Source organism: Humulus lupulus, chromosome 2 (assembly GCF_963169125.1).
Source record: "Humulus lupulus chromosome 2, drHumLupu1.1, whole genome shotgun sequence".
NCBI lineage: Eukaryota > Viridiplantae > Streptophyta > Magnoliopsida > Rosales > Cannabaceae > Humulus > Humulus lupulus.
The window spans coordinates 10,494,010-10,566,098 of record NC_084794.1 but is presented as its reverse complement, the minus strand read 5'-3'; the positions used below and the strand labels follow the sequence as shown (position 1 = coordinate 10,566,098).

The 72,089-nt window shown below is 33.2% G+C and overlaps 3 protein-coding genes and 1 long non-coding RNA gene across 7 annotated transcripts; all 4 read right to left on the bottom strand.

The window, feature by feature from the left end:
* Window positions 1–10,597: 10,597 nt before the first annotated feature.
* LOC133817253 (uncharacterized) lies at window positions 10,598–14,967 on the bottom strand. 3 transcript variants are annotated; one of them, XM_062249716.1, is made up of 9 exons: window positions 14,810–14,967; window positions 12,659–12,875; window positions 12,395–12,483; window positions 12,171–12,309; window positions 11,680–11,754; window positions 11,385–11,506; window positions 11,237–11,312; window positions 11,048–11,107; window positions 10,598–10,947 (listed from the first exon to the last, which is right to left on the bottom strand). In XM_062249716.1, the coding sequence occupies exons 2-9, from the start codon at window positions 12,770–12,772 to the stop codon at window positions 10,819–10,821; spliced, it is 804 nt and encodes a 267-aa protein (XP_062105700.1). In that variant the 5' UTR covers window positions 12,773–12,875; window positions 14,810–14,967; the 3' UTR covers window positions 10,598–10,818. The 3 variants fall into 3 exon arrangements, with proteins under 3 accessions (XP_062105700.1, XP_062105702.1, XP_062105701.1); XM_062249718.1 differs by having other exon boundaries at window positions 12,659–12,850; window positions 14,810–14,957; XM_062249717.1 differs by having other exon boundaries at window positions 12,659–12,865; window positions 14,810–14,956.
* Window positions 14,968–22,767: 7,800 nt separating this feature from the next.
* Window positions 22,768–26,378, bottom strand: LOC133815830 (uncharacterized). Of its 2 annotated transcripts, XR_009884852.1 has the most exons (4): window positions 25,766–26,378; window positions 25,605–25,683; window positions 23,992–24,057; window positions 22,768–22,931 (listed from the first exon to the last, which is right to left on the bottom strand). It is a non-coding gene; the product is annotated as an uncharacterized LOC133815830 (long non-coding RNA). The 2 variants fall into 2 exon arrangements; XR_009884851.1 differs by lacking the exon at window positions 23,992–24,057.
* An 18,646-nt stretch (window positions 26,379–45,024) lies between these two features.
* LOC133817252 (BTB/POZ domain and ankyrin repeat-containing protein NPR1-like) lies at window positions 45,025–47,221 on the bottom strand. Its single transcript, XM_062249715.1, has 4 exons — window positions 47,037–47,221; window positions 46,765–46,874; window positions 46,403–46,585; window positions 45,025–45,594 (listed from the first exon to the last, which is right to left on the bottom strand). Exons 2-4 carry the CDS (start codon window positions 46,850–46,852, stop codon window positions 45,350–45,352), a joined length of 516 nt encoding a protein of 171 aa, XP_062105699.1. The 5' UTR covers window positions 46,853–46,874; window positions 47,037–47,221; the 3' UTR covers window positions 45,025–45,349.
* A 5,231-nt stretch (window positions 47,222–52,452) lies between these two features.
* Window positions 52,453–56,183, bottom strand: LOC133817251 (BTB/POZ domain and ankyrin repeat-containing protein NPR1-like). Its single transcript, XM_062249713.1, has 5 exons — window positions 55,980–56,183; window positions 54,959–55,576; window positions 53,821–54,601; window positions 53,378–53,578; window positions 52,453–52,983 (listed from the first exon to the last, which is right to left on the bottom strand). Exons 2-5 carry the CDS (start codon window positions 55,520–55,522, stop codon window positions 52,709–52,711), a joined length of 1,821 nt encoding a protein of 606 aa, XP_062105697.1. The 5' UTR covers window positions 55,523–55,576; window positions 55,980–56,183; the 3' UTR covers window positions 52,453–52,708.
* Between the last annotated feature and the right edge of the window lie 15,906 nt (window positions 56,184–72,089).

Here is a 72,089-nt window from a genome sequence, read left to right as displayed (position 1 = left end):
CCCAAAACAGAACCTACTCCCACACTGAACCACACACGCGTCGCGGCCCTTGCCTTGGGCACTGCGGCGCCCTCCCATGGCCCGAGCCTTCTTGGCTCTTTTTCAACCTAGGGCCACAGCGCTCTAGAACAGAGCCGCGACCCTCCCCTTCGTGCCCAAAAAACCCCCATTTTCTAAGCCTGAAACCTCACCTTAAACCATTCCAAAGCTCCCCAAATCCTAACCAATTAATCCCAACTCCTTTAGCATGTTCTAAACAACATAATTCCATAGAAAACACAGCCTAGCACACACTAATCCTCTCTTTTCAATTCCTGAAACTCAAGAGCTATAAACACTCAAACCAGCCACTTAAACCCAATTTAAGACCTCTAAACCATGAGTTGAAACTTACCCACTTCTGCTGAATCACCTCACCAAGCCAAAGCCAAGCTAAGTCTCCAATTTTCCTCCTTAATTCTGCCTTAAGACATCAAAACCCTGTTTGCTTCAAAATTTGACCAAAACCCAGCTAGAACTCAGAATTCAACCACAGAAAAGAAGATTAGATGCTTACCTTAATCCCTGTTTTAGTTCTTGATTTACTCCTGAGCTAGACCTCCAAATCCTCACCACAAATCCCAGAAATTCCATCTTGTTCCCCTCCCACTTGAAACAGTGACATGCTTGTCAGTCACTCAATATGGTTTACCAGAACCTGTTGAAGGTTAGTGGCTTACTTAGCAGCCACTCTTCCATTTGAGTTAGTGACTTGCTTGTCAGTCACTCAGTGTGGTTTATCAGGACCTCATGTGATGTTCACTCTTTTGTTTGAAAGCTTTATGCTCAGTGTGATTATAATGATAATCATTTGATAATGTTATTGAAAAGTGTTATGTTTTCTTGCTGGGCTTTGGCTCATGGGTGCTATGTGGTGCAGGTAAAGGAAAAGAAAAGCTCACCTAGCCTTGAGTGGAGAGCTGATGTGGTGATGTGTACATATGCGGCCGCTTGACCACCACGGCCAAGGAGTTCTCAGAGGAACTAGGGGGTTTACCCTATTTTTGTCGCCTAGGTCGGCGGGATTGTAAATTTTAAACAGTAGTGACAATTTTGTACTGAGAACAACTTGTAAACGTTTTGTTTAGCTCTGTAGAGCAGTTTGTAATGAAAATCTCCATTTCCTTTTTACTATTTTCATACCTTAACCTGTTAATTACACTTAGAGCACGTTTTTGACCAAAGGACTCGAGTAGCGAGTCAAATTTCTGGTCCACCGTTCACCGTAACTGTTCTGGGGCAACCAGGGCGTTACAAGGATGATCCTAAGACTTATAGAGAAGCTATGCAATCAAGAGATAGTGCATTTTGGAAAGAAGCCATCAACGATTAGATGACTTCCATTCTTTCCAATAACACTTAGGAATTGGTAGACCTCCCACCGGGGTCTAAGCCAATTGGGTGTAAGTGGGTATTTAGGAGAGAATACCACATTGACGGCACTATCCAAACCTTTAAAGCTAGATTAGTAGCTAAAGGGTTTAGGAAAAAGGAATGTATTGATTATTTCGATACTTATGCACCTGTTGCAAGAACAACTTCTATAAGAATTTTGTTCGCTTTAGCTTCTATACACAACTTATATGTTCATCAAATGGATGTCAAAACGGCATTCCTTAATGGTGACCTCAATGATGAGGTCTATATGGAACAACCCGAAGGGTTTGTCCTACTAAAATATGAACATAAAGTTTGTAGAGTTGTAAAATCCTTATATGGATTGAAACAAGCTCTTAAGCAATGGCATGAGAAATTTGATCAAGCCATCATGTCTAATGGGTTTAGACATAACAATGGAGACAAGTGTTTGTATTCCAAAACTTGTAAGGGATATGTAATCATTGTTTGCATATATGTGGATGACATGCTTATTCTAAGTAATAGCATGAAAGGGATAGAAGAAACAAAGAGGTTTCTATCATCAACCTTCAAGATGAAAGATCTTGGAGAAGTTGATACCATACTCGGTATCAAAGTAAAGAAACGCAGTGGGGGTTTTGCGTTAGGGCAAGCCCACTATGTTGAGAAAGTATTGCACAAATTTAACCATCTCAAGGTTAAAGATGCCAATACTCCATTCGATCATAGTGTAAAACTAGAGAAGAATGAAGGAAGAGCGGTGGCTCAATTGGAGTATGCTAGTGCTATAGGGAGTCTAATGTACGTTGCCCAGTGTACTAGACCTGATATAGCATTTGCAGTAAGTAAACTTAGTAGGTTTACAAGTAATCTAAGTGTGGATCACTGGAAGGCAATTGGAAGAGTCCTAGGTTATCTCAAGAAAACCAAAGGACTAAGCCTTCACTACTCCAAATTTCCTTCGATATTAGAAGGATATGCAGATGCAAGTTGGATATCCAATCTTTGGGATAACTAGTCCACAATTGGTTGGGTATTTATACTTGGTGGAGGTGCAATTTCTTGGGGTTCCAAGAAACAAACCTGTATATCTCATTCCACTATGGAAGCAGAGTTCATAGCTCTAGCTGCTACCGGCAAAGAGGTCGAATGGTTAAGGGATCTGTTGATAGAGATTCCCCTAATCAAAGAGAATGTATCCACTATATCGATACATTGTGATAGCCAAGCGACATTGGCTAGAGCATACAGCGAAGTGTATAATGGGAAGTCTATACACATTAGTCTAAGACGTGGATATGTAAGAGAATTGATTCAAAGAGGAGTCATCTCAATATCCTATGTGAGAACAAGTGAAAATCTGGCGGATCCTTTCACTAAGCCACTAACGAGGGATTTAGTGGCCGCATCATCTCAAGGGATGGGACTTAAACTCCCTAAATAGATTCACGATTGATTGTAACCTATCTTATCACTAGTTATTCAACCAGTGTTAGGTTCAATAAGTAATAACAAGTCAATTAAGTGAATATTAGTTGTACTCAAAACAAGTCCCATCTGAGATATTGAGTACGTGTGTGTTACCAAGTGGAGGGTTAAAATCGAAAAGTTTTTTTTAATAGAATTCAGTCTTGTAAAGACAAGTATTTTTTGTAACAAAATACTGTAAGTATTCTACCTATATGGACCTAGGGGTGGTGCCGCCTCTCATGAGAATTGGGAGTATTCTCAAGAACGTCCATGAATGGAAAGAGCACATGGCCATTAACGGTGCAAAGCGAGACATAGAGGTCTCAAGTGAACATCGCAAATGTGTGTGTTATCACCGATTTGTTATCATGAAAAGATGGTTCAATGCCCAGTGCAACCAAATTTTCGACAAATTTTGTGATAATTACACTATAGTAAAGTTCAAGTTGAAAAACACTTTGCTTTATGCCCTAATGCAATGACTCCTATAAGAGAGAGTTCTTATTTAATCAAGTGGGGGATATGTTATATTTCAAAATATAATGATTGATTAAATACGTGTTACAATAGATAACTATTTAATCTAGTGGGGGGAATGTTATATTATTTTATAATATAATGTAATATTATATTATATTATAATATAATGTTTTAGATTAAATAAATGTGACATAGAGTGTCACATATTGTAACATATAATAGAGAGTTACATTATTTGGATATATGTGACATATTTGGTGTTACAAATTTGTAACTTCCAAATATTACCATTTATTGTGTAAATTTGTTGTTACACAATATTGAGATGAATTTCATAAAGCCATATGTGAAATGGCTGTTAGATATATGATTTTAACCCCAATAATGTGTTTTGGGAGTTACAAAATCATTTGGGAGGGTTTGGAACCGTTTGGAAAAATAGCACATTTTTTGTGCTAAAATTGGTCGGTGACCACGGCCACTGAATGTTGGTGGCCGCGGCCTGTGGGACAGAGACTAGTGGCCGCGCCCACAGGCCAAAAACTGGCCAATTTTTTCAGTTTTTTCAATCTTTGTTGAACAGCTCAAAAAACCCCAAATAACTCTCAAATCTCTTTTTTAATTCCATATTAATCCAATTAAACATTGGTAACATCCATGGGGGTTGGTGGAATTTGAAATTCAAAGGGTGTCTCTAAACTCTATAAATAGGAGTCTATAGCTCACTTGTAAGACACAACATTTCTATCCATTAGAGCACTTGGCTAGAAACACCTTGAGGCTTGATAATTCCATAAAGCATTTCCTATAATCTATGAGAGATCCCTTAGAGCTTAAGTTAGGGGGAAATAAGCTTTTGGACAAAGGTTTCAAACCTTGTTCAAGTTGGTGATCCCCAACACTCTTCACTTTGGTAGTGTGAGTGAGAATTGTTTATCTTTTGTTTCTTGTTCCTTTCTTTCATTCTATTGATTTTCATCTTTATTTGTAATTTCCAGTTATAGAGTTGTAACTCTTTTTAATCAATCATTATTTATTTGTAATATATTACATAGAGTTGTAATTTATTATTATTTCCATTGAGGCAAAATATATATTTTCCTAACACATAGATGGACCTAAGAAGCTTGCAAACTTTTTGCTCTTGACCTTTTACTTCAAACCCTTCTGGTTGAGACATATAAATGGTTTCGTCAAGGTAGCCATTCAAAAAAGTTGTTTTGACATCCATTTGCCAAATCTCATAATCAATGCACGTAGCTATGGATAAGAGTATAAGAATGAATTTTAGCATGGCTACAGGAGAAAAAGATTATTCATAATCAACCCCTTATTTCTGTGTGTAGCCTTTGGCTACAAGCCTTGCTTTGAAAGTCTCTACTTTCCCATCCGCTCTCTACTTTCCCATTCAAAAAAGCTGTTTTGACATCCATTTGCCAAATCTCATAATCAATGCACGCAGCTATAGATAAGAGTATAAGAATGAATTTTAGCATGGCTACAAGAGAAAAAAGATTATTCATAATCAACCCCGTATTTATGTGTGTAGCCTTTGGCTACAAGCCTTGCATTGAAAGTCTCTACTTTCCCATCCGCTCCTATTTTCTTCTTGAATATCCACTTGCAACCAATGGGTTTGATATTCTCAGGTGGGCCTTCAAGAACCCAGACAGAATTGGAATACATCGATTCTATTTCTTTGTTCATGGCGTCTTGGCATTTGTCCTTGTTAGAATCATTCATTGCATCTTGAAATGTCAATGGATTGTCTTTGTTTGTGTCAAACACAAGCATTTGAACTTCGTGTTCATAGCGTATGGGTTGCTTACTAACCCCCCCCCCCCCCCCCCCACTACAACGAGGCTCTCTACTATTCTGACTAGAACTAGCAGATTCCTCTTGTCGTTTTTCATTGGTTGTTGCTGGTGACTTTGCAACGTCATTCGAGATCCTCTCCTCCAGTACAACCTTACTACGAGGTTTGTGGTTATTGACATAGTCATGTTCAAGAAAAGTTGCATTTGTCAATACAAATTGTTTTATTTTCTTTGGGACTATAGAAAATTCCACATCTAGTCTCTTTAGAATAGCCCATAAACATGCACACTTCAGAGCGTGATTCCAACTTCTCAGTCTTTCCTTTAAGCACATGTGCAGGACACCCCCAAATTCGAAAATGGTGTAAACTGGGTTTACAACCATTCCATAATTCCATGGGTGTCTTTTGGATAGACTTAGATGGAACAACATTCAATATGTATAGAGCACATTGAATTGCATAGCCCCAGAATGACAGTTGTAATGATGAGAAGCTCATCATTGATCTAACCATATCTAGTTCTGTTCCGTCTTTCTGAAAGACCATTTTGTTGTGGCGTTCCAGGTGTTGTGAGATGGGATTGAATACCATGCTCACGCAGATGGTCCTCGAATTCAAAATCCAAGTACTCTCATCCTCGATCAGATCGAAGAACTTTCAGTGATTTACCTAATTGATTTTCAGCCTTTGCTTGAAATTCTTTGAACATTCCAAAAGTTTCAAATTTTCTTTGCATTAATTATAGGTAACCATATCTAGAATAATCGTTAACAAAAGTAACAAAGTATTCATAACCTCCTCTTGCTTGTACATTAAGTGGACCGCAAACATCCGTATGTACCAGCTGAAGTGGTTCTATAGCTCTTGATCCTTTAGCAGAGAAAGGTCTCTTGGTCATCTTGCCTTCTAGACAGGATTCACAAACAGGGAGAGATCCAATAGATAGTTCTCTTAAAGGACCATCTTATACAAGCCTATTAATTCTATCTAGACCATTATGGCCCAATCTCAAGTGCCACAGATATGTTTAACTATTGGAATCATTCTTTTGTCGTTTAATAGATCTAGGATTAGTTGTTTTAAATAATTCAGAATTATGTACAAATTTTGTCATTCATTATAAGTATGTAAATTTTGTTTATCCCAAAGCATTTGCATAACAAGTAAATAGATAATTCCTTTAAGATTTTATTGCCCATCCCACACCACTAGAGTTATAGAATCGGATAGAGCTGTCTATTTTGAAGATGAATTTGGTTCAAGTCAAGGGTCAAGAGAAATTGTTTTAGGGAAGAACGCATTTTTATCCCTGTACCTGTCGCTTCCGCTCCTATTGATGACCCTATGATTGAACAGAGTCCGGTAGAAACTCATGATGAACCTCAAAATCAAGAACAAGGTGAAAATCTTGGTGTTGGGGATGATGAAGTTATGGTGAGAAGATCACAGAGAACCCGCAGGTCTGTTATTCCTGATGACTACCTTATCTATTTGTAGAAACATGAGTTTGATGTGGGAGACACTTCTGAGCCAGACACTTATCAAGAAGCAATGAGTAGTCCTAAATCTATGTTGTGGATGGATGCAATGAAAGAAGAATTGAGTTCTATGTCACAAAATGAAGTTTGGGAGTTGGTTGAACTACCCAAAGGTTGCAAGCCCATTGGATGCAAATGGGTGTATAAGATTAAACGTGACTCGAATGGACAAGTGGAAAAGTATAAGGCTAGGCTTGTGGCGAAAGGATATAGCCAGAGAGAAGGTATTGATTTCAAAGAAACATTTTCACCTGTAACTACCAAAGATTCGTTGTGAATCATTATGGCTATAGTGGCTCATTTTGATCTAGAACTCAATAAAATGGATGTGAGAACCGCCTTCTTGAATGGAGATTTGTCTGAAGATGTTTACATGACTCAACCTGTTGGTTTTGAGATTCCTGGCAAAGAACACATGGTTTGAAAGCTCAAGAAGTCTATATATGGGTTTAAACAAGCATCAAGGCAATGGTATCTCAAGTTTGATATGATTGTCACTACAAATGACTTCAAGGAGAATGTAGTAGATCAATGTATATACATGAAGGTCAGTGGGAGCAGCTTTATTTTTCTAGTATTGTATGTTGACGACATCTTGCTTGCATCTAATAATTCTGACCTATTGTCTGAGACAAATCAACTTTTGTTTAGCCACTTTGATATGACGGATCTTGGTGAGGCCTCCTATGTGCTTGGGATTCAGATTCTTCGGGATAGGGCTAATGTAATTCTTCATTAGTCTCATAAGACATACATTGATCAGATCTTAAAAAGATTCAATATGCATGCTTGATCTCCTAGGAAGGCACCAATAGTGAAGGGTGACAAGTTCTCAAAGTTTCAATGTCCACAAAATGATAAAGAGAAAGATGAAATGAAAGTCTTTCCTTATGCGTCACTAGTTGGTAGCTTGATGTATGCTCAAGTATGCACACACCTAGATATTGCTTTTGTTGTCGGTGTGTTGGGTAGATACTTGAGTGATCCTGGACTTAGCCATTGGAAATCGGCTAAGAAAGTCATGAGGTATCTTTAGGGTACTAAGGATCTTATGTTAACTTACCGGCAAGCTGACACTCTTGATATATTTGGGTTCAGTGATGCCAATTATGCAGGATGCATGGATGATAAAAAGTCCACTTCAGGCTACATTTATATAATGGCTGGAGGAGCTGTTTTTGGAAAAGTGTCAAGCAGACACTCATAGCTTCCTCTACAATGGAGGCAGAGTATATGGCGTGTTATGAGGCTACTTGTCAAGAAATATGATTGCGAAATTTCATTTTATCATTGAGTGTTGTAGACTCTATTTTGAGGTCGCTGAAATTGTATTGTGACAACTCCGCAGCAATAGTTTTCTCTAAGAATACTAAGAGTACTTCTCGCTAAAAGCATATTGATATAAAGTACTATTTTGTTAAAGAGAAAGTCGCTGAGTCCCTCATTTCTATTGAGTACACGCCTACCACTAGCATGTTAACGAACCCACTAACAAAAGGCTTGCCTATATGTGTGGGTTTAGAGCACGCTGCCCGAATTGGATTGTCAGGAGCCTAGCTTATTGAGCTTAGTGGGAGTTTTGTTATTTATGTATTGAACATACTAGTATTTTTTATAGATTATTTATAGCTTGTGTTTTGTTCTGAACATGCATAATGATAATTGAAGTTGTAAAATCTTGTATTGGCATATTTGAAAATATTGACAAAATTAATTAAATGAGTATTTTCGAAATCGGTAGTTTCCTGTTTTGTTGAAATGTGTCTTTTTATAATCAGATAATTATATATATGTTAATAAAATAAATATATAATTTCCTATAAAAGAATATATTTTCTTGAAATGGAAATTATTGGTATTTATTTTTATCCTTTGATCTGATTTATTTGTCCATAAATTGTGTACAGTTTGCAGTGATAATGTAGATATTGTTTCCTTATTTATTTAAGGAAACTGGGTTGAAAAACTGTCTAGGTTCAATGAATCTGTTTGAACGGATTGTCAGTTTGTTTGAACAGATTCTGACTTTCCTATTTTGGAAGATTTTCCATTTATTGGCTGTTTGATTTCTGATTTATTTTCCACGACCTAAAGGGATTCTAAAAAGTATATAATCATCCTTAGGTTGCTGGTTTTTTATCATCTCTCTTGGTGTATTATTTTCCAAATATTTTTCAAGTTTTAGAGAGACTTTTTATTATGTGAAGAACTTGAGTCCAGCAAGTTCTTAGTGGTTTATTACAGTGTACTTCTGTATTGTTTTCTTTGTGTTAATTGTGCAGGTTAAACACACTTGGACATTGGTCATCAAGCTTCGGGAGAAGCCTTGTTCGTGAGTCACTTTTCGGGAGGAAAAATGCAAGTGTTATGATTTGAAGGGAGTTCAAGATCTTAGCACTTCAGAAATTTGATTAGGAGTTTAGATTACAACAGTTGCGACAAATTCAAGAGGGAGTCTTTATTTGTATAAGTCAATTTGGTTTTGTAATCATTTAGATATTCTTCTAATAAATTTCATTCTCTGGGCGTGGCCTCGTGGACTAGTAGCAATCTGCAAAGATTGTTGATACCACGTAAAAATTCGTGTGTTCTTTACTTTAAGTTGGTTTTTATCTTCTGGTCACAAACTGTTTAAACATATCTGGTTTCTATTCAAACAGTCTTTGTGTCGTTTAAACATTTCTGTAACAGTTCAACATTTAATTATTTTATTTGAATAATTAAGTTGGTAATCTTATAAAAACGGAATTTCAGAAGTCACTTCTTATTGTTGTTATTACGGATATATGTTTATATATATTATTGTTCATCGAAGTGACATGTACAAAAGGAGATGAATGCACATAGTCTCAATCTAGCGTACCTCATGCATGTTTGGTTTGATAGTTAATGTTTGTTATGATATTTAAATGTCTAGAGGGCCAAGTCATATGTAATATTTGTATCCTATCGGTATGATATTATATATGATTTATTTGACTGCCATATGCTTAGACAATATAGTGGTGGTTTGATTATATTGTCCAAGTAGGAGAATGTTATAATTATTATTATGGACTAATATAATCACAACCATTAACTAAAGTGTCTATTAATTACCAATAACCATAATGGGATGGTTCACACTTACTAATTACATTAGAGATGCATGGTGGCACCCTAATGACTATATGTTGGTCTATTAAACTATAATCCACCACCACTATCATAATGAACTCAATTAACCCACTAATACCCCTTAGGGTAAGAGGGTATAATAAATAAGAGGGCATATAGTTGCATTAAGGTGTGTGGTAGTATTTTGGTAAGGGTTGCTCTCCATAAGCTTTATCTATTGCATTTGTTATCTTTGTGGGCTATTCTTGTGTATTCTACAGATTTGAAGAGGTCTTCATGACTCAAGGAGATAGAATGCATAACTTGAGAGGTACTTGAGAGGTATGTTCTTGTGTAATTAATGCTCTAAATAAATGTTTTGATCTTGGATGATAAGACGAGCATTGAAAGTGTTAATGATGTATTGTTGATATGCTGTAATATTAACACTAACTAAATATAAAACTTGAATAACACTTATTAATTCATAAGTAATATATATGTATTTTTTAAATTCTAAACAAATCAGTTTATTTATTTTATGTAGCGATAAAAGAGTTTGAGATCATACAAGGAAAACGAAAGTGTAAATTAAGCGTGGCCCCTATGAAAAGTTAGGATTAATGTTTTATTTTCTTAATAAATTATGTGTCGACCACATGCTTCCTCTAAAAAACAAAAAACAAAAACACGTGCCCCCATCCATAGGTCGATGTCCCACAATTTGATTTTTCTACAAAATTAAGAGTGTTTGGTCTCCAACTCACCAATCACAGCACTACTTTTCTTTTTGGCATTTCATATCATTAACTATATTTATTCACATGAAGTCAAAGACAAATTGGCTCTGACAATATTATCAAGTATCAACCACCTATTTACATTTCAGCTAAAAAAAAGGAATATAGACATAAATATCACACAGCTGAAAGATATCCTTCAGAAGCTACTTTTATACATAAATTTTATCAACTCACTACTCGTATATATATCACCTATATTGTATGTATCCACCACTCACTGCCTTTTTGCTAATGTCTTCTTCAACCCTTTGAAAATCTTCGCAAACCACATCAAATTCATCATAGCTAACACCAAAGGCACCACTGCTACTAAGAACAGTCCGAAGGACTGAATCTGTCTAACCTGTTGTGTGAGAAACATTAATCAAGTGTGAGAACACAAGAACATAATTTCATCACCATAGAATATCTCAAAGCAAATTTCAGTTGATATTGTCATTTACCTGCTCGTAGTGCAAGTAGATGTGATAAAAGAGGTATATGAATAAGAGTATTCTGGCAACCTGCATATCAATTAGAATATGTATGATAATGTCGGACGCAAATGGATTTGCCTAAAAGTTGCCTTTCTTGACCAGAAATAGATGAAGAATAGAAGTTTATAAAAAAGGTTATGAACAGATATGACATACCAGCCAAGAAAAGAATATCACAACCCCATTTATGACATATGCTTTAGATCGCTTCATACCAGCTATGTCAAGATACCTTTTAAGTGACATTCAAGAACATGAGATAAGAAGTAAGAACCATTACTATTACTATTAGTACAGATTTTACCATCTCAAGTTGATCCCAGGAGTGGTTGTTTCAGAGATAAGAACCATGTATGTATAAAGTTGAGCCTCTCCAGTCAGCATGGTATAGGCCACTGATACAACAGAGAGAAGATGATGAACCACCTGATATATTAATTTAGGTGAGATTAAAATCCAGCATTCATTCACAACAAATGTTGGAACTGAAAAACAAAAAACATATGGATCCAACAGAACTCCAAATAGGTTGTGTTGGCACTTGGCTCAGTGAACTAGGTTAGTTTCAATGATAACCAATCCAATGGGAGCACACTTACATACTCTAATCCACCTAGATCAGGATAAAACCAGAAGATCATCCCAAGGTCAGCAAGAAAGTAACCAACTGAAACCTGTCAAATTACAGCAGTGCAAAATGTTATATTTCTTAACCAAGTGAATAAAACATACACGAACATGTATAGAACTTAGTAATCAATCTCAAGTCAGAAGCAGATTTGAAGTTTGACAATAAAGAAAAGAGAAGATAAACAAGCAGTGACATGCTCCAATGTTCATATAGTCTACAGAAAGGGCAAGACAGAATCCTAGTTCACTGGTTTGGTTATCCAAATGGTAGATCAAAATAGGCCTGTACACTATAAGCTTCAATTTCTAATTACATGATATATTTGTCCCCTGGTCAGCAGATATTAGGATTCAATTTGCTACATTGATAAAATGAATTGCTAATAAGAACAGTCATAGGCACTTGATACCATTTACATAGTCTAAATCTGAAAGCTAAGATGACATTGAGTATTCTTACCCCCAATACAAATGTTGATACTGGAGAACTTTGTAAAGTAACAGGGCCAGTAAGTTGATCATCAGAGTAGAGATCTGACCAAAATACTAAATATAATGACATAATTGTGATAAAGACGGCATGAACAGTGGACATGGCCCTGTTGCAATGGTGACAAAAATATAAACCACCTGTAAAGAAAAGATACACATGCCTTAACCAGTAAGATGGTAATCAGAAATCACCTGTTATTCCACTCAGTACGTTGGAGTTTTGAAAGGCTTGAATAACTCTTGAATTGTATAATGCTGATAAACTGAGTAAGATCATATACCTGAAAAGAGTAAGAATCCTTAGAGAAATAAAATTGAGATGGAAAGATGAAGACGAATACAAGGGTGAAGGATAACATTATTCTTATCAAATGTCCTAAGCATACATTATAAATAAGCCATCTATTGCGAGCCACATTTAACAATGAACAAGTATGAGAAAAGCTTAGCACATACCATTTTGCATGCAAAAATGCCACCAATTATTGAAATATATGGCATAACAGGGTCTGCAAGTGCATATTCCTTTAGCAGTTGTTCAGCTTGGTCTTGGTAAGATTGGATTACCATGATTGCTTGGTCAGAAACAACAAACGTAGCTTTTCTTTATCCAATGGGTCCACAAGAAGGTTTTTTCTTCTCTGTAGACTAATGCCAAGTACACTATTTTCACCTTTGCCAATAATATATACAATGAAATGATAAATAAATTAACAATTGCAATTAGCTAAATTGATAAAAACTTCTACAAATGCAGGATAGAATTTTAAATTTGATGACTCACAAAATTAAAGAATAACTTAACTTGTAGAATGTTTTAAATGTATTCACAGTACTTATTGTCCCTTATTTATTTCTGGTAGCATTTTATAGATCATCAATTTCCCCCAAGGAAAATAAATTCAGCTAAATATCCAAAGGAGATGATTAACCGAATCACAAAATGCTAGAATCAGCCAAAGTCATTGCATTAGTGGCATAAGTAAAATCAAATGAAACAATGAAACTAGAGGGGATGAAACTTCTATAGTAGCGGCTGGTGGCAGAGGAGTCACAGGGGGTAACATCCTGCCCACCGACCACCCTTCTCCTTAAGTCATGTAAATTAGGCCCCTTGGGGTTGGGCAAGATTCATGGTTGAGAAAAGAGCAACTGGGCCTTGTATGTCTTACCTATAGGAACTATCTTTTTCCCGAGACCCAAAGACCTTGGCTATTTATTGTCCATGAAAAGCTACCTTCCTTAAAGAGATCTTTGTTATCATCTGCTTTTAGGTTATTTATATTGAAGTTCCCCCTTTCTTAATGGGCATTTCCAGGCAGTTATATGAAGATAAGGACATATGAGAGGGATATTAGATGGGAGTCTTCTCAATAAGGAAGACTTCCAGTACAGGTCAGGAATTCAGTAAACTAAATTTGATGTACATAACTGTGCACTGTTTTTATGCAACCAAAATTAGTCAAACAATAGATTCATACATCCCACTCAATGATTGTTCATAAAATCACATAACAGAAAATAAAGGTCAATAATGCATAACGACAGCATGAAAATCATTCAAATTGTTATATTTTCAATTAGCAGTTTCATACACTAAAAAGAAACACATATGTACAAGATAATCATTCATTAATCATCTAAGCTTAAGTTGGTACCTACCCCATAAATCTTGCAAGGCAAGAAACATGTAAAATCATAGAATACAGGACTGGTACCCTAAAGCCATGATAGGACAGCAACTCAAACAACAATTTGCACTAAAGTTTTGACACTAGAAAGATCAATATCCTGTTCAAGCCTGTCTGACGCAACCCACTAACACAGGTTCTAAGTCCCCAGGCTTGAAACCGCAAAAGGAATCTATAGAGACAACTTCACCAATGAGCTTAGAGCAGTGAAGGATAAAGAAAATATCAATTTACTGATTAAGTTTCTCCTCCTTTTCGAAAGCTGCATATTCTCATTACCTTCTCACAAGTTTTGTACCCTTATCTCACCAACACAAGAAGCTTCACAGCCTATTACAAGCTCAACTTAATCCAAACAAGAGGCTCCAAAACTAATTTCGTGTGTGTAACTCCAATCTCCTTATAACAAAATCCTTACACAAGCACAAGAAAATGGTTTTCTGCACACATGAACAAAAGGGTAGTTACCCTACCCTGCACGTCTGTTTTCCTAACATGGGATTTCTCTAAAAAAAAAACAAAAGACATCTTAATACAACCAGTAAATGTTCCTAAACTTCAAACTTACAACAAAAACAGTTTATGTCGAAATTCACAACACCAAAACGCCCACTAATCGTAATTGGTAAAAAGAAAAAAGAAATAAAAACAGCCAAAACAGGAATGTCCATAACAATTTAAAACACCAAGCACCATTGAGTTTAAGCATTGTAAAGGGTCACTAGTAACCTCAAGCACCATTGAGTCTCTGGTCGAGTCTCCCAAATAAGGAGCAGAAACGTTTAAAAACGAAAAATTTGACAAAAATCATTAGCATAAGTACGAACTCAATCACAAAACCATTCTTGAAAGGAGCCATCATGATCAAGCAAAAACATTATTACAGGAGAAAAAAGAGCTGGTTATGAGTTCATACCTGAAACAGAGGAGAACCTCAAATCAAATCCACGAGGTAGATGAGAGAAAAAAACGCAGGAAAGGCGGGTTTGAGGAATTGATAAACTACCCTTTTTATAATAATAAATAAATAAAAATATATAAATTGTTTTATTATTATTAATTCAAGTAGAGTAGGACTGTATGAGTTATTACTTTGGAAGGAAGATAACCATCCTATACTACGCAACTTAATCAAAGAAATTTCCAGATCCAAGATAGGGGTCGTTTGGTTTCACTTTCACCTGTTATTTTATTTACAAAAATAATTATAATAAAATTGTTTTTTATATATTTTTTGTTTTTGTATTTATGTTATTATTTGAATGGGTCCCCATCCATCCCCATCTAATTCCTTAATTTTGTTTTGACATTTATAGTCCGAAAATTCTATATTTTATTACTTCACTTTTTCTTGTCTTTTACACATCCATTTGGAACATGATAGGATGATATTAAATAAATAAATAATGAGTGAGTTTCATTGTTTTGCCAAAAATTATTATAAATAATAAATTATGAAGAATAAAAAAGGAAAATTTTATTTTTATCATGAAGATGGAGAAAGGAATATATGAAATTATTTCAAACTTTTTTTAATAGGAATTATTGTTGTTGTTGTTGAATAAAAGGAAACTTCATTCATCAAGGCAAAACCAAATTAAAGAAGAGAATTTATTCATTTGGTACCTTATGTTTTTGCAAAGTATTATTTTGGTACCTTCTGTTTTCAATAATGCTCATAAGATTTGATAGATAAAATTTTGTCAATATGATCAAACTGTCATCAATTATATGTAATTAAGTAATTAAATTTAAATTTGGAACTTACATAATTGACAGCAGTTTGATTAAATTGGTAAAATTTTATTAATTAAATTTGAGTTTAGGGTACCAAATATGTACGATTTTAAAATACAGGGTACCATATGAGTATTATTGAAAACAGATGGTACTAAAATGATACTTTGTAAAAACACAAGGTACTAAATGGTTTCCTACCCATTAAACAATATAGAAAGCAAAGCTAAGGCCATGCACATTTGACACTTTTTGGACAATGCATGAATGAAATGGACTTAAATGTTTTACACTACCTATCAATATTAGTCAAACCATTAGGAGAAGGTAAAGAGATCATTAGGAGAAGGGAAGGTTTGATAGGTATAGGGTGGGAGGCTTGGTAAGAAATATGAGATTTCATTTTCAAAATCAATTGGTGATAAGTGGAGTAACCATGATCTTATTTATATATTGGTTGATATTCTTATCAATTGGTGAGGTTTTGAGATGGAACCTCGTGCTTTTTACCATGCACCTCATTATACTTCTAGACCACTTTCCACTATCTAACATGGTATCAAGAGCCAAAGAAAACTCTAACAAGTATATATCCGATCCAAATCCAAAACTAGTCCAAAAAGAGAGACACTTGTGATTCGGGGATAGTGAGCCAAAATGAGTCAAAGAGCTACTTGTGATCGAGCCATCCAAGATTGGTGAGTAAAAATAGCCAACATCTTGAGGGGGATGTTAGAGAAAAATATAAAGTGTGTGGGTACATTCAACAATACATAAGAGCCCGAGTTACTCCACTCATTACCAATTGGTTTTGAGATGAAACATCATGCTTCTTAATTACCATGCACCACATTCTACTTCTAGACCACTTTCCACATTCTAACACCCTCAAGATGGCGACTCTTTTGGAGGACCAGATCTTTAGCGACTATTTTTGGCTCATTGTTATTCGAGACCGGTGCTCGTGAGTTTAGAGAGTTGGAGAAGCTGGGAAGGTTACATAAGTATAGAGGGGGAGTTAATAAAACATATGAGACTCCATCTCAAAACCAAGAGTTGGAGAAGTTGGGAAGGTTACATAAGTATAGAGGGGGAGTTAATAAGACACATGACATTCTATCTCAAAATCAACTAGTAATATTGGTGATGAGTAGAGTAACTCATGGTCTTGGTTGACATCCTTAGTCCAAAGTTTGACACTCTCATAATCATTACATATTTGTCATGAATAAATTTGTTCGTTCAGTGCCATGTTATACATACAAACATAATCCATTTTTTAATAAGTTCATCACTATGAAGTATGCCAACAACTTCAAGTAAGAAAACACAAGTCAGTGGAATGTAAGAAAATGGATCGAATCTAAACAGGAAAAATATATTGAACTTTTTTGAGTGAGTCACCTTCCTACAAGGCATGGTAAGTAGAGTCATGATCTTTTATTATGACAGATTGATCAACACAACCTTGTGGTATCTATACCTCTATCAGCAAGATTACAATATATATACGTTGTGCAACCAAAGCTTAGTCCACCCTTGGAAAGGGTCAGAAGAAGAAGAGACCTGAACCAATCCCAACTTTCAAATAACATACCAATATCCACTTTTCACATTATACATGCCATTTTCACATTATAGTAATTTAATAAAGTCCACCATAGACTTAGTAGGCAGCTAGATAGCACACGAGGAGAAATGGAAACAAGTCGTTGTAGATATGAAACAGAGCCCTGCTATGTGTTAGAAATAATATAATGGAGAATAATGAAATGTATATTAATATATTTAATTGAATAACATAAATGTAAAAATACAATAGCAAAGAATAAATCAAAGCAAAGGCACGCAAAATGCACTTTTTTTAAAGCAGATTGGCCCCTCTATCTGAACAGTACTAGATGATTCATGAGCAACCACTTCCAAGGATACAATCGCTATCAAGTAAAACGAAAGCACTACTGCGTCTGCTTAGGCAAACTTGAAACAAACATTCTATCTATCACTAGAAAATACTACAGAGACCGAAGAAAGAAAGAGACTGAGACTATTGGGTAAAATACTTTGTATCTGTGTATCCTAGAATGAGAGGAGAAACCTACTTTTATAGGCTTCAAGGAGAGTTAAAAAAACATGTAAATCAAGTACATTAATGCCAAAATATCCAACAAATCTATAATCTTAATTTCTGAAAATCAATAAGAATTAATCACACTTATTCTGGTAATATCAGCAGTTACCCAAAGTGATTTTCTGATAATCAATCAGAATTAATCAAACTTATTCTGGTAATATCATTTGTTACCCAAAGTGATTTTCTGACAGTCAATTATAATTAATCACACAATATTTTGATATCTCAATTTTGACTTTGCCAAAATCAATTTGAATAAATCACACAATATTCAGATAATATCATATTTAATCAAAGTAATTTGCTGAATCATTATCATTTTAGGCATCAATTTCTCATTCACTCAATTTTTTCCGACTGTGCTCACCACCTTTGAATGAACCTGATTAGCTTATGATTCAAAAGAATATGAGTGACCATTGGTCTATGGTTTGATCCTCAAAGGCAATGGTGAGAGACAAAAGAGTTAGAAAAGAGATCTCTCCAAGCACTACTGCACAATATTCGACTAAGTCCCCATGTGTTATTATATCAAGGGGTCATTTGGTATGTAGGAATCTGGACACGAGAATGAGAATCTGAACACTTTCTCATGTTTGGTACTGGGTTTGAGTTTTTCTAACTTGGGAATATGTACTCCAAGGGTTTTAACTTGTCCTGATTCTAGGTTCAAGTGAAACTCATCTGACAAGTAGTTTTCAGATACCCAGGAATGTGAAACACTTCAAAATTATTATTATTTTTTTTAAAAAAAAAAATCTTAAACCAATAATTTTTTAGTTAATGACTTATTTTATTTTTGAAGCTTATAATATAAAAACAAATATACATATATCAAACTATAAAATGATAAATAATATTTATTTATTTAAAGGAATTGATTTGTAAAATATTTATATCATTACTTTAGTTTAAAATAACAAATGAAATATTATTAAAAATAAAATAAGGGTATTTTTGTAATTTTAAAAATTATACTTAATTTTAGTATTCAATAGATGTATTTTTTTAATTCTATTAAAAAATATTTCATGAGTAAAATTGTTTATAAATTATTTTGATGAAATATATTATTATATTAATTTTATGAAAATATGAAAACTTAACAGATTCCAACCAAACACAGAAAGTGATATTCTCAGGAAAATATTACAGTGCACAACCAAACACAATGATGTAAGTTTTCATACTATCAGATTACCCTCTTCAACTTTCCTAGTAATATGAAAACTGTGAATTCCTCATACCAAACGGCCCTCAAATGTATTTAGTGTTGGATTAAAATCCTATTTTATGGGCACATATGTATAATGTATAATGCTATTATAAAGTGTGATATAAAATTAAGTGACCAATTATGTTATGAATATCATAGGGTATTAAAGTGTCATGGATTTAATGTGTAGAAACAGGAAAGTGAATTTTTAATTTTATAATGGGCAAAATTGGAAATCACTAATTATAAATTAGGGTTGTGGTCCCCTATATATATGTATTATTCTATTATGTCTGTCATCCCATTAACAGAAAAGAAAAGAGAGACTCTTCTCTCATAGAGATACATATTATATAGGAAGATCTAAACCCTCTATGCAATCTCCAACAATGGCATCAGGTTAGGGCTTCCGCTCTTATGTTAATCTTCTTCTTTAATTTAGCAAAAGATCTATAGAATTATGATTTAGGATTTCTTATATATGCATTTATAATGACATGATTTTTGGATTATGTGTTGGAGATTATTGTTTGTTCATGTTATTTGAGTGTATTAGAAATTCTAACGAGTGGTATCAGAGCCAGATTTGCTGAATTTATTGAAGATTTGATGATTTTGTTCGTAAGAAATTTGGGAATTTTATAAAATTAGAGTTTTGATTATAAGATAATATTACCGCCTTTGTTATTTCTTGATTGCATTTAAGTGCATATTATTATGTTTCGGTATATGTAATATATGCATATATAAATTGGTCGAATAATTTTGTGGCTGTTATGTGCTGTTGAAAATTCTGGTTATCTATGTACATAGGCTTCAAGCTTCAGGAATCAAATCAATCTTTTGAGTCCATATCTATTGTACATGGCTGTTATTTTTTTTTTCTTTTGCTTTATTTGATGCATATACGATGATAACTTCATCACTTCAAATTTTGTTTTATTATCATTATTATTATTTTATTGAATATAATAAAATATCTCAAAGTTGTATATAATAAAGAAGATATAAATTTATACTCAGGCGTTGCTATTTTTTTTTTTTGGTATATTATATATATGAAATAGTTACTAAATATATGTATATATATTCATATACAGTTTCATTTAAATAATTTTGTACAGATTTTCAATTTGGTATATATTTAATTGAAAGATAAAAGGTTAATGATTGATAATTTTTTAAGGAACAATTAAATTTAAATTTTGGTTTTGGAAATTTCTTAAGGATGTCTAATATTTTGAATAGATTAATTGAAATAATATGTTGCCAAAGTGACCTCTTTTGTGTAAATTAATTTATTTAAAATATCAAGATGCTTGTGTGTTTGTAATTTATGCATATATTAACTGACCCAAAGGTAAGTGAATATTTCGTTGAATTTCATTCACACCTGTGGTAATAAATATGTGACAATTATAAGGTATTTTGTGTGAGCAATATGTTAGTCCAAAGATTGACTTATTGTTTGACATAATTTATTGTCAATGTTTGATTGCTACAACAAGAGTATCGCTTACATTTAATATTATTGTCCAAAGACTTAATATTAATGTTGTGCTTGGTATCTTGAGATGGGATTAACCAAATTTTGAATTTATTGTTTGATTATGCATATTGATGTGAGCTTGTTTTGTTCTATATTCAGCTAGTTCATCTTCTACTGCCTCAATATCTGCTAATATTAATTATATTCCTATGCTTAATGGGACCAATTTCAAGGATTAGAAAAGAAACTTAATTATAGTTCTGGGATGTATGGATTTAGACCATGCATTAAGGGATGAACAACCTGCACCTCTCACTAAGGAAAGCACCCGTGATGAGAAAACGGATTTTGAGAGGTGGGATCGTTCAAATCGCATGAGTTTAATGATAATGAAACACAGTATTCCAGAAGCCTTTTGGGGCACAGAATCCGAAGGGATTAATAAGGCCAAGAATTTCCTTGAACAAATTGAGGAAGGTTTTGCTAAAAACGATAAGGTTGAAATGACAACACTTCTAGGTTCTTTGATGACCATGAAGTATAAGGGTCAAGAAAATGTAAGGGAGTACATTATGGAAATGCATCATATTGTCTCAAGACTTAAGACACTTAAGATCGAGCTTTCTGATGATGTGCTTGTGCTTATGGTTTTGTTAACGCTTCCTGCACAGTTTAACCAATTTAAAATTAGTTATAACTGTCAAAAGGAGAAATGGACTCTCAATGAACTCATTTCTCACTGTGTGCAAGAGGAAGAAAGGTTAAAAAAGGACAAAACTGAAAGTGCTCACTTGGTCACTGCCCCTAAGGATAAGGGCAAGAAAAGGAAATCTGAGAATGAAGCTGCTAAGGGTCCAGCCCAAAAGAAACAACAGAAGGATTCAGAAGGTTGTTACTTTTGCAACAAGCCTGGACATGTGAAGAAAGATTGTGCCAAGTATCACGCATGGCGTGCAAAGAAAGGTATGATTCTTACTTTGGTCTGTTTTGAGGTTAATTTAGCTTCAATACCTAGGAACACTTGGTGGATAGATTCTGGTGCTACTACTCACATAAGTGTTTCTATGCAGGGTTGCCTGAGCTTCCGAAAGCCAAGTGATGGTGAAAGACACATCTTCGTGGGCGATGGAAAATCGGTGGAAGTGGAAGCAATTAGGCATTTTAGGTTGTTGTTAGGAACTGGATTTTATTTGGATTTGAAAGACACTTTTGTTGTACCGTCTTTTAGACGGAATTTAATTTCTGTTTCTTTGTTGGATAAATTTGGATATTCTTGTTCTTTTGGAAACAATCAGTTTAATTTGTCTTTAAATTCAAATGTTATTGGAACTGGTTACTTGAATGCTTATGACAACCTTTATTTACTAGAAACAATTGCATCCTATAATGAAACCTTGCATGTGGAATCACGTGGTGCTAAACGCAAATTAAATAAGGACAATTCAGCGTCATTATGGCATAAGCTCTTAGGTCATATCTCAAAAGGTAGAGTTGAGCGCCTTGTGTCTGATGGAATTTTAGAATCTCTTGACTTCATAGACTTTGATGTTTGTGTCGATTGTATCAAGGGAAAAAAGACCAAAACTAAGAGATTAGGTGCCAACAGATCTTCAGATGTCTTAGAATTGATTCATACAGATATTTTTGGGTCATTCCCTACAGCATCATGGAATGGTCAACAATATTTCATATCATTCATAGACGATTACTCACGTTATGGGTACCTATATCTCATTCATGAAAAGTCCCAGTCTCTGGATGTGTTCAAAGTTTATAAAGCTGAAGTTGAGAATCAACTCAACAAAAGGATTAAAAATGTAAGATCTTATCGTGGTGGTGAGTACTATGGTAGATATGATGGCTCAGGCGAACAACGTCTAGGACTGTTTGCTAAATTCCTAGAGGAATGTGGTATTGTCCCACAGTACACCATGCCAGGATCACCTAGCATGAATGGTGTTGCTGAAAGATGCAATAGGACTCTTAAGGATATGGTAAGAAGTATGATTGCTCATTCTACCTTACCTGAGTCCCTCTGGGGAGAAGTATTAAAGACAGCAACTTACATTCTGAATAGAGTACCAACTAAAGCAGTTGCAAAAACACCTTATGAGCTTTGGACAGGTCGAAAGCCTAGTCTAAAACACTTTCACATTTGGGGATGTCCAGCTGAGGCAAGGCTGTAACGACCCGGATTTTCAAGACTCGATAATGCGGAAATTTAAATGTTTTCATTTAACAAAATGTCTCAAAAACCCATAGAAAAAAAAACTTTTTAAAAAGTCGTATGGTCATACTTAACATTTAATTACAAACATGTTTTATAAAGATTAGAGTGAGCCTAGTTTAGGAAAATTACACAACATTTCCAAAAATAAAAAGGCTTCCCAAAAGGTCGGTCCACATGTACATTTGCAAGGAAGACTCCAGCGCTCACTGCTCTGCCTTGCCCTTGCACTGACCTACAACATGAAACAACTAGGTAAGCGAAAACGCTTAGTAAGATCAACTTTCAAACAAAGCATGTAGAGAATTAGGGTTCCAGACCCATCCGGACCCTAAACAATCAATTTCAAGAACGCTAAAGCGTCCTGGCAAACTTATGGTCATGCCTGATAACCAATGATAAATTAATTCGTAACTAGATAAAAATCCTGCACTCAGAAAATCCCAGAACAAGCAGATATATTATATCACAACTATATCTTATCAACAAATATATCCCTGCACTCAGAAAATCCCAGAGCAAGCAGATATATTATATCACAACTATATCTTATCAACAATTATATCCCTGCACTCAGAAAATCCCAGAGCAAGCAGATATATTATATCACCAAATAATTCGAGACCAACGCTCGACAATTTCCAACAATTCATGCGTAACGCGCCCTCCAACATAATTGCTAATCTGTAAAAGAGAACTGAGTCCCCACACTAAGATCTAGCCAATAAATATTCTCATCAAGGGTAACTATCGTGTTACCTAGGGCATCGCTACATATTCAAGAGTGTAATCCAATTTACACGATTTTATGGAGACTTCTATGTTAATCAGTGGTGCTGGTGAGCAGCTGCCCCTAGGGTGTTCAACCTCACTCTATCTTGGCAACCCCTAGTATCTCTAGGCACTCTCACGGAATGGCCAATATTCACGGCTGCTATCCGGGAATAACTTATCAGAGCACTTGCTCGGATTCTAACCGTCCAATGATTAAGTAAGCATGAGGGCCCCTAGGTCCCATTTATCTTGGCGCCCCTAGGTTTAACCAGCTTATCCTCATCTCATGGCCACTCGTCGCGGTAATGAACCGGACATAAATAAAATCAAGCAGTGTGACGGGGATCAACCGTCTAGGATATGACGGACTTCTACCGTTCATATTTTCTAAATCAGCACTCACTAGACTAACGTCTCTAAGCAACTTTCTATGACAGCCTATGTATATGCATGTATCCCTATACTAACATACAAGACAATAATCATTTCATGTTGCAGCCATACAATATAAGTTGACTTACTTTGAGTCCTTAGCGCTCAGCAAGTTTTCACCCTCCAACGTTCAGTCCAGTTACGCTTAGCCAATACTGTAGTTATCCATACAGTATACTCGGATTAATTATGGCACTCATAATTCATTATTATTATTTTGGGCAGTTTGGTCATTTTAATAAAAGTCATTTGTAAGGATTTACAATCCTTATTTGGTTTTAAACCTATTAAGGAAAGTTATACAAAATATTCGAGACTAAACCCTAAGTCTCGGGGAGACCTATCCTAAGGTCTCGATACCTAGGCTCGGGTATCACAATGGTATTTCCCACAATCCGCTAAAAATCTTATTCTTTCAAGGTATCGCTATTAACCCGCACTTTCGACTAGTCGGTTAAAATATGTAAGATTTTAGCCGGTATTATATCCAGAAAATACAAATAAATTCCTTAATTATTTTTAAAGAAAATAAACTCTTTAAATTTTCCTTTTATTTTTCTTAAGGTTTTAATATCTAAAAATCGTTTTAAGAAAATTGCCTAATTTGTCTTAATTAGGAAAACCGTTATAAATTTCTCATCTTGACTAATTAATTTTCCAAAAGGAATTAATCAATTTTACTTACTAGGAAAATAATTTATTTAATTATTTTCTCAAAATATAGGGTTTTAAACCCTCTTTTAATTTATTAACTATTAATAAATTAAATCTCTTATTTTTAGAAAGAATAAAAACTCTTTAATAAAAATAATTCATTTAAACTCAAAGGGTAAATTTTAGTGAAAATATGATTTCAAGACTTACCATTTTATATCTTGAAATAAGAAAAATTTTACTTTTTACCTTATGTTCCAAAATCTCATTTTTACACTAAGTGTGAAAAACCTATTTTTCACATTTTTAACTACATACTTCGTTAGTTCATAACTTGAAATTTACTTACCCAATTGTTACCAAAATTTTCCAATTCCATTTTTGTTATGCCATTTAGGCCTTTGTAAAATCTTAGGTCAAAATGAGCATTTTTGATTGGTGAAATCATTTTCCAACAATGAGGTAAAAATGACCTTATTTTCAAGTCCTTATTTTTTCCAAACTTTGACAGTTAATAACTTTCAAACCGTTCAATATTTTCTTACCAAATTTTACAGTGGACTAATAGGTTATTCCAGAAATATGTCCACAAAATTTTAGAAAAAACTGGGTTCATTTGCCCTATACAGTGGCTGTCCAAACTTGGTTCCGAAAATAAGAATACGAAAAAATAGTTTTTTACCTAAACTTTGAAATAGCATAACTTACTCATTTCTAAACATTTTTTAGTGTTTCAAAAGCTCAATTTTATGTACTCAATCTCAACAACATCACAGTACAATTTAATTTTACAAAACCAATATACAGTGGCTGCTTGACCCCTTGGAAGTCACAGCTCAAAACATGTTTTGTTTTAGGGTATCCTACAAAACCCTTGGGGGTTTTGGTTCCCATTTTCAAAAATCAATACACATGCATCATAAAAATTATTAAACAACTACCATAACCTTATTACATCACCAACAAGAAACTTTAAGCATTAGATATACAAAATAATGCTTAAAACTAAAAACCCTACAACCAAAATCATCAAAAGTAAACTTTTTACCTCTTTGGTGTTCTTGCTTAAGGTTTGGACCTTCCTATTAGCTTTGGCTCCTCCAAAACCTTTCAAAAACCCTAACCAACTTCCCCCAACAACATAGTTAATTAGCTATTTGAAACTCTAAGCTTAAAAATTTACAAAAGCCTAGATTAGTAAAGGTTTACCTTAGGGAAAATACTTCCTAGACCAAGACTTAGCCTCCAAGTTTTCCTTGGTGTTCTTGAGGTTGAATATTGAGAGAACACTTTGAATGGTCTTAAAAAAATCAGATGAGAGTGAATGAGAGAGGGAGAGTGGTCGGATTTGGGGGTTAGAATGGCTCACACAACTCTTCAAAATATCACAAAACACTTGAGTGCTTTTCTACCCACTTGCCCACTTGACTTCTTAATTAAAATGGGAGTTAAACTTTATAGAATTGGGTTCACACCACTCTAAAACACCACATGGCTGGCCACCCTTTGCCATATATGATCATTTCATTATTTTTTTAATTTTTTTTTTTTATTAAAGGTTAATAAAGGTTTCATAAGAAGAAAAGTCCAAATTGGCTTTTGACACCTTTTTTTTTCACTCTTATTAAGTTTTAATCACCAAACTTAACATTAATTAATTAAATTAAATGTCTCTCACATTTAATTTAATTAATCACATAGTAAAATTTAACCTAAGGTCCATTCATGGAATAAAATTCCCCATTTCGGTAAAATTAGGCATTTAACACAAAATGCCCTAAAATTTCCATTTTCTTTTAGGTTTATTATTTTTGACCAAACTTTAACTTTTATGAATGTATTTTATGCCCAAAATATAATTGCCATGATTTTTCATTTTATTTTCCGAGATTTTTACCCGATCAGGGTTTTTGTGTCGGTCCAGGACCGAAAGTCTTATCTTGACTTTTAAAATCACAAAATTCATATTTTGGCTAGCAATAACTCATGGAATACTTACAAACAAAATATAATATTATTTAAAATAATATTCTTAACCCGGGGGAAAAATCCCGACCCGAGTCGTTTAAAGGTACCCGAAAATGCAGGACGTTACAAAGGCCTTATAAGCCAAATGAACAAAAATTGGACTCCAAAACAGTGAGCAGCTACTTTATTGGTTATTCTGAGCGATCTAGGGGCTATAAATTTTATGATCCCACAATTAAAAATATTTTTGAGACGGGAACTGCAACATTTTTTGAGGATGTTGAGTTTGGGGGGAGAAATAAGATTAGAGACATTGCTTTTGAGGAGGAACTGAGTTCAAACTCAGTTCCTACTATCATTTTTGACAATGTTCAGGCTTCACCTGTCATTGTTCAAGAAATGAATCCAGAACCTCAACAAGACAATGTTGAACAACCCCCAAATCAAGATGAGGTATAAAGCGCGTCTTGTAGCTAAAGGCTATACTCAGAAAGAAGGCATTGATTATATAGAGACTTTCTCTCCAGTTTCATCGAAAGACTCTTTTAGAATAATAATGGCACTTGTTGCTCACCTTGATCTTGAGCTACATCAGATGGATGTTAAAACTGCGTTTCTCAATGGAGACATTGACGAGACAATTTATATGGTGCAACCAGAAAACTTTGTATCAGGAGACCCAAAGAATATGGTTTGCAAATTGACAAAATCCATCTATGGACTCAAGCAAGCTTCTCGTCAATGGTATCACAAATTTCACCAAGTAATTATCTCATTCGGTTTTGAGATGAATGTTGTTGATGATTGTGTATATCACAAGTTCAATGGGAGTAAGTATATATTCCTGGTTTTATATGTCGATGACATATTGCTTGCCACTAATGATATAGGCTTATTGCACGAAACCAAGAGATTTCTATCTAAGCATTTTGAGATGAAAGATGTTGGGGACGCCTCTTTTGTATTAGGAATTCAGATTTCATCGAGATCATTCTCGAGGTATTCTTGGATTATCACAAAAGAGCTATATCGATAAAGTACTCAAAAGATTTGGCATGCAAGATTGTAGACCAGGTGATACCCCTGTTGCTAAAGGAGACAAATTCAGTCTTAATCAGTGCCCTAAAAGTAACCTTGAAATTCAGGAAATGCAAAAGATTCCCTATGCATCAGCTGTTGGGAGTCTGATGTATGCCCAAGTTTGTACGCGTCTGGATATTGCGTACATTGTTGGAATGTTAGGCAGATAAGCAACCCTGGTATGGACCATTGGATAGCAGCCAAGAGGGTTATGAGGTATCTTCAGAGAACAAAAGGTTACATGCTCACATATAAGAAATCAGATCGTTTGGAGTTCGTAGGGTATTCTAATTCTAATTTCGCTGGGTGCCAAGATAGCAGAAAGTCTACATCAAGCTATATTTACATGTTAGCTAGAGGAGCTATTTCTTGGAAAAGTGTCAAACAGACACTTGTAGCTTCTTCCACTATGGCAGCAGAATTTGTAGCATGCTATGAGGCATCGAATCATGGAATATGGCTGCGAAACTTTGTCACTGGGCTGCGCATTTTGGAGAATGTAGAAAGACCACTCAAGTTATTTTGTGACAATAATTCAGCAGTATTGTATTCCAACAACAACAGGAGCTCATCCAAGTCAAAGCATATTGACATAAAGTTCCTAGTTGTGAAAGAAAGAGTGCAGAGTGGACAAATATCCATAGAGCACATTGGGACACACTCCATGATAGCGGATCCGCTCACAAAAGGATTACCACCCAAGGTCTTTCATGAGCACATTGCTCATATGGGTGTGGTATTGTTTGAGGATATCATGATTTAGTGGGAATTTGTATTTAATTTGTTTTATGTTTATTTCAGACATTTATGTATTGGGTTATTTTCTTATCAGAAATGAAGTTTTTCAATTCATTCACTCTGTTTTTTTTGTTATTCTGACCTCACTAAAGTTTAAGGACTAGTTGGAAATAAACATGTTTGGTTCACATTGCATGTAATTTCCATGCTACACATCCATGATTGATCTATGTCATTTGACTATATTTGTATATGTGACCATTAATGGGTTTAGTCATGATTAATATGACAAAGACCGATTTGATCCTATATGGATATGGTTGATCGACGAGATTGTTAAAGAATACTTTTATATGATAGCAAATTTTGAGCTCATAAGGTTGTACATTTATAATGAAACATATGTTGCCCAAGTGGGAGATTGTTGGATTGAAATCCTATTTTATGGGCACATATGTATAATGTATAATGCTATTATAAAGTGTGATATAAAATTAAGTGACCAATTATGTTATGAATATCATAGGGTATTAAAGTGTCATGGATTTAATGTGTAGAAACAGGAAAGTGAATTTTTAATTTTATAATGGGCAAAATTGGAAATCACTAATTATAAATTAAGGTTGTGGTCCCCTACATATATGTATTATTCTATTCTGTCTGTCATTCCATTAACAGAAAAGAAAAGAGAGACTCTTCTCTCATAGAGATACATATTATATAAGAAGATCTAAACCATCTATGCAATCTCCAACAATGGCATCAGGTTAGTGCTTCCGCTCTTGTGTTAATCTTCTTCTTTAATTTAGCAAAGGATCTATAGAATTATGATTTAGGATTTCTTATATATGCATTTATAATGACATGATTTTTTGATTATGTGTTGGAGATTATTGTTTATTCATGTTATTTGAGTGTATTAGAAATTCTAACATTTAGCCCCCTTAAACCTTGTATCAACCAAACCAGTATTCGACAAAACATTTCAATAAATTTGTCATGAGATAATTAGGTAGCACAATCCTTTGGGAAAAAAAATTGGAATCATGCTCTTCTCAAGCATATGGTGTTGGCTCCAAAATTATAGAATAATCACTTTTTATTTATTTATATCTTTATTTTATAGAAGTAATAGCATTGTTTTAATATACTTTCATCAGCTCCAATATATAAAAGTTAAACCATTTATGTTCGGAAAAAGAAAAAGAGAAGGAAAAAAATTATGTTCATGCTGCTTTTAGATTTTAGAATTAAAAAAAAAACACAAAGTGTTTGGGTAAAAATAAGAAGTTATTTTTTTACTTCAAAATATATTTATGAAGAAATTAGTGTCTCCTAGTTTATCTCAAAAAATCTTTTAAAAAGTTTTTTTTTTTTTTTTTTCTAAATATGAATTACTTTTACAATTCCTGATTTAGGATCTTTTATTGATTATTCAAACACTTCAAAAACAACTTCTCACTAAAAAGATGTTTATATTATAGTTATATCTTTAAAAAAAATAAAGATTTTACTTGTCTTGAGCTTTTAGATATAAGCAATAGTAACAATTTTCCCAAACAAAGCCAATTTGATATTGAAAGGAAAGCATTATTTGTAGGATATATCAATAGGTAAAAGAACCACCCAAAAATAAACTAAAATAAAATAAATAAATATATATTACCTTAGGCCATCACCAATCGAATAGGAATACGGCATTATATGCCGTGAACAGTAGATATATAACTCCAACCCAACTTCAAATATACTCCCATTTAGCTGTTTATGAACAGTGCCACGTCATATATGTTGTGCACTGTTCACACGGCAAAATGTTTTTTTTTCTTATATATATTTTATATTTTTTTTAAAAGATAAATATATTTATATTATATATATAAAAATATATGAATATTATTTGGGTCTATATTTTATGTTGGGTTTTTTAATTTACAAATACACGTAATTTAATTTTCTAAATAAAATTTCAAATATTTCATAATTAATTTTTTATATAATTTATTTTAATTTGTATATAAAAATTCTTACTCTACACTATAAGAAAATAATTTATTTCATGTAATTAATAATGACATTTTTACTTAATTGATTAATTAAATAAATAAATGATAAAATAATATAATAATAAAAAGACTATTCTATTTTATTTAAAAATAATATAATAATAAATAATATATTTTTTGGTGTAATTTTTAGTTATATAGTTGGAATGGAAAAAAAAATGGTATTAAGATTCCTTAATTTTGGTGTTGGTGCAACACCATAATGGGTTGGAAATACCCTTATAAGGAATTAGTCAACCAAATTAAAGATACATTTATGGTTCTAACTATTCTTTAAGGACTTGAGCACTACCTAGGATTACCAACCTTCTCATTGACTATTGAAAAAATCCAGTTTGGTTTTATTAAAGAAAGAATTGCAAAAAGAATTTGTAGTTGGTCACTGTAGATGCACAGATTTCCTAATAAATTTTAGGATTTATATTTTTTTTAACCCTATATTTTGTTATTACTTATTTGGATCTGTGTTTTAAAAAATTCACTTTTGGATTTTATATTTTGTAAAATAATTCAAATAGTCATTTAAACTCAATTTTGATGAAGAAAAAAATGAATATAACAACATAGATTTTAAACCTAAAAAAATTATTTTTGTTCTGAATTATTAGTTTGGTGAATTATTTGTGATTTCAGTTGAGAAAATTTTGACCAAAATCAGGTTCAGGGTTCTATTTGTACTATTTTACAAAATATAGGGTCCAAAAAAGTAATTTATCAAAACACAAAATCCAAACAGGTAATGAGACAAAATACAGAGTCCAAAAATATATAAATCATAAATTTTAACAGAGACAAACTGTGAAACAAATACAAGAAAGAATCATATATGTCATTGACAATGAAGAGGTACCAAAAAAGTCTCTAAGAGCAGTCTCAATGGCTGCTTTAAAGTAGTCCAAATGTAAAACAAAATTAGCTAAATGACTTAATATCTACTCCATTAGCTCCTCTAAATATATATGTATAATAGCTTAGTGCTAAACCCAATAAATTCTATTCTAAATGTAGCTAGGCTTAAATTAGCTATGTAAATATTTTTTAATATTTTTTTGTCCTATTTTCCCTTTCTCTCTCTTATTAGCAAATTTTTTATTTTTTATTTTTTTAATATGTTTTTTTAACTTAAACTATTAAATAATATTTATAAATATAATATTTAAATGATGTAAAAGAAAATATAAAGTAACTGATATATGGTATAATGTAAAAATGTGAGATAAAATAGAAAAAATAAGATTTTGACGAGGTATTTTAATAAATAAAGTAAAGTAAGAGAGTGCTCTAATGCTCAAGTAAATGCACATAGATTGTAGGAATTAATTAGTCAAGAGTAAAAATAGTTTGAAAAGATACAACCTTTGAGTTTGACAGTCGCTCACCAAAATACAGTATTTTCAAGTAAGAGAGGAGATATATTGAGATATAGTTTAGTGTAATATTGAATTTTCTAATTTTATTTCACTCATACAGACAATTAATTACTTACAATTTGACACGTGTATTCTTCTGCTGTCCTTTTCTTTACTTTTATTTTTTTAAAGTTGTCATTTTCTTTATTTTATAAATCAAATTTTTTATCTACTTAACAAAATTTATTATTTCTAAAAAAATATTTCCTCTGTAAATATATATATATATAAGAATTCATTTTTAAGTCTTATCGATAGGGCTTTTAATATTTACAACCCGCGAACAGTTTTCGGCGCGATTTTTTTTTATGATCGTGTATATTGTAGCTATTTAGAGTATCTGCAAATTTTCAAAAAATTATGAATAGTTTACAATACCAAAAACTAGGTTCAAACATGTTGTTGCACGTGTGACTAATTTTTTTTATACGCATGGAAGACAACATGTTTGAACCTAGTTTTCGATACTGTAAACTATTCGGAATTTTCTGAAAATTTGCAGAATGCTCTAAATAGCTACAATATACACGATCATAAAAAAAGTCGCGCCAAAAAGTGTTCACGGATCGAGAAACACTGAAAGTCCTACCGGTAAGGCTTAAAGTGAAGCCCCTATAAAAAAATTGTCATATATATATATATATATTGTCCACTTTAACAAAAAGTATGGGTGATCACAAGACAATGTCACCAAGTGTGTGCAAAAAATTCCGGAACAAGAGAGACGACATGTCGTCAACTTGCCTAAAATGAACCTTCATCAACTCCAAATGTTACCAAACATTTTGGAGATGCTTGAATAATTCATTGTACTACTCAAAGTCTCAATTGTTAAATACATACAACTAAAACTCAAATTTCCTATTTTTATTATATGAAATTATTGAGTATTTTTGTAAATCAATATAAACATTATATTTAACCAATCGCAACATTATAAATATTGATTAATTTCTAAAGATTAAATCATTAGTTAAAGTATTGAATTGAAAATTTTTGCAATAATCTTTTTTCCATTTTTTTTTTAAATTTTTATGCCCTAATCTTGAAATTTTAAAATTTAAATTTTAAAAAAAAAAAATTAAATGCATTATGTAGTCTCTACTCTAAAAATGTATTAGGAGAAGAAAATGAAGAAGAAGAAGACCTTGTAGAAAGTACCTTTGATTTATTTTTTGCTTACTAATACTGAGTTGAATTATTGAAAGAATCTATTATGACTTAAACATGGGAGGGTATTTTTACTATTAACTCCGGAGAGTTCTTTCATAAGGTTTTGAGCTAAATAACCTTAAAAAGTTTTTATCTTAGCTAAGTAACCTTCATTTTTCAAAATTTAGCTACACTAACTTTCTCCTTTAATGAAACTTTTATATTCCAATAATGTCCTTTTATTTTATATTTTTTTAATTAAAAATAATAAAAAATCATATTTGAAAAAAAAATTAAAAAACAAAAACATATTCAGCCCCCCATCATTCCTCCATCCACCATTTTTTCTTCATAATCTCTTCAAATCTTATCAAATCTCTCCAAATGTATAGAAAGATTATTTTGTGACACACTTACATACTGATTTCAGTGACATTGTTGTCTATCAAGTGATTACATTAAGGTAAGTAAATGAGAAACCCTAATTTTTTAATTTTTGATTTGAATGTAAAAACAAAGAAAGTTGTATTTTGTTTGCTTAGATGTTTATTTTTTCATATATATGTGGTAAAAATAACAATAAAAGTACCTTGTTAGCCATATAATAACCATTTTGTGGTTTTTGAGTTGAAAATGGCATTTTTCGAAATGAAACTCATGAAGAAGATGAAACGCAGATCTCGACTGTGTACAGTTGAGCTCGACTGTGTTCAGTCGAGAAGCTAGTTACAGTAGAGCTCGACCAAACATGGTTGAGATACTAGTAGAGCTCAACTGTTGCTCAATTATTGCTGGTTTAGATAGTAGTTGAGGTTAACTGGATTTGATCAAGATTAGTATTTTAAATTTCGAATCTTTCTTGATTTGAATGTTAGAACTAAATATTTGCATTTTGTTTGCTTACAAGTTTGTTTCTTCATAAATATGTAGTAAAAATAACAATTAAAGTATAATGCTACTCATATCATTACCATTTTGTGGGTTTTGAGTTAAAAATTGTGATTTTGCAAAGTGAAACCCGTGAAAAAGATGATATTGCTTAGTTCTTGCCTTGGTACAATCGAGCTCAACTTGGTAGAGATGTTCGAGATAATGGTAGAGCTCAACTATTGTTTTACTGTAGCTAGTTGAGATACTAGTAGAGCTCAACTGATCTTGGTTGATATTTATATTTGTAATCTATAAAATTGTTTCATCAACATTTTTGTCAAAAAGAGAGATTACATTCTTTGTAAAAAAAAATATTAAATTCAATTTATATGCTAATTCTAGTAGTAGAGCTCAACTGTTGCTCAACTATAGTTGGTTGAGATACTAGTAGAGCTCAACTATAACTGATTGAGATATTAGTAGAGCTCAATTTTTGCTCAACTATAGTGGGTTAAGATACTAGTAGAGCCTAACTAGACTTGGTTGAGATTCATATTTTTAATTTTAAACTTATTAATTATAATTTTAACATTAAATATATTTTCTAATGTTAATAATCTATTCTCATTACAGGAATGACTCGAGTGGTAATCTATGCTCAATATGATGGGGAATGGAAGGAAGAGCAAGGGTTGTATAAATGGTCACCAAAGAATAAGGAAGTTATATCTATCATTGTTGATGACTCCAATATTACTTTTGAGGTGTTATTGGAGAAATTGTATAAGAAGATTGGGGTGAATCAAAATGATATCGAATTGAAAATAAGTTACTTACCTATCATTGCGGGAGAAAATATGCCACCACTCATTTTACGAGGGGATGAATGTCTTGCAGCTTATCTTTTGGATTGTGGAGAGAACAATCGTAGAGTTGCACTACGTGTGGAGCTCATTAAGAGAGAAGATATATGTGACATGGAAGTTGAACGCAACATGAAAGAAAATGAACAAAGTTTAGTAGATGATTACTTTGACCGTGAATTCTACTTTGAAAATAATATTTGTGATGCTGCTTCTGCACCAGGCGAAAGTGGTGTTAATCTAGGTTGTGAACCTGTGGACCTTCTTAACAAAAGGACAACATCATCATCTCCAACTCCAAATCACATTGACCCACTGAACTACTATGATTCGTTGGACCACCATGATGAACAAAATCAAGTCCCTAGTGAAGACACATTTAGTTTCCCAGATGGATCAGATTTGGCAATTGGTCAAGAATTCAAGAACAAAGATGAGGTAAAAACTAAGTTGAACGATATTGCAATAAAGGCTTGCTTTGAGATGGAAATTAATAAATCTACCAAGTCATTATATGTGACAAAATGCATTGACAAGTCATGCAATTGGGCAGTGCGTGCAGCAAAAGTTACCAACTCAGAGCGTTTCTCAATACGAACTTATTGTAACACTCACACTTGTTCCCTTATTAGCCGAAAAAGAAAGCATCGTCAAGCAAGTGCTGCAGTAGTTGCTAATGTCGTGAGGTCAAGTTTCGATGGTCAAAAAGAGACACCGAAGCCAAAAGCAATAATGACGATTATGCAGAACAATCACATGCCAATAACATATTGGAAAGCTTGGAAGGGGAAAAAACTTGCAAACAACCTTCTTAGAGGTTCACTTGAATTAAGTTTTCAAAATCTTCCAGCTTACTTATACATGGTTGGAAAGATAAATCCAGGTCCGATCACGCATTTGGAGGTGGATGAAGATTCTAAATTCAAATATGTTTTCCTAGCATATGGAGCATGCATCAAAGGATTTCGTTGCATGAGAAAGGTTATTGCGGTGGATGGGACTTGGTTGAAGACCAAGTACAAAGGTGTAATGCTCATTGCAACAACACAAGATGGTAATTTTCATCAATATCCTATTGCTTGGGCTGTGGTTGATTCAGAGAATGATGCTTCATGGTCATGGTTCCTTACAAAGTTACAAGAACTTATACCAGATGATAGTGATTTAGTCTTTATTTCAGATAGAAATCAAAGCATCCTCAATGGGGTGTCAAATATTTATAGGAAGTCACAACATGGGCATTGTAGGTGGCATCTGTCTCAGAATATTAAAGCACGTGTCAGAGTTAAAGGTGTCATAAAATTATTCGAAGAAACTGCCAATGCCTATAAAGTTTCCGATTTCAACAAACTCTATGATGAATTGAAGAATAGATATCCCGTAGCAGTGGAGTATCTTGAAGAATCAAATCTCACACTTAATAAATGGGCGAGATCTCACTTTACAGGTTGTTGGTACAATATTATGACTACGAATGGTGCAGAATCTATTAATGCAGCACTGAGGGAACCTAGAGAGTACCCTATCATTGCGTTGTTGGAGGCTATGCAGGCAAAAGTCTCTGAGTGGTTCAACAATCGCCGCAATATTGTGGCATCTATCAATACAAAGTGTACACCTTTAACTCCAAAGGCAGAGAATATTATTCGAAAAAGATTCAAGAAAGCATCGGAAATGAATGTGAAACAACTTAACCGATTTGAGTATGAGGTTACAGGTAAAGAAAATGATGCCATAATTGATTTAGGTCAAAGACAATGCTCATGTCGTGTCTTTGACCTTGATCAACTTCCATGTGTGCATGCATTAGCATCATATGAGCAAGCTGGAATAGAAGTGTATGATTTGTGCTCTAATTATTATAAGTTGGAAACGTGAGTAGAGCTCGACTGTGTCAATATGTTTGATAAGAATAATTTAATATTAATAAATGTGACATTTAGTCTAGGAAAATTATGAAAATACAAATATTTTTATACAATAAATTTTATAAGTATATTGATAATTTTATTTATTAGTAAAAAAAATGGCATTAACATTATTGCATTTATTAGATGCGGTACTTTATCTATAATAAATAGGAGACGTGTCAATATGTTTAACAAGAATAATTGAATATTAATAAATGTGACATTTAGTCTAGGAAAATTATGAAAATACAAATATTTTATATAAGAATTTTTTTAAGTATATTGATAATTTTATTTATTAGTAAAAAAAATGGCATTAACACTATTGCATTTATTAGATGCGGTACTTTATCTATAATAAATAGGAGACGTGTCAATATGTTTAACAAGAATAATTGAATATTAATAAATGTGACATTTAGTCGAGGAAAATTATGAAAATACAAATATTTTTATACAAGAAATTGATAAATGTGACATTTAGTCTAGAAAAATTATGAAAATACAAATATTTTATATAAGAAATTTTTAAGTATATTGATAATTTTATTTATTAGTAAAAAAAATGTCATTAACACTATTGCATTTATTAGATGATGTATTTTATCTATAATAAATAGGAGACGTGTCAATATGTTTAACAAGAATAATTGAATATTAATAAATGTGACATTTAGTCTAAGAAAATTATGAAAATACAAATATTTTTATACAAGAAATTGATAAATGTAACATTTAGTCTAGGAAAATTATGAAAATACAAATATTTTATATAAGAAATTTTTAAGTATATTGATAATTTTATTTATTAGTAAAAAAAATGTCATTAACACTATTGCATTTATTAGATGATGTATTTTATCTATAATAAATAGGAGACGTGTCAATATGTTTAACAAGAATAATTGAATATTAATAACTGTGACATTTAGTCTAGGAAAATTATGAAAATACAAATATTTTTATACAAGAAATTTTATAAGTATATTGATAATTTTATTTATTAGTAAAAAAATGTCATTAACACTATTGCATTTATTAAATGATGTACTTTATCTATAATAAATAGGAGACGTGTTAATATGTTTAATAAGAATAATCGAATATTAATAAATGTGACATTTAGTCTAGGAAAATTATGAAAATACAAATATTTTTATACAAGAAATTGATAAATGTGACATTTATTCTATGAAAATTATGAAAATACAAATATTTTTATACAAGAAATTTTTTAAGTATATTGATAATTTTATTTATTAGTAAAAAAAGTGGCATTAACATTTGTATAGAGCTCGACTGTATTGAGTAGAGCTCGACTGTACGTGGTTGAGATTTTTAGAACTTTTACAAAATGGCTCGACTGATATGAGTAGAGTTCAACTGTACATGGTTGAGACTTTTAGAACCTTTACAAAATGGCTCGACTGATATGAGTAGAGCTCGACTGTACATGGTTGAGATTTTCAGAACCTATACAAAACGGCTCGACTGATATGAGTAGAGCTCGACTGTACATGGTTGAGATTTTTAGAACCTTTACAAAATGACTCAACTGATATGAGTAGAGCTCGACTGTACATGGTTGAGATTTTTAGAACCTATACAAAACGGCTCGACTGATATGAGTAGAGCTCGACTGTACATGGTTGAGATTTTTAGAACCTTTACAAAATGACTCGACTGATATGAGTAGAGCTCGACTGTACATGGTTGAGATTTTTAGAACCTTTACAAAATGGCTTGACTGATATGAGTAGAGCTCGACTATACATGGTCGAGTTTTGTAGAACCTTTACAAAATGACTCAACTGACATGAGTAGAGCTCAATTATACCTTGTCGAGTTTTATTACAAATATTTACAATATGACTCAACTGACATGAGTAGAACTCGACTATATATGGTCGAGATTTATCAAAATTATAATTTTGTTTACCATAGAGCTCGACTGACATGAGTAGAGCTCGACTATATCTAGTTGAGATTTCCAATACTAAATAAGCTTCAAATTTAGAGCTCAACTGACATTAGTATATGGTTGACAAATCTAGATAAATTTATGATGATCTTCAACTACGTATAAAGTTTTTAAAACATTGTCATTCTTGAAACTATCCAAACATTTTAAAATATACAAATTACTAAAGATCCCAATCTTGACAAAAAATATCTATTGCCATCTTCATTCTGTAGAATGGTATCATATCATCTGAAAGACGATCAAAAGTACAACCAGCCATGTCAAACTCAATGAACTTAATTGTGTACACTGCACAATCTCCCCTGTTATAAGAAAAGTTTAAAATCAATAATAGACTTAAGATTGCAATAAATATAGACTAAGTAAGCATGTATATATAGACTTAGATAAATACACTTACCTTGAATTTTGTGGAACACTAAGTAAGTGTGTATATGTCCATGGTTTGTGAAGACATTGTGCTATGTCCTCAAATTGTGAAGATACACGAAGCATAGTCGGAATCATCGTTTGGAGTGGCAACATCAAAGCATCCATTTCTTTTGATGAGGTCGCTCCAATACTGCAGTCATAAACAATCAACTCTAATGCTTGTAAGTCTACTTTAACTGCAACCCAATGATGGTCCCTTATGTTTAAAGGCATATACAACTTTTTTGAGCCTTTCCATTTCTTGCCCCAAAAATGCGGATGATTCCCTGAAATATATTGACTTATTTCATCATCAATAATGTTAGGGTTAGAGTTGAAGTTGATGGTCACCAATTGAGTAAATTTTTCATCCAAAATGATTGCATCTTGTGGAATCACATCTTGATACTCATGTTGTCGCTTTCTAATGCCAAACAAAGCATCATCAATGTGCTGTAAAAAATAATAATAACATTATACACGTGGAAACAAAATTAAATCTTAGATATAAGGGATCATAAAAACATATGTCATACCTCACTAAATAGCCATTCATGGTCTTTAATAATCCGCTGGAAATAGTCTGTAGTTCGTAAACCAAGCCCACAATCAATACTTTTTTGACTTCTTAAATGTTCATCAAACATCTTTTGTTTTTCAGGATTAATCTCCCTTGAAGGATCAAACTGGATATGATCTTCTCGTCGCAATCTAGTCCGACGAAAAGGGTCAGTGTATGGTGATTTCATGTAGTGTGAACGCTTTAGTGGCCTCTTTGGAGGGTTTTCTTCAACTTGGGGAAGGTGCTCTTCAAGTTGGGGAGGTTGCTCTTTATCAAGAGGAGGTTGGTCATCAACCTGAGGAAGCTGCTCTTCAACATGAGGAAACTGTTCATGGTATGTTCTCATGTAATCATCACTAGTACAGTTGCCACCATGACCATCATCACATTGGGGCATTGATACGATATTCTGTTGTTGAAGTAAGGAAATTATCTTTGAAGGCAACAATGCAATTTCTGATCTTATCAATGCACATTGTTGATCTATGTAAGCAAACCAGTCAACTTTGTCACCTTGACTCTCTTCTGGTCCAACTTCTGTAGCTTGACCAGTGGCGTGGCCTTCATTTGTAACACCAACATTGTCATAAGTCTCATGCCTATCAGTGTCATCTCTCGTGGCTTCATTCATAGATTGGACATGATTTATGTTACCAACTTCAGTAGCTTGGCCTTCAATTGTAACACCAATATTGTCACAAGTCGCATGCCCATCAGTATCATCAGCCCAATTAATTGTACCTCCAAACTCTAACACAGCAGTCAATATATCAATCATGCGATTTGACTTTGGTTCAGGGATACGGATGAATCCTTGCATGTGTGGCATTCTCTTCTCTTGTTCAGTAGGTGAAAGGATACTTTTTATATCCTGAATACAAAAAACATTAATATAAATATATATGTATATTAAAAGGAAGATTAAATAACAAAAAATAAATTAGATGCTAACCTTGGAATCACCTAGAGCTTCTAGTACATCACTATAAGAGGGAGGTCGCTTATGCTTCCAAGTAGTCCTCCATCGACAAATTCTCGGCATTGATTCGTCAATATCATATCGAAGCTCTACATACTTTCTTGCCACTGCCGGCACACATTCATACACTAATGTCTACACATGCAAATAAGAAAAATTGTAAGGATTAATTAAAATAATGGATGTTCTTCAACTTTACTTAGGGCAATTTTCTTACCGCTAATGGAAGAACAAAGCCTGAATAGGTGAATGAAGACATTGTCTTTGCTTTCTCATGCACTGATTTTGCTTTTCCTTTCAGTCCCTTCCGAAGTTGCTTTAATGCATACTCATAAGAAAGAGTCCCCCAAGGGTATTGGTTGAACATGTCCAAATTATCAACCAATCCCAATAATAATGAGTCGATGTTAGAAGAACTTTTGTTCCTATGCATTAAGGTCGCAGAGACAAACAAGAGAGATGCCATCTTTAATATTTCCTTGTTACTTACATTTACATTCCTTCGAACTCTATTATTTTGGTTTTGGTTGGACATTTGTGTAAATTTGGCCTTCACGTCGTCAATGGTAACTATTTCTTTCCCACGAAAATGTCTATCTTTAAATGCATTTGACTCAGCTTGAGTTTCCCAACCTTCTGGATATTCTGAGCATTTTAGCCCAGATATTAATGCATACTCCATCAATGAGAATCGGATGGGTACCCCATTAACAACAAACCACATCTCTGAATCTCTATGACAGTCTGCTTCCCGAATGAGTAATAACCACATCACTTGACTTGAATGTTCATAGTTCTTAAAAAGATCAAGAAAGTGGCCAAACGGAGATTCCTTGAACAATTGTAAGTTGGTCGGGTCATTCTTTAGTACATCATTGATAAGTTTTGTGACCTTATCTATTTGACTTTTTACACTTATCTTGCACTCAAAGTGTTCATTCTCCTCTAATATAGGCTTCAATCGAGGAATCTTTTCAATCTGCAATAAATTAAATATCATATTTCTCAATATTAAATAACATAAAAACTTAAATATTTTACAAAACAAAACTTACTGGAAGTGTTTTCTGTCGTGGCATAGAGGAGGACTCTGATTGTTCATCAACATGTGATTCTAATTGTTCTTCAGAACATGTCACTAACTCTTCTTCAATATATACCTATTAATTAAATATAAGAAAAATATAATTTTTTAATCAATAGAGTAAAAAACACGTTAGTCGAGCTCTACTCACTCTAGTTGAGCTTTACACTAAAATTTCATTTAGATTTTGGAAATCTCGACCATGTTTGGTAGAGCTCTACTAAAACCTGGAAATCTCGACTATGTATGGTCGAGCTCTACTCACACCAGTCAAGCTCTATACTACAACTTCAATTAGACTTTGGAAATCTCTACTATGCATGATCGAGCTCTACTCACATCAGCCGAGCTTTACTCACTCCAGTTGAGCTCTACTCACAATAGTCAAGCTCTATGGTACAATTTCAATTAGGCTTTGGAAATCTTGACTATGTATGGTGTTGCTTGACTCACACCAGTTGAGCTCCATACTACAATTTCAATTAGAATTTGGAAATCTCCACTTTGGTCGAGCTCTACTCACACTTGTCGAGTTCTATGCTACAATTTTAATTAGACTTTGGAAATCTCAACTATGTATGGTCGAACTCTACTCACCAGTCGAGGTCTATGCTATCAATTAGACTTTGGAAATCTCAACTCATGCTAATCGAGCCCTAAACTGAAAGTTCATTGCGTTTTTAAAAATCTCGACCATAACCACTTGAGCTATACTCGTTCTAGTTGAGTTCTACATTTTAAACCAATATTTTTCAAATCATGCATTTAGTGCTCTAAATTTATAGCCAATTGATTTCAATTAAATATATTATCTATTCTAAAAAAAAGTACAAGAATAGAAAAAATGTATTTAACTTCATTTACCTCATTATCTAATTGAGTCGTTGTTGTGTCTGCGGGAGGTGTTGGTGGCACACTAGCATCCAACGATTTTGAGCACGACGACTCCGGACTAGATTCGTGAATAATCAACCGTCGTTGAATCGGTTGTTGTGGATCTCTAATGCTTGGCACTTTCGTTCGTGCCATGGAATCTAGGAAATAAAGTGTATAAGAGTTGGGCTTGGGTGATTGGACAATTGATCCACCTAAAAATGCTAATAGAAAGCAAATTTATATAAAAATATCATTATTCGAACATCATAATAAGATCTATTTAAATATATGGGTCTAAGAAAATTGACTTAAAGTGATTATGTACCGTGATTGAAATCTTCAATAAAAACAAGGTTGTTAATATATCAATTATCAAACTAAGCTAAAATGTACACTCTACATCACATATCAAATATGTTTTTTTTAACAAAAAAAATAAAATAATGAAGTAGTACAATTAAGCAATGCAATGTAAGTATTCATTTTAAATATCAAATCATAAGCAACAACACATATTGTATATTAGTTGAAAATCTTAATCTAATTTAATAAAGTTAGTTCATTGAGACATTTTCACAAATATATGATTTGCATTATTATTAAGATTGTAAAATAAAAAAATTAATAAACAAAATAAACATTATAGCAAAGTGTAATAAATTACACAAAAGTTTAATACAAAAAAAATAGGTGGTCATTGTCATTTTAATTCAAGAAATCAACTTATTTATATGTATATATATATATATAAAAGCTGAAAGAAAACATGATAAAAAAGAACAAAAATAAAAAAGTGAGAAATGTACCTTGGTATGGCAATGGGAGTGAATATACTTTTGTTGTTTTGCTTCATGTTAATTCTTTGATAATTATACTGTGATGTCAATATTGTATTATTAATATTGTAGTGAAGGAATAGAAGAAAAAGAGAATGGGAAAGTGGAATATTGTAGCGAAGGAATAGAAGAAAAAAGAATGGGAAAGTTGGAAAATAGGCATGCGAAAGGAGAGAAAAGAACCTATAGGATTATATATATAGGGATATCAGTTAAAAAATTATTTTAGTAATTGACTCCTTAAAATTGTAAAAAAAATAATAAATATTACACAAATATAACAAAGTTATATTGTTAAAACCGGGTAATCAGAATGTCATATAACTCAATAACCCGTTCTTTCATCTTAATTCTAAATAGACACAACTCATTAAATGGTTGACTTAGTCAACTTAATGTGCAATAAATGGTGCACTTTATTATGTAAGATATTTTACATAATTAAATATTTTGAATTTTGAAAAATATTTATTATGACAAATTTTGGACTCAACAGAAGAGTTTATCGCTTAGACATTAAGCCTGGCCTGAATTAGCTCTTAGATTTGGAATTGGAGCCCATGATTGAGTGAATGAATGATTAATAATCGACTTGAGCATGGAATTAACATGGGTTTTCATATTCCAATTTGACATCTGTGTTGAGGCCCTCAATATTACACACACAATTTGAGTTTATTTTTGGAAAAGTGATTAAATGACATTAAAGATTGGAATTAAGAAATACATGAATTATTTTTTCCTTCCAAATAAACTTATTCTCTAAAGCTATGTTTGGTAGATTGGAGAGGGGTGGAGGAAGAGATGGAATCCCTTGTTTGGTGAGAGGGAGAGAAGAAATGAGAGAAGAGAAGGAATCCCTCCAAAAATAGAAGAATCCAAAAAAATGACAAAATAAAATATGGAAATGTTATTATTATCCTTTAAAAAATTAATACTTATTTTTATTAAAAATAATAATTTTAATAATTAATTTCTTCTCCATCATCCTAACTTAGTTTCTTATACCAAACCACACGAAAGATACGTCCCATTACCGAACATAACTCCAAAAGTCATGCACATTCATCGACTACCGCCCTAAAAATATACACAAAAAAAGTTTTAATGCAAAGAAAAAACACCAAAACAGTTAACCGAATACTTGAGCCAAAATAAATTTCCCAATAAAATATGAGCTTCTGCTTCAAAAACCAATAAATCACCTAAAAAGAAAAAGGTTTGGTAGTTCAATTAAAACAAAACAAAACAACAAAAAAAACTTCAATCAAACAGCTTTTTTTTATTTGTCTTAAGGAACTCTAATAATCCTCTTAAAAAAAGTACTCTAAAATTTTAGGGATATCATTTCATGAATATTTTAAAATAAATTTTTTACTTATTTGATCTTCTTTATAATTATTTTGGTGTTATATAATTTCTGTATATATTTGTTAACTATTTCACGATCCATAATTTTTAAATAAAAATTATATTTAAAAATTATTTGATATATGAAGACTATATTTATTTATATATATAAACATTAAAAAATGAATTATTATTATTATTATTATTATTATTATTATTATTATCCAAACAAAACGAATAAAACAAAATACTAGTATAAACTTACTCATGAATCATGATTTGATTAGGATATGCTTGCATATCATAAATGTAAAGTACAATAGAAAGAAGTTCTTTTTTTCTGTTGTTAAATCAAATAATATTTTCATTGAGTAGAATAATTGACTAGCAATTCTTCAAATATAAAGGAAAAACCACTACCACATCATGGCTTTTTCTAGTTGAATGTTTCCATTAATCTATGAGACAGCACTCGAAGCTCATTATCTCTTGCAGAATACAGAAAAAGCTACAATAAAGGGCGTAGAGAAAAAGAAGAGAAAAGAAAACTACACAAAAACTGACCGAGCTATCTAATGGCTTCTTCTAAGTGAACAAAAAACTACAACCAAGACCAACTAGACCTTTTCCAGACCTTATTCTTTGCAGCCTCTTTCTAAGAAGTGGAGGATAATGGTGAAGACGATGACGAGCCAGGTTGGTTTTTTTCTGCAATGTCCTTAGTAAATGCTTTCTGCAAATCCTCTTTGAGCTCCATGAAGAGCATCTTCTTCTTTGCCTGCTCCTCTGGTGTGCCCTTATCCGGAAAAAAGGCATCATATTCATGCCTCTCTATTTCGTAGTCTAGAAAGTTATTAAGAACTTCCGAGCAGTGTGGGAAGTATAGCCGGCCCTTTTCCACTGCCAAAACATACAAATTGATGATTTCTTAAACACTAAAATCATTGCAGTCAGATGCTAAACATTTTGATCTTTGGTTTCCCCACATTACTGTACAAATTGGTTTGTTTGATCAGTATTAAGTCACTAGTGGTTTGCAGTCATTACTATACAAACTGGTTTGGTTATCATGTGATTGGAACATATTAGTCATTACTATGAAAACTGGTTTGTCTAATTCCTATCCTAACTTCTATAGTTAGGTCACCTTTGGAGAATGAGATTCTTGGATAAGATGGATTCTATTGAAAATTTGGGATAATTTTATTCTATTTAATTCTCATCTTCATATATTTTTATGGTAAAAAAAAATACTACTTTGTATCAAACTTATTTTCTTCTACTTTCACTGTTGGCAGATAATCAACACATTCGTTCCTGTATATTTTCTCTTATATTTTTAATCCATTCCAATCTTATCTATTCCCATCATCCAAACCTGACCCATAGTGTCCAGTCCCATCACATGATAACAAGAAGAAAACTAATATGTTCCTCTATGACACAATAAGACAAACAACTGAGGGGCAAGTTAACTAGATCAAAGCTTAGTTCTTCCTAGCCACTACCCAATTCAGCAAACAACAAAGGATTCAACACTCTTTACAGGCTGCACTTACTTCAGTTACAAGAACCATCTAGAGATACAAATTTATATCTAACTCTTCCTACATAGATTTGGGATAAGACAATAAGTAGATTTGCTATTCTCAAAAACATAAACCAAGTCTGAAAAGTGACATAGAATATGAAGATAAAAGGAAGGTACCTGTTGTAATGAGGAGCTGCAATCTTGCTTGGAGTATTTGGGTCCTTTCAACAGGTGTTTCATTCAAATCAGCAGCCCTTAAGTTCCCACTTGAGCCATTAGATCCTGAATCAGCACCTCCCACGCCTGCAATCTCCAGAGCTAGTTTGGCTTCAGCTGGAAGCATCAGCCTTGCAAATGCCACTACAACATATGAAAACGAAATAAAAATATTATCTTTTATTCTTCATCTGTATTGATAGCATGTTTAATTCCACTAACCCATGTTTCTTTGAATAAGAAGTAACAAGAAATATATGGGTTGTGTTCTTAGAAAGGTAAGGAACAAGTAGTGAGAAGAAGAGTTGAGTTGTAAAGAAGACCTCTGTTTTCGAAGTAGACGAGTCTCGCAAGTAAATCATCACCATCTACTGCTACAGCTACAGCTGCAGGCTCCGTTGCCATTGACATGTTCGTCGGTCCTTCTCCACAACTAGAAATTGAAAAAAATCAGAATCCCAAAAAAGAAAGACAAAAATCAAGAGTCGGAACAAGTAAGATAGAAAAGTGATGAAGCGAAACGAAAGAAGTCAGAAGGATGAAAGTTATGGAGGAAGAAAAGAAGGTTATTATTTTTATTTTTTTTGAGTTTGACCTGAAACAGAGGAGAGGAGCGAAGAATCGAATCAAAATCAAAGGTGACAAAAACGCAGGAAAAGCGGGTATGAATGGAGAAAGAGTGCGTTGAAAATCAAGTGGAAACAAACACGTATAAATATAAGTGTCAATTTCACTACAATATATTATATTATATTTGCTTAAAAATGTTTTAGATCTAAGTTGTAGATATTATAAATTATGAGAAAGGTTTAAAAGATAAGGTGTTTTGGCTTTTGAAGTCACTGGCCCAGATATTACTATATAGATTAAGAGTAATGATGTCTTCACACACAATTATTACCAACATTTATGTCGCAAATCAATTCTACTAATCATATTTATTTAAACCATAAGCTAACAACACATATTAATAATAATTAGAAATATCATATATATTATATATAATATCTTTAATATAAAAAAATATGTAGATAAGGTAAACCATTTGATTTGTTTTTGTTAAATTTAATAGAATATTCTAAATATTTAATAGAATATATTTTTAAAATTAATTAGAAATAGATATTTGTTAATTATATTAATATAAATTTAAATATTATAATAATATATAATACAAAATTAAATGTTTAATAATTATATTAATATAAATTTAAATATTATAAAATATTATTATGATGGTATTATATATATACCTATTTTTTACTAATTATATTAATATGAATTTAAATATTATAAAATATTATTATAATAATATATAATATATAATCTTAATTTTTATTAAAAAATTATCATTTATATTTAAAAAATATTATCATATTATATATTTTTTTTTTAAAATCATAAATAATGTTTTTGGTTTAATTTTTTATTTAATATATTTGTGTTATTTTTTTATATATAATATTATTTATTTATTTATAAATTTTATAAAAATAATTAATAAATTCTATAAATAAAAGCAAATAAATGTACAGAGCACAATATATATACTAGATACAAATAATATAGCATGCACTAGGTTTGCTTAATTTTATTTAATTAATTCGCAATTTCAAGTCTCAAATTTGCACTCCCTTACCCGACACCAGGATAACCAGTACAACAAATGACTTTTACAACTGGGGCAAAGATCTACCCAAAATAAATATTTATTTTATATTGGTAGGTAACATGTATCAATAAAATAAATATTAGTTTCTCCAATAAATAACTGTCATTAACTAAATAATGTATCAATATATACCTCCCTACAAATAAATAATGGACCCATGTAAAAATTATTCGCCCATAACTACGTAGATGAACTTCTTTCGCAGGCCCAAGTAATTCACTCTCACAAATATGTAAATTAAATTTACTTACTTAAACCATAAAACATAACAAGGCCTTCTTTAATTATGTCAGTAGCCCCCCACCATGTTTACAGCCTGTAATAAATAAAACCATCGCCAATATAAACTATTTCTGAAAATTATTTTTAAATTTAAAAAAATTAAATATGTGATTAGTAGAAAATTTGAAAATATAAAAAAAATTATAAATTTGTAGGATTTTAGGTTATAATGATTTAGAATAATAGAAAACTTGATTTTTTTTCTTTTTTATTTTAAAATACTAATTTTAATTTTATTTTCAGAAACATCTGTTAGGTTCTACTGTTTTTAAAGTTTTAAAATAATAAAATGAGATTTGAATACTATACTAATCACAATGTAAATAACTTGTAACGCTTAGAACCAATAAATATCAATACAAACAACCATACCGCACTGGACAAGAATTGTGAGGGGCTAATGTCTTCAAGTGCCTTAACTATGCCTTCATTAAAACATGACACAAATGAAATGGTTTTTCAACTATTCACTTCCAAAACATATTTATAAATTAGTCTAAACAACATTCGTCTATACATGCTGATCATCATAATCTACAGACCTTTTGAATATGTTGTCGACAATGACTTCTTCTTGGGGAGAATGAGACACTTTTAATATAAGTTTAGCAATCAAGAATCAAGATTAATAACCTGCCCATCAAAAAAACATCAGATACAAAAATTAAACTTTAAATTAGGAATTTCACTAAACAAAATCACAACATCCAAACCTTCTTCTTCTTCTTCTTCTTCAAGGTAGCCTCAAAAGCTTCCTTTTACCCTTCTTACAATTCGTGATATACACTTCCTCAACACAACCCTAAAAGAAAACAAATGCTAATCAACACTTGTCTAAAAGAGTGTTTAGCAAGATAGAATTCTTAATTATTAGATTTTAAAAGTTTAAATTAACCAAATCATTTTGAAACATTGACTGATCTAAAAGTGTGTTTTAGATTGATCATTTCAGCTATAATTCCTATGATATGCTTTAGTCATTATTTTCCGATTGATTCCACGTATATAATTGTCGGGTCTGGTTCATTCGGCGTGCTGTGGAGGTCCAAGCATCGGCAATGGGGTCACGAAGTTGCTGTTAAGGAGAAAGATAAGAAAAAGCTAAGCTCAAAAATCAATGGGAGTTTGCTCAAAGAGATTTCATTTCTCAAAACTATTGATGACTCAAAGATTATTCCACTCAAGCATGTGAATATCTGTTTATCAGTGGACTCTCAGTGTTTCTCGACCCATTAACAGTTTTCGGCGTGATTTTTTTTTATGACCGTATATATTGTAGTTATTTAGAGCATCTGCAAATTTTCAGAAAATTCAGAATAGTTTAAAGTACCGAAAACTAGGAGGGTGTTTGGCACCTTTACTAAAAAATTGTTTTTTGTTTTTAAAAGCTAAAAACTGTTTTTTGAAAACAAGTGGGGATGTTTGGTATTGTTTTCAGAAAACAATTTTTAAAAACAAAGTTACAAAAAACAGAAAATTTTGAGAACAACAAAAAGTTGTTTTCAGTTATTCTCAATTTTTTTTTCCTAGCTTTACTTCTTATTTTTCATCCTTTTTTCTTTCAAATTATTTTATCTTATTATTTATTACAAACTTTAAAATATTTTTCTCTTTGTAAATATATTTGTTAATTTTTTATTTAAGATTAAAAAAGAATAAAACTAAAAAAATTGTTTTTAGAAAATATTAACCAAACACATCTTATTTTTTAAAAACTACAAAAACAATTTTCTATTCTCATTTCTAAGAACAAAATTTTGAAAACAAAAAACAGAAAACAATGTCAAACAGGCCCTAGGTTTAAACATGTTGATTTTCACGCACATAAAAAAAATTAGTTACGCGTGCAACAACATATTTAAACTTAGTTTTCAGTACTATAAACTATTCGGAATTTTTTGAAAATTTGCAGGATGTTCTAAATAGCTACAATATACACAGTCATAAAAAAATCGTACCGAAAACTATTCACGAGTCGAGAACACTGAAAGCTCCACCGATATGGCTTAGAGGGAAGCTGTGAGAGAATTCTCGTGTGTATATTTATATATATATATATATATATGAGAATTCTCCTATAGGGGCTTCACTTTAAGCCCTACTGGTAGGGCTCTCAGTGTTTACAACCCGTGAACAGTTTTCGGCGCGATTTTTTTATGACCGTGTATATTGTAGCTATTTAAAGCATCCTGCAAATTTTCAGAAAATTCCGAATAGTTTACAGTACCGAAAACTAGGTTCAAACATGTTGTTGCACGCGTGACTAATTTTTTTTATGCGCGTGGAAAATAACATGTTTGAACCTAGTTTTCGGTACTATAAACTATTCTGAATTTTCTGAAAATTTGCAGATACTCTAAATAGCTACAATATACACGGTCATAAAAAAAAGTCACGCCGAAAACTATTCACGGGTCGAGAAATACTGAGAGCTCTACCGATAAAGCTTAAAGTAAAGTCCCTATAAAAGAATTATCATATATATATATATATATGTCCTTTATAGTTATATCAATTGCTATGGGAGAGTTTGGAAGCTGTATGGCTAGGCACTTTATGAGACAATTGGGTATATACCGATATTTGCTGAAACTTTTAAACTTTTTTTTCTTAATATGGGAGTTAATTTTTTTTATTGTTATTGTTTTGGTTTATTGAAAAAAAAATAAAGATACAATATTTTTTTTCCTTTATTTTTCTAATGCTATTTTGGTTGATCAAGCTAAAGTTGTTACTACTTAGAGCAACTTCAATGCTAATACTTAGAGGGTTGTCATAACCATTTGTGTCAGAATATGGGTCCCTATACTAGATTATTGCAGAGAAAGATTATCAAAAGTTGGCAACATTACCATTTTGTTTTTTATTTTAATATAATTATTTTTTATTAGGGGAAGGAAATGTAATACAAAAAATATTAATATTTTAAGTTGAAGATGCTCTTATGGTACAAAATATATGCTCAACCAATATTCAGACATTTTTTTAATAGGCTATTTATTAGACATGTGGTAGGGTTAGGATTGGAGTGGGATAAGGATAAAAAACTCCTTAGATAAAAAAATAAGAAGAAAAAAAAAACAAATAATACAACATGCATTGTATATACATTTCACCTACTATATATATATATATATATAAAATTTGATGCCTTATATTATCATTTAAAATAGTATAAAATTAGTGTAAAAATTATATCTATCGAACCTAATCCATATATCATCATCTAAAATAATAAAGAAACTAATTATTTTATATTTTTAGTTTTATAACTTGAGAAATTGGTTAATTTTACAAAATGATTGTTGATCATTTTTTTTCTTACTATTTTGGTCCGCAAAATCGTTCTCTTTCTCTCAAACCAATAATGCAATAAGAGCAAAATTAGAATGCTTTTAAACACCTAAAACACTTTTAAAAGTTTATCTAATTACTTTCAAAAGCAGCTTTAGAGTTTTGACTTACCCATCCTATTTAACCACGTGTGCTTATTGATTTTAATCACGTTATTTACTTCTACTTTATGGGTCACCCATTGTGGTGGTTGGTCACTGTTATTTCATCTTTTTTTTTACAAACTTTTACTGCTCACTAAAAATTTTGATATACATTAAATTGTTCTCTTGGAGGGAGTGAAAAGCACAGAGCTGTATTGGGTTTCACTGTAGAACTTGAAGAGCTAAGTTGTAATCTAAAATCCCTCTGAACCAAGTTCGGTTCAAGTCTCTTTGTGATTTCTTGCACTTGTTGTGTTTGAGTTTTTGCTTGAGAGATCTTGTTTGTGCTAGATTACATTTCACACATTCAACAAAAATCACCATTATTGTAATTTTGACATAAACCAAGAATGTGATGTGAGCTTAATTTTAGGTAAATAAACCAACCCAAAACCATTCGAATAAGATAGAATTCATGAAGATGAAGCTCATACAAAACTTCAATACATATTACTGTAACATCTCTAACTGTATTTCAAATGATTGCGTTTCCTAATAGTAATGATAACAAAGTTGTCATAATTTCTATTAAGAAATCAAATCTTTCAAACACAAAGAAAAGGCACAACAACGACTTGGTTTATTGTTTTTAGGCTTAAACTTTGAATGCTTTGCATCAATTTATGAGACCAAATATACAGCTCATGTGTTTCCAAGGCACTCTCAGCTTATCATCTCTTGCTATATGTATATAATACAGAAAAAGCTACAGCAAAAGGTTCTTCAAGAAATCTATGAGAAGAAAAGAAAACTCCACAAAAAATGAGCATACATCTCTAATTAATGACTTTTTCTAACAAACAAAAAAAATCACAATCAACTATTTCTTTTCCGGACCCTATTGTTTGCAGTCTCCTTCTGAGAAGAGGAGGAAGATGATGAAGACGACAAGCCAGACCGGCTGTTTTCCATGTCCTTCGAAAATGCTTTCTGCAGATCCTCTTTCAGCTCGATGAAGCGCATCTTCTTCTTTGCCTGCTCCTCAGGCGTGCCCTTTTCTAGAACATAGACATCAGGCATGTCTATTTCATAGTCTAAAAAGTTATCAAGCACTTCCGAGCAGTGAGGGAAGAATCGCCGACCCTTTTCAACTGCCAAAACATACAGACATTATGATTACTTATACAGAAAAAAAAAAAGTAGTAAAGCTTGCAGCCAGTATCTTAGAATTGATTAGTTTTCCTTTTGTTACTTCATAAATTAGTTCGTTTGATCACTATTAAGTCATTAGTTAGGACTCAAAACTCGGAAAGAAAATATGTTCCAATTTCTTTATATTGCTCCCAATCACATGATGAAAAACTAATATATTACACTTGCTTCAGTTCCATGAACTATGGAACTCAACAAATTTATATTTTGAAGGTTCTCAAAGAATTCTATCGATACATGAATTAAGTTTACTAAGATTTAGAAACTCAAACAAAATTAACTTGAGTCTCACAAAAGTACAGGACAAATTAACGAGCAGAACAGAAGGTGTACCTGTTTTAATGAGAGCATGCAATCTTGCTCGGAGTCTTCTTGTTCGTTCAGCAGGTCTTTCATTCAAATCAACCTCCTTTAAGTTTCCACTTGAGCCTCCTGATCCCGAAAGGCTGGTAGTGTACATTGAAGTTTCATGAGCATCTGCCATCTCCATGGCTAGCCTGGCTTCAGCTGGAAACAGCAGCCTTGCAAATGCCACTGTAACATATAATAAAACTCTTCTCTGTTACTAATTACCATACAATACCAACTACTGATAATATAGTAGAATATATCATATGGTTTTACCAAACAAAAAGCTACAAGAATTTTTTTAAGTCCCAGAATCAAATGAGGCCCTGAGAATCTGAGAACTAGAAAGATGGTTATTGCCAACAAAATTATCCGTATTGCTAATAACCAATGTCAGGAAATTAAGTGGAAAGAGATAATAGCATCACCTCTATTTTCAAAGTAGACCAGCCTTGCAACCAAATCGTCCCCTACTGGCTCAGTTTCCATTGACATGTTTGCAGAGATCGAATTCCGTCTCATCTCCCTTTCTAGAACATCTATGCATATTCGGTCTTTGTTAGATTCCTTTCCCCGCTTTGTATGTCCATTACATGTGTTTTCATGATAATCCTTTGGCCTAGTTAACCTTCGGCAGATTGAAACAGCAGTTTGATCATCAGATGTAGTATCTTTGGAAGAGGCTCCTCGATCCAAAAGTGCTACTATCAGCGATGGCTCCTTGCGCCTTGCAGCCACATGAAGCACCGTTAGTCCCCTGGGATTTCGAAGGTTGACATCAGCCAAATTTAGACCAAGAACCTCCTTCACAACCTTAGGATCACAGTAGGCAACGGCATAGTGGAGAGCATATGCATCATCAAGAGTAATATCAGATTCCTTAAGCAGAAGCTCCACTAGTTCAACATCGTCAGAGTCCAACGCTTTGAGGATTCTCCCAACTCTCTTGTCTTGCACTGGGACCACATTCTCCATCGCAGTATCTTCATCATCCTCCTCCTCTTGTTGAGATTTTCGACGCCATGATTTGATTTGACTAGAGACTTCAAGAGGAAGCTCTTTTTCTAAGACAACATCATCCAGAGGCGACTTTGCCACTCTCTCAATGGCATGTGTGAGCAGCTGCTTCAGCTGGCAGTGGTAGGCTGCCACAACAATTGGGATTACATCTTCTACATAAGCTTTCTCGACAAAGTTCAAAAGTCGACGCTACATGAATTGGAAAAGATCTAGTCAGACATTAAAGAAACACAAATGACTAATACAAGCTTCATTTTATCTAGTAAGTGAGGAGAATTCTATAACCGGTGATATTCCAATGATGAAGGACCTAGCTTCATAAGAAAACAGAGAAACCTGCGTTGTGAACTACATAACTAGAGAACCAAATAGGCAGTAATTCGATAAGGAATTGCATCAAAGCTTTAAATTGAGCTCAGAAATCAGAATCTTGTTGGGATCAATAGTTGGTGAAGGGAAACTTTGAAGCACAAGTCACCAGAATTGCTGTATGTTTCTGATGCAAATAGTTGAATAAATAACAAAATTGGAAGTATGAAGTAGTACCTGAACAAGCAAAACGAGCTCTTTCATTTGGAAAGTAGCAGAAGCATACATCAATTCCACAGCATAATTTATAGCAGGGGGGCAGGCATCATGGGCACAGTTTTCATCCACACAGGTTGAAATTTCTTCTGGTGAAGCCTTAAGCTTTCCAGTTCCAGTATACAAATAGTTCAAGAAAACATCAAAGGCCTCAACTCCAACCTTTCCGTATGGAACCAAATCAGTCATGAGATATCTTGGTTTTCCTTCCTTCATTGAATCAGGATTCTTTTTCTTGAAAAGCTCATGAAAAAACTGACTCCTAGAAGCCAATATACACCGATGAACACTAACCGGAACACCCTCAACAACAATTTCCGCATCAGTATAGTCAGCAAATTCATCATCAATCAAAAGCTTCTCCAGACTGCTACTGAGTTTGCCCAAACTCAGAGTTTCAAGACTTTGCCCAGGTTCAGTAGTGGCTGAGGCAAATACATTATTGTGACAAGTACTGGAACCATTGGAAATATACGAAGATGAGGCAAAGCTCAAGGATGATGTTAGTTCATTCATGTTATCCATAGCTTCAGAATCTTACTCAGCGGAATAAAGAAGCCATCCTATTTGATTGAGCCACTGAAATTTCCATACATTAAAGACCAAAAACAAAAAAAGAAACACCACTCAGCTAAACCATATTACACAAGAAACTCCCCCCCAAAATAAAAACAGCACAAGTTCAGATTTCGTTGTTTTCAGGCAAACCCATGAATTTTTTTCCAAAGCAAGACAAACGATCCAGAGTTGAGCAATGATTCAATGAAATATGTATAAGGATTCAGAAACCCTTGGAAGCTGAAAGCTAAAGCATTTATTATACCATGGAATCTTCAAATGATTGGAATAAAAAGGGTAAAGAGTTAAGAAACAAAGACTACATATGAAGAGTTTGAACAGCTTGAGACCCAAAAATATATATTTATATACATATATCTGCAGCAAAATAGAGGATCAGAGTTCAGAGATTATGATGACAAACCTCGGAGTTGACTCAAAAACTCAGTCTTTGAGATGGGATTGAGCTGAAGGCGATTCAGTCCAAGAAAATAGATGAAGCTTCAAAGAAGAGATTAATGAGGTTATTTTGTGAGAGAATCCATGACTATGAAAAGAAGCAAGAACCATATACAGTTCATAACGAGGTTGATTTTGATCTAATTGGTGGAGAAAGGTTGACTGACCCAATAAAATAAAATAAAAAAAATGAGAAATTAATATAATATTACAATTATCGAGGTAAAATGAAGAGGTTAGTAATGAGATTGAGGGGGCACAGAGTCATAAATATTCTTAAAAAACACTTTAAAATATATCAAAATAAATCTAAAAAAGGAAATAATTAATTATTTTTAATAGAGTTGTACGTACGAAACGAAGGCCGGTGGATTTTGGATAAGCCCTTCCCTTCCCTTCCCTTCCCTTGCTTTTGGGTCAGTGCTTTTAGGTACAGTTGAGCTGACTTTAATTTTACTTGTTGGATTTTTTTTTAACTTAGATCCTGTTCCAACTCACCACCACTCACTTTTTCTGATCACCATTATATGATTGGTATATCCATATTCCATATCATATGAAATAGCCAAATAGAGTAAGAAAACTTGCAAAAAAAAATATATATTTATTTTTAGTGTTTTTTCTGCACCATTCTTCGTACACATTTATAATATTTAAGTCTCAAAATTAATTTTGTATTAGTTAAGTCATTAATATATTCAAATCGTATTGTTTATATTCTTAAATATTTTTTTTTAAAAATATAAATAAATGATAAATCATTTTTAAAATATCTAAACATTTAACTTATGACAATAACAAATATAATACTATTTTCATGTCATTTTTAAATATATTGATACTAGTTTTATAAAATAAAGTATTATTTCATAAAAAAAATATCAATACCTATGTTATTGTTTTATAATTAATATTAATAACTATATTATCTCAATTATTTTAATATTATCAATTTTTATTATGTTTATGCTTGTTTTTTTTTTCATACATTTATTTTAAACTTAATAATATAAAGTTATTTATGTATATATATATAATTAGTTATAAGTTGCAAGGAAAAATTTACAAAATAAAAATAAAGGATTTTTTTATCGGGTACAAATTTTTAATATGATATATATATAAATAATAATGCATATTCTTATTATAATAATAATACAAAACATATACCAAAAAATAAAACAATTAGTATTGTATTGATGACAGATATATAAAAGTTTCATTTTATATTTGACTACCCTAACCAAAAATCAGCATAAAGATGCATATATTGTGGAATAATCAAAAACCAAAAAAATAAATAATCACCTATATCCAATATGAACTATATGAGTCCGCCCAAATTCAAATTTTGAATGTTTTTGTATAAAAATATCACCAGAAAATCGGATTACACAAAGGCTGTCAAATTTAGAAGTTGAAGTTTTTTAATTAGGCATTACTAAACAAAAATGTATATTCTGATTCAAATATTTTTTCAATCTATTCAAAATTTAAAAAAATGGTGTAATCGGACGTTAGTATTGCTGAATAAACTATTTTTCACGACAAGGTATGGTTCTCATATTACTAATGTACATTATTTTTCGATTTTGTTGTTTGTCTATTTCTTAATATCTTTGTTCATCATAAGATTTAGTTTTGTGGAAATATGTTTATAAATGTAAAGATTGTAAGCATGTATAAATCTTATTAAACTACATCCAAATTTCACAGCCACAACATTGTTTCCGTACTTGACTGTACACATTTTCTTGATATCTCCATACTTGACAGTTTGGTCAGGAAAGTATCTGTCACACATCCCATTTTCAACTTGGGCAAAACAAGACAAATCAGAATCTCCAACGCACTTCAATCAAGTTATAAGACCAAACTCAGTCATACTGAACCTAATCCTCTTCTCACCAACATAAAACTGAATCTCATCAGTGTTCGGTTATTTAACCTCTCTAAAAAATACATGGTGCATGAGATGTGACTAATAATTGAAAGGATTGATGTCGATAAGGTGTCCAATAGTCGATTAGCTCAACATAGCAAGTTGTTCATTCAAAAGATTTGCCTTGATCACTTTTATAGGAACATAATCTGATGTGTACACAATCTTCCCACCAGGGCTATTGTAATGCCCCAAAATCCCTAATGAGGTTTAATAGTCGGATTAGTAGGCCAGGAGGGTCATAATTGATTTATTATGTCATTAAACTATTATGTGCGTGGTTATGTGAATTATATTATTATGTGATGATAAATGCATGCATGTGGGTCCACATTTCATTATAGGGGCATTTTGGTAATTTGGCCCGTTGAGGGCATATTTGTATACTTTCATGCACGTTGGTGAACTATTGTTGAGGCCACATTATAATGTGGATTTGTTCGAGCTATTCGGCATGAGACGATCTTTTAATACAAGTTATCGGTTTGGTCATAATTGGGTTGAATTCGGGGCTCGGGGTGATTTGATGGTTAGAGCATTACCGAGAATTAAAGGGTAATACGATATGATTTTATTAGTATTTGAGAGTAATGGGAATTGGAGGGCGTTAATTATGATTAACGAGATAAGCGAGAAATGATGGCTTTGCCCTTGGGGGCTGTTAAGAGATGAATTAAGCATGGGGGGTATTTTGGTCATTTTACCTAGGCTATATATAGGTTGAAGGTTGTGAAAGGTTAGCCAAAACAGAGACTCCTTTCTACCTTCCTCACGGCCATCATTTCTCTTCTCCTTCCTTGGAATTCTTGAAGCAAGTTTGGGGATTCAAACTTGGAGATTGAAGCTTGATGTAACGTCCTGGTTACTCTAAGACCGTTACTGTGAACTTTGAACCGTGCTTAACTCACTAATCGAGTTCTTTGGTTATAAACGTGCATCTAGGTATTATCAACAGGTTAAGGTGAAAAACCAATCAAAAAGGAAATAATATATTTTATTTAAAACATAGAACTGTTCATGGACCCATAAAAACGTTTACAAGTTATTTACAATACAACATGGTCATTACAGTGTGAAAATTACAACTCGTCGACCTAAGCGGCAAAAATAGGGTAAACCCCCTAGTTCCTCTGAGAAACTCCTTGGTCGTGGTGGTCAAGCGGCTACATATGTACACATCACCACCTAAGTTCTCCACTCAAGGTTGGGTGAGTTTTTCTTTCCCTTTACATGCACCACGTAGCACCCATGAGCCAAAGCCCAGCAAGAAAACTCATTACTGCATGTAAATAATATCAAATGATGATTATGATAATCATACAAAGCTTATAGTCCTGAACAGAGGAGTGACAGTTGTAAAAGTCACTAATGTGGGTTCCGTACCCTTTACAAATGAGTGACAGTTGTATACAATATCAATAAATGATTATGGTAATTATTTTGGGGCTTGCAGCCCAATCAGATAAGTGAATATCAATAATGATTCTGGTAATCATGCTGGGGCTTGTAGCCCTAACCAAATAAGTGACTATTGAGTCACACGCTGTGCAGGTCACTAATAAATCAATCTAAGAATATGTTCCCTGTATAGATGACTAGTAGGTTCATCTCTAGGATTTTGCTCCTTAAATAGATGGCTAATAAGTCCATTTATGGGGATCCGCTCCCTAAGCCATGTGACGTATCAATCACCTTAGTCTTTTGGCTCTGACTCTAAGTAACTAGCATTTAAACTAAACAAGCGCTTTTATTTTCATCGAACTTAAGGTCGGTCAAGCATTTCATGCTTATGTTGATAATGCTTATGTCGATTAGATCTAATCTTTTTGGCTTGCGTTAAACACGCTAATACCGTTCTTGACTCATAGGTCAATTCCATACGACCAGTGCTTAGTACTACTGCCGAACTTAACTAATAAATCACAGCTTCACAGTCAATACTGTAATATCCAACATTTTCATAATACATTTTTTATTATAAATCAGAGTTTCAATACAAAAAAATGTACAAGTTTACAAATTTAAGATATAGTAATGGAAAAATAGTGTTTAAAGTATGATTTTATGTTTTTAATGAGATTAAAGAGTGAGAAACTTGAGTAGTCAAGTATTGGACTCAAATGTCATATAATTTTAATTGGGGATTTTTATAAAATTAAGAAAGTTTTGCTAAATGGCTTATTTGAAAAGAATTTTAATATTTTGGGTCCAAGTGTAATTTAAAAAAAAAGAAAAAAAAGAAAAGGCTTCAGCCTTTTAACCGAGCCTCTCTCTCTCTCTCCTCATAAATTTTCTTCTCTCTCTCTCCTCATAAATTTTCTTCTCTCTCTCGCGTGCATACGTCTGCCCGACCACCGAACATCCCCTGGCGGTCGCCATTTTTAGCCACGCGCCGGACCGTTGGATTCAGAGGCCTCCGAACTATTGACCACGCGGGAATCTAGAGCTCACTCGCCGATTAAACACCTCAACTGGTCGATTTAAGTTCGGCCACCCCGCGACTTCAAAGTTGCAATTCGGCCACCTCAGGCATCTGTTTGCCGATCCGTCACCACCATCGTGTTCCTCGTGGTGTGGGCTTCAAAACCCAATAACTTGTTCCTACATCTACCATAGTTGGGTGGTGAGCCCACCACGAGCTACCGCGATCCACCGTAGACCGACGGTCAAAACTTAGTGTTCGAGGTTTCGAAGTATGTTTTGAGTTTCAGAAAATCACTGTTTGACTTGTTGTGGAACCCGATCATTGTGGTATAATTTCTTTGACCTATATATTGTGATTTAATTTTGATTGATTAGAGTAATTGTTATTATGTGTATTTATAGTATATAATTATATATTATTGGTATATGGAATATTTTTCTGTAATTATACTGGCTGTCTAAGATTATATGTATTTTTGATACAGGTTTTGATTTTGGGATTGTCCACTTTATAGCCGTTATGCTGTCCAATTTTCTAGAAAATATTAAATATTAAATGAATTATAAAAATACACATTTAATTGATTTTCCATTAATATAGAAATTATTATGATTAATTAATTTTAATTATTATTGTTATTGTTTTATTAAGTAAATCAAGAATACAGTTTCATGTATATATATATGAAAAGTGTGATTTATAGTAAACCTATTATTTAACCATTATTATTGTATATTAATATTTTTGTTAATATTTGAATATTAAAATAATATCAAATATTAGTTTCTTACAGTTATTGATATTTGTATGACTAATTAATAATAATATAAATATTTATATTTATATTATTATCATTATATTGATTATTACAATTTTATGTTAAAAATATGATTTCTTTTATAAAATGACTATTTGAATATATACATTCATATACGTATTATTATTGAAGTATTTTGTTATTAATATTGAAATAAGTTTATTTATAGACGATAATTATTATTGTTATTGGGATTATTATTATTATTATCATAAGAGTACATTATCTTATGAGCAAGGTTTAAAACATGGTTTTATATGAAGAGTTATTTGCATTACGTTGATAATAATTATTATTATCATTTATATAGTTTCTGGTATTGTTAATATACACTATCAATAGTGTATATTTACGATTTTGATAGAATTTAATAAATGATGTGCCTTGAATAGGATTTGTATGGATTTGATTGATTGACTCTTGGTGAGCAGTTTTAAAATAAGCTAAGGACCTAAGGTAAGTAAATCTCACATTTTGTGCTTAAGTGTAAGATGCATGACTACATTGATTGTGTATATCTGATGAGTTAAGTATGGGATGATGATGATGCATATGATAAGTATGTGAAGAATGGTATATGAATATCATAATGGTGTTGTGTGATATGTAATTGATGAATTTCGTGATATGTGAAATATGTCTTACTTGGTTAAGATTGATATGAATTATGTGCAAGTATGTGTTCTTATGTTGATGAATATGTGGATTACTTTTATGTTCATGATTTTTGTTATGTGTTATGATATATGAAGCATTTAAGTTTTTAGGCTGGAAACCTTAGACCTAAGTCATAGCTCTACGTTAAGGTATAACAACGCCACCAACCCAAAGCTTTATGTATTATGACTAAAGATGTTTTGAGTTATATGAGATGTGATACAATGCCTTGATTGAACACCATCAAACATAAATCATGAACATGAACATTGGCATTTCAGCATCTATATGTATGCATGGCATGTATAGTTATGTGATACATTATTATGGGATATAAGACCATGCATATGAATATGAGAAAAATTATGAAATTCCTTGAAAAAGTCTTATGTAAAGTTGAACATTTTAATGACATAAGGCTTAAGCAAAGTGATAATAAGATGTTAAAAAGGGTGCCACTGTTTCGATGAAGCAATTAAGTAAGTTCAGTAAAGAAGACGGAGGTCTATAAGGCTTATAGTGGCTGCCCACTGGTATGGGCTAGGTCAGAGTTGACCATTTAGATATGTTTGCCATGTTTCCGTCTTTCTCCTCCATATGTGTAATAAGTATGGCAGCTATGGCAACAATGAAATGAGTGTTATGATGAGCCTAGCTGCGATGATGACTAGCCGGAGGAGAACCCATGAGATTCTATATGATATGTATAACAAGCCCTGCAGGCATTGGCTGAATCAAACAGTGTGCACAAGTGAAATCGGGCCCATAAAAATGTGAAAGTAAAAGAAAGAGCATAAAAGTAAAGTTTGAAAGTGCATGAGCAATAAATGAAATGCATAAGTATATATAAGTCAGCATATTAGTATATGTGCACTACAAACTCACGACATTCATGTGTATGTGTATGCATGAGATTTGCTTACTAAGCGTTAGCTCATTATGTTATTTTCCAACATTTTTCCAGGTGTGGCTTTAGCTGTTGAGCAACTTGTGGAGCACGGACTCAGTAGCAATGCAATAGTGGTTTAGAGTTTTCATATGGCTGCATTAAATTTAAAGTATTCATACGTGTAATAATTTCTATTAATAAGTTTATATAAAAGTTTTAAATTTTTCTGTATTTCTTTGTATCATTGTATTTAATTCATTTGGTCAAGTGCCTAACATACTCATAAACCCTAGAATTACGAGTATGTGGCGGACGTACCCTACCTTAGGGTCGTTACAAATACTGACACCATTGTCGGTTCTTATTAATAAGTCAGTACCACTCACAAGTAAGCAAGATTGCTAAGCATTTAATATGCAATCAATGTCCACATATAGAGCACTCAACATGCCTCATCAATAACCATGCATGTCACATACAGGGTGCAGTTTTCTTACCTCTGGTTCAAGCGTGAAATAATAAAAGAATGACCCTTTGAGAACGATCAATCCTTTGGTCCCTTAGCGGTCACATAGTCATAATCAAATATGAAATTTCATTAATAAAATAAATCATAAAAGGTTCGTGGTCTAAACCTCACTCCCGGGACCTCGAATCGTATTAAAAGGGTTAGTAGATTCGATCCCGAGCCTTAGGAATTGAACCCCCGAGCCTAAGCCCTTGAAAACTCCTCTCTGACACAAAAGGAAGGGGCGGGCCGCGACTTGGCCTAGTGAGTTGCGGCGCACCCCCAAGTCAGAGAGCACTCTGTGTAACGTCCCAAAATTACCTAATAAGGCTTAGGGCCTTGATTAGGGGGCCGGGATGGCAATATGTGAAAATATGTGTTTAATTGTTATGTTAATTGTAACTATGTGAATTACGTGATAATATGACTAGATGTCCATATTTAGGGATATTAAATATGCATGTGGGCCCGCTTCTTATTAGAAGGGCGACTTTGGTAATTTGACCCGTTGTGGACATAATTGTATATTTATGTGCATATATGTGAGAGACCACATTATTTGTGGGTTTATTTGGGTTACTCGGCACGAGGCGATCCTAGGGAGTAAGCTAGCGGGAAAGTCACAACGGGATCTGATACCTAACTCGGGGTGAGTCAAGGGGTATTTTGTGTATTAGATTTTTAATTGGGTTATTGTGTTATGAAAATAAATAATTGGAGATATATTTGAAGTTAGAGAGTTTAGGAGGGAATATTGGGGAAATTTACTATTTTTCCCTCGGGGACGTTTTGGTACCCCGAGCCTTGGGATTAGCTTAAGTTAGATAAGCTTAGTTAAACAAAAGACAAAACAACAAAACACTTAGAAGCTTTGGGGCGAGACCGACTCTCTCTCTGTTCACTCTCTCTTTTCTCTCAAGAACACTTTCCAAGTTAACCATTGAAGCTAAGGAGGAATTGGGCTAGAAACACAAGGATTGGAGCTAAAGTCTTGGAGATTAATTCAGTAGCATTTTGGGGATTCAATCTTTAGTGAGGTAAGCTTTGAATTATGAATTTTGGCCATTTAATTCTAGAATTTGCTGGCTGGTTTTTAAGTGTTTTTAGCCTTTGATGTTCAAAGATTGAAGTAAGGATTTATGGGTTTTGTGACTAGTTTTTTGTTGGGTTTTGTTGCTGGAAGCATATTAGAGTTGTTGTATTGATTTAATTGTGTTGTTGGGATGATTTTTGGTTAAATTGGATGAGATTTGGCTGTTGAAATGGAGGTTTTTTCTGGGTTCGAAAGGGTCGGGCCGCGACTATGTTCTTGATGTGGCGCGGCCCTCTAGAACTATTGGGAGCCAAAGGTGGGCTCTGCTACAAGGGCGGGCCACGGCGCCACTATGGCTGGGCTGCGGTGCGTGTCTGCTGGTTGGGGAGGCGGGCCACAGCATAGGGGAATGGGGCCGCGGCTCTTAGGGGGTTTTGGACCCCAAGAAGATTTTGAGCGCGGGAACTCAACCTTAGGGGCTCAAAATTGTTTCCACTACCCGGTTTGGTGGAACCTGAGGCCCCAGAGGCTAGGACTTGGTCTGGAAGCCTTTGATCACTCAATATTAATAGAATCCTATTTTATGGTTGTGACTTAGGGTATCGCTAAGGGCTCGGAACCGGGATCGTGCTCGAGGGTCGTTCTTGTTTTTACTTGCTTGGACTTAAGGTAAGAAAACTGCACCCAGAACGTGTTGTATATGATTAGGGCTTGGGCCCCAGGATTTGATATGTTAAGATATTGTTCTAAATGCTTGTTGATAAATGTTTAAGTGCTTATATCCGTTACATGAATTCTATGATTAGGGCATCTGGCCCCGTTATATGATATGTTAGTATTATGAAAATGGTTATTCTATGGGATTATATGATTAGCATGAATATGTGCTTAATATGTCGGGATGTGCCTATCCACATTTGTTTCTTATAAGTAAGATATGTAATCCTGGATCATGGCTTGACTTATGAGTCAAGGACGACAATAGCGCGTTGTGCGCTGGTCAAGAAGCATTGGCCTAAACCAGCAACGTACTATTACGTTGATCAACTCTAAGCTCAATGGTGAACCACGGGGGTTGGGCTAGCTCTATGGCTAGTGAGACAGAGCTAAGGGTGAGGCCCCAGGTGACTCTATGGTCACGTAGCTAGGGCATAGGCCCCGGAAGTGGCTTAAAAGCCAACTAAATAGGGCAGCGACCCCAGGTTGATCCAATGATCATGTGATTGAACTTAAATGTTATTGGCTATGAATTAATGTTTCTGATTTCTATCGAATGGTTATTTTAAAGTTATGTTTTTTTGTTGTTGCATGTTCTGTTTTCTTGCCGAGCCTCGACTCACAGGTGCTTCGTGGTGCAGGTAAGGGAAGGGGAAAGCTTGACCAGCCATGAGTTGGAGAGCTTCAGTGGCAGCGTGTACATATGCGGATACTCGACCATCACGGCTGGGATTATCTCAGAGGAACTAGGGTTACAACCCTGTTTTGCCACTTAGGCCGGCTGATGTAACTTTTGATATGTATTTACTCTTTTTAACAGTGAGTTGTAATATTTTGGAATCCCATGTTGTATAAACTTTTGAAATAAAAGTCAATGGTTCTTTGACCAAATTTTTTAACCTTAGCCCTTGTCACTAACCTTAGTTACACGATTTAAGCAAAATGACCTGATTAGCAGGCCTGACAAAATTTTAAGTACACAGTGTAACATGCCTGGATTAGGAAGGCGTTACACTCTGGCTGGGTACCAGGGGCGGGTCGCGACTTGCCTGGGCCAAGTCGCGACTTGACCCCACGAACACAGCACCCCTGCCATTTTCTCCATTAAAACTAGCCAAAAACTTTCACTAAATGTAATGCCCCGAATTCTCCGATATGGTTTAATGGCGGGAATAATAGGCCGGGAGGGTCATACTTGTTTAATTATGCCATTAATTGATAAAATGCATGTTTATGTGAATTATATTATAATATGATGTTAAATGCATGCATGTGGGTCCACATTTTTAATTACAGGGATGTGATGATAATTTGGCCCGTTGAGGGTATAATTGTATGCATGTCAATGGTATGTTGTTGAGACCACATTATAATGTGGGTTTGTTCGAGTCATTCGGCATGAGACGACCATGGTATATTAATTAGCGGTCTAGTCATAACAGGTTTAAGTTCGAGGCTCGGGATGAGTCTCGGGGTGTTTTTAATGATTAGAGCGTTACCGGGAGTTAAAGGGTAACGGGATATGACTTATTGGTGTTTGGGATTATTGAGAATAGTGGGAATTAGAGAGCGTTAATTATGATTAACGAGATAGGTTGGAAATGACAAATTTGCCCTTGGGAGCCTTTAGAAACCCTTAATTGACCTAGGGGTATACTGGTCTTTTTACCCCTAGGATAGATATAAAATGATTTAGGCTGTATCATTGAGGAGAAAACAGAGCAAGTTAGTGAAGCTTACCCGTACCTTTTCCTTCCTCCATCTCCTTTATGATTTTTGAGCTCCTGTTGAGGATTCTAGCTTGGGAAGTAGGCCTTGGGAGTTTGGAAGAGTGTTCCACCATTGAAGAGCATCACAACCTGAGTTTGAGATAAGTTTTTAGCCATTAGTTTCCATGTATGCTCTGTTTTGGTTGTTAGTTTTAGCTCATGATTTTGTTGTGGATAGCTGGAATTGATGGAAGTTTTGGTTGGGATTTAACTTGGGTTTTGTTAAGGGTGTGATATAGATCAAGTTTAGGGGTTGTATTGGATATTTGAGAGGTGTTTGAGCTTGTTTTGAAAGGTTGGTTCCAAGGAAAATCCCAGGGGAAGAAAAAACAGAGTTTTGGCTGAACTGGGGGTTGGGCCGCGGCATGGCCAAGGAGGGCCGCGACCCTTAGTGGAATTTTGGCCAGAATTGAGTTTTTGGCTTGGATTCTAGCCTTAGGCCTCGGGATCGATCCTACTACCCAGTTTAGTAGTATTCGATGTCTCGGAGGCTAGGTTTTGGTTTGGGAACCCTTTGTTATTCATTTTATTGATGGAATCCCATAATTGGTTATGACCAGGTTATCGCTAAGAGGACAAAAGACAGGTCGTTCTCAAGGGTCGTTCTTATATTAATTCTCGCTCAAACTAGAGGTAAGAAAACTGCACCCCATACGTGACATGCATGGTTGTTCATGAAGCATGTTGATTGTGTAAATGTGGACATGGATTGATTATTGAATGCTTAGCAAACCTTGCTCACTTGTGCATGGTACTGACTCATTAATCAGAATTGGCAAAGGTGTCAGTATCAACTGTGAAACTGTGACTCATTAGTCAGGTTCGGCAGTGGTACTGGGCATTGGTCACACAATGCTGACTCATAAGTGAGGATGGCCTTAGTGTGTTCAACGCTAGCCAATAAAGATTAGATCTAATCGATAACTGCATTGGATGACTCAAAGAGCATTAATGCCGGACCGACCTCAAGTTCGATGAATACTATAAGCGCTTTCTTGACTTACTCATCAGTCACTCATCTGTTAAGTTAGAGACTTACCCATCAGTCTCTCATTTGTTTAAGGCTAGTGGCTTACCCAGTAGCCACTCTTCTGGTTAAGTTAGTGACTTGTTTATCAGTCACTCAGTATGGTTTTCTAGAACCTCAAGTGATATTCACTCATCTGTTTAGGAGCTATAAGCTCTGTGTGATTATAATGATAATGTTTGTATACAATATTGTGTTTTCTTGCTGGGCTTTGGCTCATGGGTGCTATGTGGTGCAGGTAAAGGGAAAGAAAAGCTCACCCAACCCTGAGTGGAGAGCTTAAGTGGTGATGTGTACATATGCGGCCGCTTGACCACCACAGCTAAGGAGTTCTCAGAGGAACTAGGGGGTTTACCCTATTTTTGCCGCTCATGAATAGTAATGACAGTAATGACAATTTTGAGTTGTAAATAACTTGTAAATGTTTTGATGAGCTCATTAACAGTTTTATATACTTAATAAAATATATCATTTATTTTTTACTGGTTTTCCACCTTAGCCTGTTAATAACACTTAGAACACGTTTTTAATCAAAGGACTTGGGTAGCGGGTCAAACTTCCGGTTCACCGTAACTGTTATGGGGTAACCAGGGCGTTACACTAAACAACTCAGAAATCACACCCAAGCATTACCACAACTTACCCAACATTCAACCAACAAAACCTAAGCTTTAAACCATTTAAAACCTTATCAAATTCTCATTTATTCAATCCAAAATATCAACTAAAAACCAGCTGAAAAACAGAGCAAAAATCAGAAAAATAATGGCTGAAACCTTACCTCCAACTTAGAATTAAACCCCCTTTCAATGGCTGAACACTAGCCTAGAACCTCAAGTCTTGATCTCCTAGCTTGAACCCTTAAACTAAACTTCAAAAATCCAAAGGAAAGAGAGAAGGAAAGATGATCGTGGGAGAGGAAAGAAGGCTTTGTTTTGCTGTCTAATTTTTCTACAGCCATCCTAATTCAAATATATCCTAAGGTCAAATGAAAAAAATGCCCCCAAGCTAATTTATTTCCTTAACAGCCACCAAGGGCAAAAATGTCATTTCTCCTCTAATTTTGAATCATAATTAACGTCCTCCAATTCCTGTTATTCCCAATATTCACCAATAATAAATAAATCAAATCCCATTTCCCTTTTATTCTCAGTAATGTATTAATCATCAAATTACCTCGAGACTCATCCCGAGCCCGAAAATTAATCCTGTTATGACCAAACCGCTAATTTACATTCTAAGATCATCTCATGCCGAATAGCTCGAACATATCCACATAATAATGTGGTCTCATCCACAAATTATAAACATGCATGAAATTATACAAATATGCCATCAACGGGTCAAATTACCAAAATACCCTTTACAATGAAAAGTGGACCCACATACATGTATTTATCATCATATAATAATATAACTCACATAATCATGCACATAATCATTTAATTGCATAATAAATCAATTATGGCCCTCCTGGCCCCCTAATCCAAGTTATAAGCCACATTAGGGAATTTGGATCATTACAGCTGCTATGCATTTACTATGCAATCAATATCAATATATAGAGCATTCAACATGCTTCATCAATAACCATGCATGTCACATACTGGGTGTAGTTTTCTTACCTCTGGTTCAAGCGAGAAATAATAAAAGAACGATCAGTCCTTAAGTTCCTTAGCGGTCACCTAGTCATAACCAAATATGAAATCTCATTAATAAAATAATTCATAAAAGGTTCATGGTCTAAACCTCGCTTCTGGGACCTCGAATCGTATTAAAACGGCTAGTAGATTCGATCCTGAGCCTTAGGAAATGGAACCCCGAGCCTAAGCCCTTGAAAACTCCTCCCTGGCACAAAAGAAATGGGCGGGTCGCGACTTGGCCTAGTGAGTTGCGGCTCGCCCCCAAGTCAGAGAGCACTCTGCCTGGGGTACCAGGGGCGGGCCGCGACTTGCCTGGGCCAAGTCGCGACTTGACCCCACGAACATAGCCCCCTTGCCATTTTCTCCATTAAAACCAGCCAAAAACCTTCACCAACCAACCCATAAATCACACCCAAGCATTACCACAACTTACCCATCATTCAACCAACAAAACCTAAGTTTTAAACCATTTAAAACCACCTCAAATTCTCATCTATTTAGTCCAAAATATCAACTAAAAACCAGCTGAAAAACAGAGCAAAACCAGAAAAATCGTGGCTAAAACCTTACCTTCAAATCAGGTTTGAATCCCCTTCAATGGCTAAACACTAGCCTAGAACCTCAAGCTTTGATTCCCAAGTTTGAATCCTCAAACTAAGCTTCAAAATTCAAAGGAAAAGAGAGAAAGAGATGACCGGGAGGGAGAAGGAAAAGAACTCTGTTTTGCTTCAGCTTTGACTCTTCTACAACCATCTAATTTAACATATATCCTTTGGTAAAAAGACCAAAAATGCCCCCAAGCCTAATTTAACTTCTTAATAGCCCCCAAGGGCAAAACCGTCATTTCCTGTCTAATCCCGTTAATTATAGTTAACGTCCTCAAATTCTCGTTATTCTCAATATTCTCAAATAATTAATAAATCATATCCCATTACCCTTTAATTCCCAGTAATATACTAAGCATCAAATTATCCCGAAACTCACCCCGAGCCTGGTAAATAATCCCGTTATGACCAAACCGCTAACTTGCATTCTAAGATCGTCTCATGCCAAATAACTCGAACATATCCACATAATAATGTGGCCTCATCCATACATTACCAACATGCATGAAAATATACAAATATGCCATCAACAGGGCAAATTACCAAAATACCCTTACAATGAAAAGTAGACTCACATGCATGCAATTATCATCATATGATAATGTAACTCACATAATCATGCCTATAATCATTTAATTGCATAATAAATCAATTATGGTCTTCTTGGCCCCCTAATCCAGACATTAAACCACATTAGAGATTTTGAAATATTACAGCTTCCAAAGTGGTGGAGATGGAAAATAATAGGCTCGACAATGGTGGAGAGGATATTAGGTTATGGGGGTTTCGTGTGGGAAGGAAGAGAAAGAGTTTGGATGGTTTTTGGAGAGAGAAAGAAAAGAAGATGGGAGGTTTTTATTTAAAAAAAAAAAGGAAGTTTCTTGAATATGTTGATTCCAATTATCAAGGGGAAAGGCTGAAAAGTTACATTTTCAAATCAAATAAAATTAATTTAAATTTGGAAAAACATAAAATATTAAAATACTTACCATATTTAACCACATACAAAACAAAACTAAATAAAATAATATTTATTACAATGGGTATAAAAATGGTGTGAAAATGTAATTGATATACATACTATTATTATTGTAATTCTTATAGTTTTTTGTTATGGAAAAATCTAAAAATAAATATACACATGATAAATATTGATAATCTCATAATACTTCAGTTATTAATATTAAAAAAATATAGGTAAGAATTTTTTTTAATGAAAAATTAATTTAATTTGTAAAACTATTAAATATTTTTTAAAATGTCATGAAAATATATTTTTTTTCAATGTCATGTTTGATATTGTCATAAATTAAGTGGTCCAATTTTTTTAAGATTGATTCACTATTTTTTTTATATTTTATTTATGTATTTTGAAAGAAAAAAAGAAATAAAAATAGCATTTAGGGATCTAAATGATACGATTTAAAAAGGTTGGGGACCTAAGTATTACAAAGTATAAAGAATGGGGACTACAACTGAAAAAAATTATTTTTTTATTGTACTTTTATTACCCTGTGTCTTGTTCGTTTTGTTCTATTACCTATTTAGATAATATATTTTAACAAACAAAAGAATTTGGATCCTGTATTTTGTAAATTAGTTCAAATAAAATTCTAAACTCAATTTTGATGTAGAAAAAAATTTGAATACAACAGCACAGTTGTTAGGTAGAATAATTTTATTTTTGTTTTGAATTATTAATTTAGTTAATTAGTTGTGATTTTAATTCAATTTTTTTTTTATAAAAATCGAATTTAGGATTTTACTTAAACCATTTAAAAAAAATACAAAGTTCTAAAAATAATTTATTAAAACACAATGTTAATTTTTTTTTTAACCATTAATGACACTTACATGATTGGTATAAATTGTATTGATTGTAAAAAAGAGGTGAAGGAAACTTATTCCTATTGGATAAGGTTACATTTTGTCATTATTTGGAAATTATGAAATAAATCAATTGGATATAATCATTTAAAACAAGTTATATTTAGTGAATTGGGGACAAAATTTATTATGTTAGCTTGCGCGAGTACGACATAT

Coding starts and splice junctions, on each gene's coding strand:
- LOC133817253 (XM_062249716.1), bottom strand. CDS start 12,772: ATGGTAATCCAATCTTACCAAGACCAAGCTGAACAACTGCTAAAGGAA. Junction 12,310..12,394: donor CGTACTGAGTGGAATAACAG/GTGATTTCTGAT, acceptor CCATTGCAACAG/GGCCATGTCCACTGTTCATG. Junction 11,108..11,236: donor TGATATTCTTTTCTTGGCTG/GTATGTCATATC, acceptor ATTGATATGCAG/GTTGCCAGAATACTCTTATT.
- LOC133817252 (XM_062249715.1), bottom strand. CDS start 46,852: ATGTCAATGGCAACGGAGCCTGCAGCTGTAGCTGTAGCAGTAGATGGT. Junction 46,586..46,764: donor CGTCTACTTCGAAAACAGAG/GTCTTCTTTACA, acceptor CATATGTTGTAG/TGGCATTTGCAAGGCTGATG. Junction 45,595..46,402: donor GCAGCTCCTCATTACAACAG/GTACCTTCCTTT, acceptor ATGTTTTGGCAG/TGGAAAAGGGCCGGCTATAC.
- LOC133817251 (XM_062249713.1), bottom strand. CDS start 55,522: ATGGATAACATGAATGAACTAACATCATCCTTGAGCTTTGCCTCATCT. Junction 54,602..54,958: donor AGCTCGTTTTGCTTGTTCAG/GTACTACTTCAT, acceptor CAATTCATGTAG/CGTCGACTTTTGAACTTTGT. Junction 53,579..53,820: donor GGTCTACTTTGAAAATAGAG/GTGATGCTATTA, acceptor TATATGTTACAG/TGGCATTTGCAAGGCTGCTG.